This window comes from Pygocentrus nattereri, chromosome 24 (assembly GCF_015220715.1).
Source record: "Pygocentrus nattereri isolate fPygNat1 chromosome 24, fPygNat1.pri, whole genome shotgun sequence".
Taxonomy (NCBI): Eukaryota; Metazoa; Chordata; class Actinopteri; order Characiformes; family Serrasalmidae; genus Pygocentrus; species Pygocentrus nattereri.
Window position 1 is genome coordinate 20343531 of NC_051234.1, and position 72089 is coordinate 20415619.

General features: G+C 37.9%; 3 protein-coding genes across 4 annotated transcripts in view; all 3 read left to right on the forward strand.

Annotated features, from left to right (window-relative positions):
- Positions 1–1278: 1278 nt before the first annotated feature.
- Positions 1279–49624, forward strand: LOC108438417 (polycystic kidney disease 1 like 1; the record flags this gene model as incomplete). The annotated part of the gene is made up of 49 exons (XM_037533807.1): positions 1279–1306; positions 4653–4821; positions 5909–6148; positions 7802–7934; positions 8429–8632; positions 9048–9229; positions 9514–9717; positions 10400–10554; positions 10789–11202; positions 12063–12176; positions 12642–12707; positions 12785–12949; positions 13408–13485; positions 13842–13984; positions 14207–14327; positions 15186–15303; positions 15740–15932; positions 19250–19306; positions 19393–19608; positions 21026–21268; positions 21355–21471; positions 21616–21764; positions 21910–22010; positions 24265–24460; positions 25403–25486; positions 25579–25786; positions 26410–26516; positions 26660–26876; positions 28150–28323; positions 29161–29277; positions 29544–29613; positions 29688–29767; positions 30883–31018; positions 31378–31460; positions 34569–34757; positions 35122–35240; positions 35724–35834; positions 36061–36181; positions 37516–37596; positions 37772–37878; positions 39248–39482; positions 40969–41070; positions 41161–41301; positions 43481–43642; positions 44877–45110; positions 46068–46226; positions 46515–46655; positions 48952–49046; positions 49151–49624. Coding segments are annotated over 49 exons (7482 nt in total), but the record flags the coding sequence as incomplete, so codon positions are not given.
- A 1683-nt stretch (positions 49625–51307) lies between these two features.
- pdia4 (protein disulfide isomerase family A, member 4) lies at positions 51308–60371 on the forward strand. The gene is made up of 10 exons (XM_017718044.2): positions 51308–51625; positions 52978–53161; positions 53252–53457; positions 54297–54435; positions 54586–54791; positions 55429–55587; positions 56302–56453; positions 56530–56686; positions 57010–57243; positions 58650–60371. The coding sequence occupies exons 1-10, from the start codon at positions 51547–51549 to the stop codon at positions 59057–59059; spliced, it is 1926 nt and encodes a 641-aa protein (XP_017573533.1). The 5' UTR covers positions 51308–51546; the 3' UTR covers positions 59060–60371.
- A 4073-nt stretch (positions 60372–64444) lies between these two features.
- ezh2 (enhancer of zeste 2 polycomb repressive complex 2 subunit) overlaps positions 64445–72089 on the forward strand; it is a 20138-nt gene continuing 12493 nt past the window's right edge. The window contains exons 1-3 of one of the 2 annotated variants that reach the window (XM_017718036.2): positions 64445–64825; positions 69038–69161; positions 72027–72089. The exon at positions 72027–72089 is cut by the window's right edge and continues 66 nt beyond it. In XM_017718036.2, coding sequence (XP_017573525.1) covers positions 69045–69161; positions 72027–72089 — 180 coding nt within the window. In that variant the 5' untranslated portion in view covers positions 64445–64825; positions 69038–69044. The remainder of the gene's footprint in view (positions 64826–69037; positions 69162–72026) is intronic. The other variant, XM_017718029.2, reaches the window with a different exon arrangement.

Genomic DNA, 72089 nt, shown 5'->3' on the forward strand with positions numbered 1-72089 from the left:
ATAGAAGCACTGAAATTACACTGTATTGTTTTTAATGTAACATCCATAAAAGTGAGCATGAAACTTTATCAGCGCTGTGGACTTACCTAGTGTATAGTATATAAAACAATAATAATACAAACACGCACATTAATTTCATTGTAGGCGACCTGTAATAAATCATAAAGGGCAGTTCCATCAATTTTTCAAAATTTCTGCAAAATTCAATCATTAAGTTGTGGATAGAGTCATTCAGAGAGGTTTGATGTAAAATGTTCCATTTTAGAGAAACTTCCCGACCCAAAATTGTTCAAAGTGGTGGTGATAGGAACCAGATGTGTGATAGTTTAATGTCTCTAAAAGCTGCCTTGTGGAGAGTTTGCATGGTGCAGTTACATGATTCATTTACAAGAAATGTTTTTGAATACACTGTCTGATGTCTGCGACTATGTTTTACAGTAGTTTTGAGAAGGTTTTTAGTGTAAAACATATTTTTTTAAATATGTGGGCCCCCCCCCCCAAAAAATGTCTTCAGATGTACCACTATTTAAATCCCTTCAACATTACACATAAATACTCAGAAGGCATGTTTAATGATTTTGTACAGTGAATAAAATGACCGTGTTGTAGACATGGCAGCACCTGGTTCCTATCGCCACCACTGCAAAGAAATCTGAGTCTGCAAGTTTCTCTGCAATGAACCATTTTGCATCAAACCACTCTGTTTACATTTCAGCCAATAAATGATACTGAAATTTGGAAACACTGGTGGAAATCCCCTTTAAGATTTATAAGCAAATCATAAGCCTGTAGTTTGATTTGTTCATTTGCATAGAAAAGAGCAACTATAGCACTGCAAACAACATAAACAGTCAGTTTTCTTCTTTAGGCTGCAATAAAGGCAGGACCGGAGAGGTCCGCTCAGTAGTCTAAATCCACCCCCTCTTTACCTGATCTAATGTGTGAGGTGTTTGAGGGTCCTGCTGTGGTCAGTATGGAGCTGCTATGGTCAGTGCAGCACCTGCTGTGTGTTTTTACTGTCTACCTCCTTCCTTTGCAGCCTTCGGAGGGGAACTCAGAGTCTGGTATGCTAGCTGTTTTCTAATTCAGTGTGTACTGATGCTTAATGTAACTTTTTATTTGCTCTGTGTGACAGATTTGTGATCACAATGCCTTTTTATTTAGTGCTGTTTGTATATGTGAATGTTGTTGTTTTGTTTGTTTGTGTCTTTGTTTATGTTTGTTTGTTTTATTTTTGACTTGAATAAGTCTTACAGGGGAATTCCATCTGTTTGTTAAAATATCAGCATAATTCCGTCAGTGAGATGTAAACAGTCATTCGGAGTGATCTGATGTGAAATGTGCCACAGAATTCTTTACATTGGCTTTAACAAGAAACAGATATTTGAAGAGTTTAATGTCTTTAAAAGCTCAAAGAAAGCTACATAAAACAGTTATGAGCATACTGTATACCTGAGGCATTGTTCTGAGGTTTTGGCTCAAACATATTTTTTTAATTGTGGAATGGTACATGCAAAGTGTTGTTAGACAATGTGTATGTATGTATATATATATATATATATATATATATATATATATATATATATATATATATATTATTAGTTTAATGGTACTGAATAACAAGCTGTGTATTTTTTTTTAATAGACCAATTACCATGTTCTGCGTGTTCTCCTCTTCTGTAGCGTTCCAGTGTTTGAGCCGCTACAACCAGAGTTCTGCACACAGTCTGCACATGTCCCCTCCTGACCAGCTGACTGGACCTGCCTCATGCATCAAGCTCTGTCTGCAGCAGCAGTAAGAATATTTCCATTTTCCTTTTATACAGCTGAAGGGAAAGTATAATGCAAATCACGTGTGACCTCCAGATGAGTAACAAATGAAAGGAAAAATCTTAATCAGTGAATATAACAAGTGCAGATGCTTTCAGACAGGTGTACTAAGGGCCAAGTGGGACTTGTATTCAGATTGGGAGTTGATGATGATGCAGACCAGCCCACCCAAAACTCCAACTCTCATGCACAGCATTGGTTTTTTGCAGCGTTATTTATGAGAAGCCATAATGTTTAATCCACCTCCTTGTTTCTACATTCATTGTTCATTTTACCATACTTACCATACAAGTGCATTTTTTAGTTCAGACTGTTGTCCATTTGTTTCTCTGCCCCTTTTTACCCTGTTGTTCAGTGATCAGGACCCCCACAGGACTATCACAGAGCAGGTAATATTTGGGTGGTGGATCATTCTCAGCACTGCAGTAACAATGACGTGGTGGTAGTGTGTTAGTGTGTGTTAATCTGGTACAAGTGGATCAGACACAGCAGTGCTGGACTGAGAAAAGTTCCCCAATCAGAAATATCCAGCCGACAGTGTCTTGTGACCACTGATGAAAGACTAGAGGATGACCAACACAAACTGTGCAGCAGCAGATGATTTATCACTGTCTACAAGGTGGACCAACAAGGTAGGAGTGTCTAATAGAGTGGACAGAAAGTGGACACTGTGTTTTAAAACTCCAGCAGCACTGCTGTGTCTGATCCACTTATACCAGCACAACACACACTAACACACCGCCACCACGTCAGTGTTACTGCAGTGCTGAGAATGATCCACCACCCAAATAGTACCTGCTGTGTGGTGGTCCTCAGGGGGTCCTGACCATTGAAACACAGGGTAAAAGGGGTCTAACAAACTATGCGGAAAAACAGATGGACTACAGTCTGTTATAAGAACTACAAAGAACTACAAAGTGCTCCTATATGGTAAATGGGGATGATAAAATGAGCAAAGAGTTTAGATGCAAGGAGGTGATTTTAATTGCTGATCAGTGTATAAGACAGTGTATATCATCCCTTCTGTAAAATGGTCTGATTACAGAAATGATTACTGCCATCATTATAAGTCTTAGTCCTGTTTATATAGAAACTGAGCTTGTACTGATGATTACATTTCTTATAGTAACATGATAAATGTTGCAGATGGCCTTATGATGTAATTTAAATGGACTTGATTGCATTATTTAGCTTGAAAACAGTATTCATTTTGCATCACAATCACATTGTTACATTATTTAATATTTGATTAAATTAGTAATTGAGTAATGAATAATAAACACTATGTTTTAAGTAATGAAGTTATATGACAGCAGCTGGATCTCCAATTAGAAACTATAATCCAGCAGAAGAAGGCCTGCTGTAATTGCATTTCTACGAAAAATAATACAATACAGTACAATTTAAGTTTTTGAACCCAAAGCCATATAAAAATATGACTGCCTTGTGCAAATCATTCATTTTTACACATTAATAAGCAATAGAATTAACCACCATGTTTTCACAGTCTGTTGATAAGAATAAAAGTTTAAGACGTGCTACATATTTTTTATTTTAAATGTGGTAAAATTAACGAAGATATGATTTATATTTTAAACAATGACATTTTGGAGAAGCCTCATGTCTCCTGAAAATAGCAGCATATGACATGTGTGATTGTCTCATGTAAATACTTTGTAATTGTAGCTGAAATTGACCAAAATATCACAACAATTACAGATCATGTTATGTGAACCTTGTAAGTGTTAAATAAATCTAAGATATTTGAGAAAGCAGTTAAACTCAACTATCTGAAAATGCATAAGTCATGTAGGCCAGTGTTTAACAGGTTATCTCTTAAAATTCCGGTCATATTACAGTCATGGGCTTATTATTAAGTAGCTAAAAGTACAGCACTACAAACTGGCTGTTAAATAAATGTGGAATGAAATTTCAGACCTGATCATTTATGAGGTTAGAAAAGTATGTAGGGCTTGTTGAAGTAAATATTATTGCTTTTTTATGGATTTTTGATCCATACTAACATGGAATTTCATATCAACTCAGTTAACTTTCATAGTTGCCACATGAAATATATGTTTTAGATTGAATTGACAATATCTGGATAAGTACAAGAGCCGTATCTGTAACAACAATAATAACAGCCTGTAACGGGGAGCAAGGAGGCGGACGCACGTGCTGAGATAAGCGAGATTTATTAAGGGCAAATCCAGGATCATAATCTAAACGGTCCAGGTTCACATAGCTAACACGGATTGATCGGGGGGCAGACATGACAGACAAACCAGAACAAACAACAGAACAAACAATAGAACAAACAACAGAACAAACAACACAGCAGATAACACTAGTACAGCCAACAAAGACCAGCAAACACAAGGGGCAAACACAGGGCTTAAATTCAACAGGGCTGATGAGGGACAGGTGGAAACAATCAGGGGTGGAGTCATGAAACAAGGGGGCTGGACCAAAACACAAACACAGGGACAGGACTGGGAGGGGCCAATTGTGATAAAGAATAATAAATAATAAACAATAAATAATGGAGTGTTGGGCCATATGTTCATGATGTTGCTGTGGATGATTTGATTGGCAGCTTGCACACTGGAAAGCTCCGCCCCCAACTCTCAGAATGTGTGGCTGCATCAGCTTTACAAGACACAGGTGAGATCATCTAATATTGAATATTGTAATTTAGTGTTATTGGTGCTGTAGGTTAGACTTGAGGATTTTAACATTCTCAGGTAATCATTTAACAACAACATTTAATAACAACATTTATGTGCTGTAATGTCTGACCTCTAATCAAATTTGCCTCTCAGCTGTTCAGATATACACTGAGAAGCGAGCATACGTTACAGGAACTGATGTAATGTTCCTGGCTGTGACAGAAGAAGCTGATCCACTGGAGTTTCACTGGCAGTTTGGGGACTCAGTTACATTTACAACTAGATCCAGAACCTTCATTAAGAGATTCTTCCTTCCTCAAAGGTGTATATACATCTGTTAATGGCTTGATTTATAGTATGTACAAATCTAGTCATCTGTATGATGAAGTTAAGTTTCTCCCTTTCAAATTAGCTTTACAGAAGATGCTGAATAATTCATAGCAGTTATTGGAAATGTATAGTAGATAGTAGAATTGATAGACATTATAGATGTTAGTATCTTGTCATATTTTAGTTAGTTAATAGCAGTACTGTATTATAGATGTTAGAGTTGGTAGTGGGTAGTAGTTACTAAATAAGTCATAGTAAATGTAGAATAATTTATAGTAAATACCAAATCATTCATAGTAGTTACTGACACATTTATTGCAGTTAGTGAATAATTCATCACGGTTACTCAACGATTTATAGCATTTACTGAATGATTTATGGATACAGAAAAATCCATAGCAGTTAAAAATGAATAGCAGTTACTGAATAGATCATAGTAGACACTGAATTATTCATGGTGGATACTAAATAATTCACAGTTGAAACTCCTGAAAAATTGGTAATATACACTGAATAATTTGTAGTAGTAACAGAATCATTCATAGTAGGTATTGAATAATTGATAATAGATTCTGAATATTCATAGTAGTTACTGAATCATTTTTGGTAGTTACTGAATAATCCATGGCAGTTACTGAATAATGCATTGAAGTAAATAATTAATAATTCGTAGATACAGAATCACATCTAGCAGGAACTGAGCCATTTGTAGCAGCACAGAAAAATAAAAAAATATTGTCTGTTGTCATTGATCATAGGATACCGATTCAGCAATTAGATCCATCCATCCATCCATCCATCCATTTTCCAAGCCGCTTCTCCGTCAGGGTCGCGGGGGGGAGCTGGAGCCTATCCCAGCAGTCTTCGGGCGGTCAGCAATTAGATGTTAGGTCAAAATATTCCTTTAAGAGGAAGTTCAAGAGTAAATCAGCTTTTAGTTAGAATGCTTTTCTTTCTGAAAAATCACAACACTTAAAAACACAATGCCATGGAAATGCAATCCTAACATTTAATGAATATGAACGATATGATGTATGTTGTGCATCATTAATATTGAGCTGTTTTCTCCTGGTTTGTAGGTACAATGTCACCGTCCGTGTGTCCAATGCTCTCCACTCTGTTAGCTCAGAGATTTATCATGTGGTGATTCAAACTGCAGTCAAGCCCAACAGACTGCTGTTCATGCCCTCAGTGCTGCTGGACACATCGTCGAGATTCACCTGCAGAATCGATGCTGGCACAAATGTCTCTTATGTGTGGGATTTTGGAGACGGAACTCAGAGAGTGGGACACAGCACTGAGCAGCACTTCTTTAACAGGTAGAATCTGCCAATTAATATGAAGCAGCCAGTATTAAGTATCATTTTACATAGAAGTTTAAAAGCAATGCAAAGCAAGACGTATTCACTGCTTTACTTGATTCACATATGTGCATTGCCATTATGTCTTAACATAGACTATCACTGTTTTTGATAATATAAAACCAATTCTGATTCTGATTCTGATGTGATGCTGATATTCGATATAAACCATGTGGAAGCTGAAAAGAAGCTTTTAATGATAAACAAAGTGGCAGATGATTCCCTAATAACTCTGTGTATAGAGGATAATACAATAATATTAATATCCAATAGAGGATAATAATGTCATGAATGCCTCATATTCAAAAACCAGTGACTAAATCTTACTGATGAAAGTAGTGAATAGTAATTCAATGACAAGAAATTGTGTAGACAATTACAATTTATCATTAAATAACACTTGTATTCACTATTATTGAAATTTCCTCTTGTTCCTGAAATACTTTAAATTGTAAAAAATCAGTTTATGTTTTGTGTCTATGACATTTTTGCCTACACTGTATTAATGATTCTTAAATATGTGACTCCAAGTAATTCCAAAAGTTACCATATGTTGAAAAATAATGTACACACGTGGACAAAATTGTTGGTACCCCTCGATTAATGAAAGAAAAACCCACAATAGTAACAAGAATAACTTTAATTTGACAAAAGTAATAATAAATAAAAATTCTATGGAAAATTCTATGAAAGCCAGATATTGCTTTTCAAACATGCTTCAACAGAATTATTTAAAAAAATAAACTCATGAAATAGACCTGGACAGAAATGATGGTACCCTTAATTTAATATTTTGTTGCACAACCTTTTGAGGCAATCACTGCAATCAAACAATTCCTGTATCTGTCAGTGAGACTTCTGCACCTCTCAGCAGGTATTTTGGCCCACTCCTCATGAGCAAACTGCTCCAGTTGTCTCAGGTTTGGAGGGTGCCTTTTCCAGACGGCATGTTTCAGCTCCTTCCAAAGATGCTCAATAGGATTTAGGTCAGGGCTCATAGAAGTCCAGTGTTTTCCTCTTAGCCATTCTTGGGTGTTTTTAGATGTGTGTTTTGGGTCATTATCCTGTTGCAAGACCCATGACCTGCGACTGAGACCAAGCTTTCTTTTCATAGAATTTTTATTTATTATTACTTTTGTCAAATTAAAGTTATTTTTGTTACTATTGTGGGTTTTTCTTTCATTAATCGAGGGGTACCAACAATTTTGTCCCATGTGTGTATAATGCTGAAACATTTAAATTGAGTCAATTGAATTGGTCAAGTTTTCTCTGCGTTATGCAGTTGTATGCAAAAGTTTGGGCATCCATTTTCGTTGATTTTCTAAGTGAAAATAAGTTAACATGTCCTTTACAGAGAAAACACTTCTGCACATTTAAAGACACATTTGCTGTTTATTTACTGAAATTAACAAAAATGAAACATAAAAGGTATCCGTGTCAAAGTTATGGCACATTTTATATTTAATGTTTTTTTCCCAATGTTTTAAATATAAACTCAAATAACTAGAACGTGCACACTAAAATCTGTAGGACATTTTGACTGGGGTTATATATGATTGTAGTTTGTGGCTTTTATCAAGTTACATATTTATGTGCATTCTTCTTGTATAGAACTGGAGAGTTCACAGTTGAAGTTACTGTATTCAACCTGGTCAGTTCTGCCTCGTTGAAAGGACATCTGTTCGTAGTTTCTGAGCCATGCCAACCTCCATCTGTGAAGAACATGGGCCCCAGCAAGATACAGGTCAGAGATACATCAAAGCTCATGTACATTGCAATAAAAATATCTTAGCAATTCTATATTCACCAAAACACTGTCTACTTTATCAGACACCTTGCTCTTGTTTCTCCTTGTTGGTGTAGTTGGCGTAGCTGTAGAGTGTAGCTTATATATAGATGAACAGTTTGTGTTGTCCATCCTGTGGTCGAGTTTCGCATCAAAGTGCTCTAGCATTACATCTTTACATTTACTTGGATTAAAAGTTTCTTCTGTAAGGTTACAACTTGGGAGATACTTGCACATATTTCTTGTACATTTACAGTATTTTGTCTGCTTTTTCCCCTGATGCTAAAAAATGAATAACTTACAAAGTAATAAATTAATAAAAATAAATAAATAAATATATGTGTAAATCATAAATGTCTTTTTTTGCACAGTACCATGTATAAAATGGATGTTTACTTTAAGCCATGAAAAAATGGTAGCTTACTAATAAATCCTTTTCTTCATGTTTTCAGGTGTGGCGTTACCAGCCTGTGTCCATCGGTGTGACCTTTGAATCTCAGATTCAGTGCAACATCTCCAGTGGTCTGCTCTACACCTGGTTCCTCTATAAACCAACTGGGCAGCAACTTCACATCCCACTCATTCAGACAAACAGACAGAGACTTGAACTGCCTGAGTATCTGCTCCATTATGGCACTTACGAAGCAGTATCAAAGGTGAAAGGTCTCATCTTCTGTACAAAGTTTTATATACTGTGAAGTTTAAATGACAGTGTGGCAAGAAAAAATCACTTTTCACAGCTTCCTCCTTGGCCCAAAAAGTAGTCAATCAGCCAAGACATGTTTGGTTTGCTCCTTTAGTTTTGTACTGGAGCTACAAGGTTAATGTCGCTAATAGGAAATGAAAATGTATTTATATACATTAGTCCATGTTCATAGATAACAGTGTCAGAAACCATATTAAGTCTATGAGAGATTATCTAACAACTCTATAAGATTTAGGACAAGTGTGTGCAGTGCTGCTTGGTGGGCATAAGCTTCTGTAATTTTGTTACTTGATTCGGAGGATGGGGAAACTTTAGCAAAAATATTTGTGAAATATTAACAGATTTCTTTTCTATTCATCCTGAAGGTTGAGGTTGTAGGCAGCATAGTTTACAGCAATTACTCAGTTCAGATTGAGGTGATGTCCAGCCTTCCTGTCAGCGTCATCAGTGGAGGCACTAATGTGTTCATCAACCGCAACAACAACAATGTCATCACTCTAGATGGACAAAAGTCATATGATCCAGATTACCCAGGCTATGCTATGAGGTACGGAGAGAGTAGTAAGCACAAATAAATCTTTTTGTACAGTGAATTTTCAACCTTCATCTTAACCCTTTATTAACTGTTAATTATTATTTATGTCATTATTCAGTTGCTAAAGTGTAATGTTTGTTAACTACTGTGAAACTTACATGTAAACTGTTGACATAAATAAATAAGGTGTTTAGAGATAGCACTATATATAGGCATTGAAGTATAGCAGTGTAGTTTGTCACATGCAGTACAGTGCATATAAAACTAATAATGTGATTTTTCCCCATCTCTTATAGTTACAGGTGGAAGTGCAGGCCAGTAAACTCAGCCGAAAGCTCCTGCTTCAGAGAGAACCTTCCTGATTCCTCTGCAGTGCTGGCATTTCCTGCTCGTGCTCTCCAGCCTGACAGCGACATGTTCAAATTCACTCTGACTGTACACAGCGCTAATCGCTCTTCGTCATCCCACATCTTCATCACTGTGCGATCAAAACCAACCAGGTGCACTTTTATACCTTTTATATTTTTATAGTCGCACATCGTTTTTGAAATTTCATGTGAGGTCAGTTTGTCCAAGACCATTATAATGGGTTTTAATGAATGCATACTGAATGATTCTAAGCTGAATAATAGGGACAGTTTATTGGACAGACATTTCCATCTACACTAGTGCTGTTAGTCCGCCATCACATCAGCAATAATAATACATACACATATACAATATTTAAAAACTATACCCAGATGTTGTTGTTTAAATCTCATTTTTCCTATCTATCTATCTATCTATCTATCTATCTATCTATCTATCTATCTATCTATCTATCTATCTATCTATCTGTCTGTCTGTCTGTCTGTCTGTCTGTCTGTCTGTCTGTCTGTCTATCTATCTATCTTTCTATCTTTCTGTCTATCTACTTTTCTGTCTGTTTGTGCATGTGCTGAATATTTTTGTGGTATTTTGATCATCTTACACTGTAAAATACTGGTTGATTTGTTTTGTTGTAATAACATAAACAACATCAACAATATTACTGCCAAAGGTAAGTACATTTAAAAACCATGTTTGCTTTGAGGCAGTATATGTTTTCATTTATCTGAATCAAGTAAACTGCACTATGGTAATTTTGTAATGTGTGATTATTGGTAAAATAGAATTCAGTTTTGATTTGTAATTTCTCTGCAGCTTTGTTCACATATCATGCAAAGAGTGCAGAGGAAACTCTATAAACTGGAATGAGCCATTTTCTGTCACTGCTATGTGTGAAAATTGTCCAGAAACTGTCACCTATTCCTGGAAATTGTACTCAGTAAACGCATCAAGTAAAACTGTGCCAGAAGGTAAGAAGATTGGTATTGGACTTTCCCTTTTACTTTTTTTACGTTGATTGACCACAAAGTTTTTAAATTGCGTTCTGTCTTTTCATTCACTGTTTTATTTACACTGTTTCAGTGTAAAGTGAAATATTTAGAGATGCCTTTTTATGTATGAAAGATATTTTTGTACAAAATGACTATTGTTGTTATTGTTGTGCCCGATTTATTCCCTAATTTATTCTTTTCTTTTCCTTTTAGGTCCTTTCTGCAGCAGTGTGGACATAAGTTTACCCTCTAAAATGGAGGAGGACAACCTTTTATTTCAAAAATCTGAAGTGACCACTCAGACTTCAGCTGTTAGCCACTCTGATAAGATCGCGAGTCATTACCCTTCTAACTCTACTGGTTCAGTTCTGTTGGCTCAGATATGGAACAGACTGTCCAGCAGCTCTGATGATTCACCTGATATGAGTAACATTTATCACACTACCATTAGTAAAGCATCAGAAGTGACCTCCACAAGCCCATTACCTTTCCTTTTACCAAACTCTCGGCATTTAGCTGGAGAAAAGAAATCTCACAGGAGCAAGAGCCGATCAGAGAGGTCAGTGGAGCACCAAGAGGAACCATTAGCTCCTTTTGATCTTCTGTCTGGTCTTGACAGTGCATCAGGTATGACACTGTGCATATTTAAATTCTGAGGTCTTCTATACACTGTTCTCACTAAAGTTCCTTTTAAGAGCAAAGACTGGCTCAATTTACAAAAATGATCCATTAAAAAACAATCAATCCATGGAAAGGTTGTTCTATGGTATTGTTCTAAACAAATCTTTTTGCAACCTTAATTGTTTGCCAATTTAAAAACACTTGATGTTGTTAGGTTTGCCCAAATTTTAATTTACTCATAGGAAACCGTCTGTGTTTAATTGTTGAATGAGATTTGGTTCCCCCTTGTGGCAATCTTTGTTCATGATTGCAGAAATTACTAACTGGACAAATAAACATTATATTTTCATTAATAGTGTTTTGATTACGTGTTACATTTCAACAGTTTATACAGCTACATTAACAGTCAAAAGTTTGGACACGATTTGAAAATGCCTTTTTCTCATCCATCCTCTTTACAAAAAGAGTTTTTTATGTAAAAGAACCATATTTAAGAACAATACACCAAAACACATAGTTTTGATTACATCTCTCTCTCTCTCTCTCTCTCTCTCTCTCTCTCTCACACACACACACACACACACATTTAAATATAAATACACACAGATGCTGATATAGTGGTTGTGACTCCAGTTCTACATTTTCCAACTAAAAATTTCTCATTTGTTTAAAATATTAACATAGATTTATTTTGGACTTAAATTCACACATAGTCATCGATTTGTCTTAAAAACAGCATTGAAACTTTTAACCATAATCCTTTCAGTCAGGTATGTCCAAACTTTTGACTGGCCGTGCATGCTTTCTTTCTTTTATTTGAAGAAACCAGGGTTTTAACCATGCTTCTGTCACTGCTGGTCCATCAGAGTCCTCAGGAGCTTCAAGTGAAGATGATTACCTCTATGCTGTGGACACTGAAGATGAAAACACCAACAAGAACAATGTCACCTTCAAACATTCCAGTATTCATGGAGATCTAGGTGGGAAAAAGATTTTCAAATGGTGATGTTGACTCTGGGCTGGTCAGCCCATTGTTTTGAGAACAGCAGCAGCTTGTTTGATTGATTTGTCGGTTTCCTATTGTTAGTAAGAGCTTCTTAACAGCTGCACATCCTTTCAGACTCATAGTGTTGAGTTGTCTCACAGTGGAAGGATGGAAAGAAACGTGATTTTTTTTCAGATCTGAAGCAAGAGTGGAGTTCAAATTTCTCTCTCAAAGGAGAAAATGATGTGGTCTGCTAAGTCTTGCAGCAATCCTTTTTTTTTTTTGTTACTTATTGTTATGTAATTTTTTTATGGCCATTTTGACTGGAAATGAAACAAGTGAAGGGTGGCTTCAGACACAGCAATATACAACTCATATATCTGTAGGCCTTTACATTAACAAAAAATCGACTACAGTGTCCAAAAACAGTGTCTAATGTGTATTTTCTTTTTTTTCCCAGATTATGAGTATTTCTATTCTGGAATGGAAGAGGCTGATGTAGGAGAGCCTGTCGGGCGACCAACAGGTACACACAGACAACATTCAGCACACCATAACAATATCAAAAATTAATAACAGTAATATACCATGCTATGTTTTCAGGCCTCGGCAGTTTAGATGACGCAAGCCTTCACTCTGATGAGCGTGAGGGGGACAACCTGGTGGACCCCAGCAGTGTTGGCCGTTTGGTGGTGTCTGAGAAAACTCTGCTGGATCTGAACAGAGAGCTCATCCAACCAGCTTTGTTTCAGTCTTACACATTTACAGGTATACATGACATATACCATATTTATAGATAAGATCATTCAGTACACTGTGTGTCCAGAAGTATCCAGGCATCTCTTCTAATGAGTATGTTCACCTATGTTAAAGTGCACTTTGCTGTGGAGCAGTTAAACTGCAGTCTGTGGAATGATGGAGCTCCATCCAATGCCTTTGGGATGAGTTGGAGTGATGTTTGTGATTCAGAATATGTGTTTTAAAGCCATAGTATCTAAAACAGTCTAAACAAAAGTTGGAAAATGGTCATTTAAAAGTAAATTATGTCTGTTTTTGGTTCATGAAACCACAAATGTCATGAGTTGACCTCAGAGAAAGAAAGCAGGAAAAATATAGGATATGGGCCCTTTAAAGCTTGGATCTCATCGGAATATAAAAATGGTCTTAATGTCTGTGCTAAATGTGATTTGGTTCATTTTACTGTTTGTGTTGTCTGAATGTCTCAGGGGCATCCTCCCCCAGTATTACGTTTAAGCCCACCTCGCTGAAACCCAAAAGTCTATACATGCTGGAGGTCTCTGCACGTAAGTTCATCTGCCTTTGGTGTTTGTAATAATTGTGCTTTTCCTCATACTACTTAGAAGTTCCTAAGATGATGTGGTAATTACTTTTTAATAAAGTGGGTCCATGAATGAACAATTCAAGGCCACAAATTAATATACTGAAACCATGACTTAATTTCTTGCTGCTACGAATGAAGATATTGAGATAATACATTGAGGCCACTAAACCCAAACTCAACTCTTATATTTTTATAATATAAAATTTTTATAATATAAAAGATATTTTATAATAGAAAATATCTTTCTCCTTGCTCATGCTTCAGCCTGTTGGTAAATGAAGTGGGTTCTGAAGCATTTCTCCTTGTTCCTGTTTTCAGTTTTTGATCAGGTTCCGCAGGGGAAAGCCCAGCTGTTCTTCAACACTCATTCCATTCCTGAGGGAATGGCCTGCCACGTACAGCCCAGCACAGGCCTGGAGATGCATACACACTTCAGCATCTTCTGCACTTCAGGAAGACAGGTCTGCAGATCATTTATTTTATTTTTTTCTCTTTATTATTGCTCTTCTGTTGAATGTCTTTACTTGTGTTGCTAAATGAGGTGCTGGATAAATAAAACCTATTATTACTATTTGTTGTAGTAGCAAAAGCATTAGGTCTAGCTCTGATTCATCTATAATTAACAATATTTGAAGACATGCTTTGAATTGTTCTAATTTTATGTGCCTTTGTTTTTTAATCAGGATCTGCTGTATGTATATAGCTTTAGTGTCGGTAACTCTACAAAAAAGCTTCTCTACGAGGGCCGAGATTTCCAACACTACTTTAATCTTCCAGCTGGAGACCCCTACAACAATTATGAAGGTAATCATGAGCTGAACTGTTTTAAACAACTGTTGTAAATTCAGAGAATGTACCACCTCCATAAGTTATAGTTGCTATAGTTGCATCTGTCAAACATTCAGCTGAGACTTCCTGGTAGCATCTGCAACACTCATACTAACAGAGTAAAGTTCAAAGCACAAAGGAAAATTTAGAAGCACACTGAGGAAAACATCTGAAACCTTTTATATAAAAAAAACTGGCTTTGTGGATATTGAGTGCATACAAACCTGTTTAAGAACTGGCTAATCTAAAGCTAACACAAATATTCTGGAAACCAAGTTTACTTTAATTAAACCAGGGAAATTGTTTAGTCACTTGATGTTAAAACAGTAGACTTTCATATGTAATAAGGAGAAGGTTTTAGCTTGCTTGCTTGCTCGCCTATGGATCCAATCCTCTTCCAGTTTTGTAAATCATGGACATTTTTGTTGAAATATATACCTTCACCATTATTGAAAAACTAAAGCCACTGGAATCCATGTTTGGACCATATAAGAGATTATATTTCACCTGATGGAGGAATGAACATTTAGAGATGATTGTGATTGGCTGAGAGGCTTGTCAATCTTTCAAATGGTCAATTGTTTCTTACCACATAAAATAATTATTCAGACTTCCAGTGAATTGTTATTGTAAGGACTTTGATATGGAATATTCTTGTTTTTCTCTGTTTTGTATCACATTTTATTGTGTTGTGGTTGGTGTGTCTGGTCAATGCATGAAGTGTTTTGGGACCAGAATGTTCCTGATAGACAATGATGTTAATCTTCAACCTTTAGCTTTTTTTACTATTTCTTATGTCAACTTCTCTCCATTGTCTTGCCTTTTCCAACACAGTTACCATCTACATTGAAATTCGGAATAGATTTGGAACAGCTACAAAGCCATGCCCTGTAACTGTTACAGTCCAGCCAAGCTTCCGGAGAACTTCATCCTCAAATCCAGACCAGGAGTTGTAAGAATCAGAAAACAGTTTTAACAATAGAATAGTAGAAACATCTAAGTTACACAGTTCCGTCCTTACCTTAACTATAATCAGTTAGTGAAGTCTGTTCACGAGCACTGGAGCTACAAGGCTATATTTTGTCTAGCATAATTGACAAAGTATGGACAAAACTTAAACTTCAAGTTGGCTGCTGCAACTGTTTTTAACTAGCATTATGCACTTTTGCATAAATAACAGAATATCATACAGTGTCAGAAACCACAGAAGTAGGCCTAGCAGAGATTACTTAACAATTTGAAGGTGTTTGAAGCAACTAAGTGATGATTTAGGCATACAGTTAGCACCATGCTAATTATACTGGTAGCTACTTTAGCCTTGTGGCTTCAGTGTCGTGTTTTGGGGCAAAAATGTCCTAAAAGAGTTACTAAAGTGTCCCTTTTTGCAGGTTTGTTTATGGTCTAGGCAATCTAACTACCCTGATGCTAATGAGAAACAGCAGAGATATCGTTAACTACGTTTATCTCCTCACTGTGTTGTTGAACCGGCTGAGTTTGGACCCAGAATCATCTATTAAACTGCAGACAGATACACGAGCTGCTCTAGTTTCAGCTTTGTGTCAGCTGAACGTCTACAGCAAGGTACTGGCTCTCATTGACCTTTAAACTTTCAGATTATGTACCATCTTCTCAATACTTTTTTCTAGACATGACAAATATTTAGAGAATGGCTGAAGGGGTAGCAATGAAAAAATTAGGGCTTGACCAATATATCAGTTGGCCGATAATATTAGCTGATATTGCCTGACAGATTTATTGGTATAAAATAAAACTTTTAAGAATTGATAGTCATACCAGTCAGTATATTCATGTATAGATTTAATTAATATAATCAAATCTATTATTAGATTAACTAAGACCCTGTTGGCCCTGTGCATGTAAATTGTTGTGACTCTGTGTTGAGCTGCTAGAGAGCACTGAGGGTGAAAGAATGGGGGATCTATCTATCTTGATTTATATATAGGCTATATGCATTTTCTCTCTCAGTAAGTACATATATATATGTGTGTGTGTGTGTGTGTGTGTGTGTGTGTGTGTGTGTGTGCATAAGATGAGAAAGATAAAAACATTTGTCCATTAAATTTGCATGACATGGCAATCTGGCACAGACATACGTACATAGACGCATAAAAAACATGCACATGAACTATGTAGGGGGTTATTTATAATGTTCTTGTTTAGAATGCGCACAGCAGTGGGCAAATTATTTTTGTACCCATTCTTTCTAGCTAGTGGGACCTTAAATCTCCTGCCAGATGGCAGCAACTGGAATGATGAATGAAGGGGGTGGGTACAGTCCTTGCACATCTGGCTTGCCTTGTTGGTTTTGTATCGGATATATATATATATATGTACAGTATCTCACAAAAGTGAGTACACCCCTCACATTATATCTTTTCATCAGACAACACTATAGAAATGAAACTTGAAGTAAAATAGTCTTAAAGTAAAACTTAAACTTAGAGTAATCAGTGTACAGCTTGTATAACAGTATGAATTTACTGTCCTCTGAAAATAACTCAACACACAGCCATTAATGTCTAAATAGCTGGCAACACACATGAGTATACCTCACAGTGATGTCCAATGTTCAAATTGTGCACAATTGTGTCGTTGTCCCTCCTTGCTGTCACATGACTCGTTAGAGTGTGTGAATGGGGAGTAGGACTGTTGAATTTGGTGTTTTGGGTACAATTCGCTCATAGTGGCCACTGGGTATTCTACATGGCACCTCATGGCAAAGAACCCTCTGAGGATGTGAGAAATAGTAATAATATTGTGATGCTCTTCACAAATATGGCCTAGGCTATAAGAAGATTGCTAACACCCTGAAACTGAACTGTAGCACAGTGGCCATGGTCATACAGCGGTTTTCCAGGACGGGTTCCACTCCGAACAGGCCTGGCCAGGGTCGACCAAAGAAGTTGAGTCCACGTGTTCAGCGTCATATCCTGAGGTTGGCTTCAAAAAATAGACGCGTGAGGGCTGCCAGCATTGCTGCAGAGGTTGAAGAAGTGGCAAGTTAGCTTGTCAGTGCTCAGACCATACACCACACAATGCATCAACTTGGTCTGCATGACTGTCGTCCCAGAAGGAAGCCTCTTCATAAGCTAACACCCAAGAAATCCTGGAAACACCAAGATAAACTTGTTTGGCTGTTTGGTGTCCAGCATGTGTGATGGCACCTTGGTGAGGAGTATCAAGACAACTGTCTCTTGCCTACAGTCAAGCATGGTGGTGGGAGCTGCAGTGAAAATATGAATTTCAGCATGTATTGTGACATTCTGAAGCAGAGCATGATCCCCTCCCTTCCGCATGGCAGTTTTCCAACTCAACCACGACCCCAAACACACCTCCAAGATGACAACTGCCTTGCTGAAGGTAAAGCTAATGGACTGACCAAGTATTTCTCCAGCCCTAAACCCAATTGAGCAGCGGAAAAAGGAGGAGCGCAAGGTGTCTAACATCCACCAGCTCCGTGATGTCATCATGAAGGAGTGGAACAGGATTCTAGTAGCAACCTGTGCAGCTCTGGTGAATTCCATGCCAAGAGGGCATTAAGGCAGCACTAGATAATAATGGTGGCCACACAAAATATTGAAACTTTGTGCACAATTTGGACATGTTCACTGTGAGGTGTAGTCATGTGTGTTGCAAGCTGTTTAGACATTAATGGCTGTGTGTTGAGTTAGTAAGGCCCAATCCCATTTCACCCCTTGCCCCTAACACTTAGCCCTACCCCACCGTTTTGCGCGTTCACGTCTAGGGGTAGGGTTGTCCTGATTGTTGTTGAGATGGAGAGCTAGGGTGAAGTGTTCACACTTCAAACTGAGATTTTTCAGATGCGCACTACAAACGGAGTGTTATGAGAAAATTCCCAGAATGCCCTGTGAATCTTCGGCAAGATGGCTGCACAAACGACCAAAGAGACACATAAATGTGTTTCTCTGTTAAAAGCCGTTGTACTGTAAGAACCATTGTAATAGCGTTTTATGGTCATTTCCTTCTTAACACGCATAAAAATCGCTAGTAAGGCGCTGATGTCTCGGTCGCTACCTGGCGAAATTTCCCGTTCCACCTTAAATGGTGCAGCAGTTACGTTCTGGTGCCTGAGGTTGCTGCACCATTTAAGGTGGAACGGGAAATCGATGAAGAAGCTGGCGATTAGACTGTTTACGAAAAAGTCGCTGACGACAACTGATGACGTATCCAGTTCTTGAAGGGCTGTCCCATTTCATTGGGGGGGGGGGGGGGGGGGGGGGGGGGGGGGTCACCACTACCCCTTGTAACTCAGTTTCAAGGGATAAAAGTAAAAATAAGAAATGGGATTGGGCCTAAATCTATACTGCTATACAAGCTGTACATTGACTACTTTAAGTACTTTCACTTTAAGATACTATATACATTTATGCAGATACAATTTTCTATATGATTTGTGGCTCGGCCGGGGGTAACCCAACTGACCGGCTGACCTAACAAGAGCTCAAAGATACACACAAACACCAGCGCGAGTGAACAAACGTGCTTTATTTACACACATAAACCAAAACAAAACCGAAACCTAACTCCGACGGCTAGTCCTTTCTTGTTCTCTCTGGCGCGCGTTCGTCCTCGTGGCCAGTGTCTTCTCTCTGCTGACCAGAGAGAGCTCGTTTTTAAAACAGTGTCTGGGCTCCTGTCCTCATTAGGCCGAGCTGCGCCAAATCAAGGGAAAGGGGCAGCTGCCACCTGTGTGGGGAGTGGTCACGGAGCTCCATCTCTCCACTGCCACAGTATATAGGTGTATACATTGTATATTGATTCATCATTTGGGTCCCAGATAAAACATTCCAGAGACTGTAGTTGAAATGCTGTGATTTGTTTAATTTTCTGTATTTTATTATACGTGTTTCTTACAGGATTTGTTGCTTGATATCTTACACACTCTCACAGATCTTCTGAATGCTTCCAATCAAGTGAGTAAAGATCTTTTCATGATCAAATAATAAAATGTCTCCTATAATAACAATGTTGATGGTTTCCATACAATATCCTTACTTAGGTGACATTTGACAGTGCCATACTGGTAACAAAGTACATTCATCGTATATCATCCCTGCGAGAGACCAGTTTGCCTGCGAGTCACATTTTGGATGTGAATGTGGTGAAATCAGTGGTGTTTGTCCTCTCTAATGTCCTGGACACTCCAATCCCTTCTTCCAGAGCAGGGATCCAACTGACACAACATGTCCTTCGTGGCATCACTGACTCAGTGCTGGTAAGATTAGTGTCACTAAAATAATAGATGGCAGTCAGTGTGCTGTACTACTGTGGTTCAGTCATGGATGTGTGAAAGAGAGAAGTGTGTAGGTGCTACAGTAAAAGCTCACTTCTTTTTAGCTGTTGAGACTTGCTTAAACCATTTAAGCCTTGCACTGTATTGCCTGTTAGTACACTCTGTAAATATTGAAATAATGTATTATTGAGTTTTATGCCATAGTTTCTCAACTACAAGCATGCTCTGGTGGTCCTCAAGTCAATACTGAGAGGTAGCAATGGCCCATCATAGGCCATCAATGACTCCCTGTAGAAAAATTCTTTAGAAGTTTGTGATTGGCTGGATTAAATGCAGATTGGAACTGATCACTGCTGGAAAGTAGATTTCCAGGGGGACGGTTGATGACCACTGCTATACCATACTGTACTATGCTACATTATTTTATGCTATATATTACACTATACCATTGAACAGTTTGGACACACCTAAAGGAATATGCATCTTTCCTCATATTAAGCTTAAATAGAAATGAAAATTATTTAGAAGATAAAGCTGCATATTAAAGCTGAAATTATTTACAAAACAAAAAAGATAAATGTAAATATTATTCATCTATTATTATTATTTGTTATATGATTATTTAATGCAATATTATTCATTCATTATTATATATGACATTATTATACAAATTTTAGCTACTCTCCAACAAGTGGTTTTCAGCAACAGTAAGTCTCAGTATACATCTGTCATTTCAGTCTTGCTTATTATTATTCTAAAATGTAGAAAATACAAACAACGAAGCAAGGTGGGCAGTCGTGGTCTGGAGGTTAGGGAACTGGCCCTGTGACCAGAAGGTTGTCGGTTTGATCCCCAGTGCTGACAGTCCATGACTGAGGTGTCCTTGAGCAAGATACCTAACCCCCAATTGCTCCCCAGGTGCTGTGGATAGGGCTGCCCACCGCTCAGGGCAAGTGTGCTCACTGCCCACTAGTGTGTGTGCATTCACTAGTGTGTATGTGGTGTTTCACTGTACGGATGGGTTAAATGCGGAGGTGGGATTAAAAAAGCTTAAAACGCTATTTTGCATGTCTGAAATCCTGACCAGTGCCATACACTGTGTCATACAATATGTACAATATTGTACTTAACTGCATGAGTGTTTCTCCCACCATTTATATATCACTGTGTAAATATCTACAACAAATGTATCTACAAACTGCCTTGATAGTGTAAAGCTGTTAAAATATGTGATGTGACAAAAAGTAATAAAGCATGAATCCACTGTTATGTCAAATGTTGTTGTTTGAACATTTTATTATGAATAGACAAGTAGAAATGGTCAACAATCAATTGGAATGAAATCTTGCTACATTAACATGTTAATGTGATGATTGTTTTCTCCTGTTTTCCGTTGTAGATGTTTTTGCATTCCAGCAAAGACCCACAGGTCAGTGTGAACACCACCACCATGAATCTGTTTGCTTGGCAGCATTACGGTTCACCTCCAACAGTGAAAACTATTCATACGACTACATTTTACATTCCTGATCTGCTGGATATGCACATTAAACAAAGGAGGAACACTGCTGAACAAAGTTTCATCACTCAGCTCATATCATACAAGCAGAACCCATATCACTGGACCAGAACATCTGTGCAGGTAAACAGTGGAACATAACAGATCATCTCAGCGCATGTCTCTCACTTAATGAAGCCACATCATGTATGTAATGTGATGTTTTACAGCTGAATGGAGATGTATCTGAGGTGAAGCTCTTCAACTGCACCAGCAGAAGAGAGATCAAAAAGAGATACCTATCCACTCCAGTTGTTGTGGAGTTCCAGAAGCCTGAGGAGATGAATGTACACTTCTCAATGAAACATTTTCTTTCTTTTATTTTCATGATTTAATGTTTTTTGTGTATGGTTCTTAAGCCTGCTCCTGCCTCACGTGACTGAGTGTGAAATGAGCGTTACTCTGAAATTGGTTTACTTCTTTTCTAGAAGAGCAAAGACATGAGGTTCACTCTCGCTCGCTCTGCTGTGAACATACACCTGTTCAGCATTACACCTGAGCTCCTGCAGAAGACGCTTCAGCTCAGAGTGGAGTTCAGCAGGCCAACACGGCGCACATTTCCCATCATGCTGCTATTCAGGTAAAAGAAGACCTCCTCTAATTCTTTCATCTCTTTAATTTAGTCAAATGAGAGAACGTAGGGTCATTTCTTTGACAGATAGGGCATAACGGCCGATTATATATTATGCATCTTTGAGATGATGTTTTCTCTTGACGTTTCATAGGATGCATAAGAAACCAACACTAACTTTGTACAACATACAGAAAGTGTATCATTGGAAAGAAACCATGGTGCAGATCTTCCTGCCTCCTTCATCTCTGAAAGGTTGGACTGCATTTCTTTATCCTGTTTTACATTTGGCTGGACTTACATGTTGCCATAGGAGAAGCAGTTATTACCACCCGTTTATGGAAATTTACATTGAGGAGGGTTTCTACCATTTAATTATGTCCCAGTCACACAAGAATTTGTAAGTCAGATGTACCAAAAGAGCTTTTGGAGGCTTTTAACAGGCTCAGAAGAAAAAATGTCATTCTTAAAAAGGAATAAAGCAGATCTCAATATTGTATTAATGAAGGATTTTAGAACTCAGATTATTTTTCTCCTACACTGCTTTATAAGAGAAAAAATGTGATTAATATAAGCATTTCATTCTGGGAAATTCTAGTGATGAACAAGAAAAGCATGAGTTCTTCTTCTGCACTGATAGCCTGCTGAAGTAGTTCTGTGATATAGAGTAGAGCTATATAAGAAAACAATGAGATCTTATACCTTTCTCTTTTCAGTGAAGACTGGGGTGAGATCTCCATTTTAATTGATTTTAATAAATCATGTGTAATAAAATTCCAGGTAATAGCAATCAAACTATAGTTGGGTTGTTTTGATTAAGTGAAGAAAAGCTGAACAAAGCGCAGCTAACTTTTAAAGTGCAATGCTTAACCTTCTTTGACATAAAGCAAATAGGTAAAGTGCTGAAAATTAATGGGTAATATCTTACATCTATATGGTTATAAATTGGAACTTCATAAGGCTAGATCTCAGATGTACCACTGCTCCCTGTAAGGTGTACTATGTGCTATGACATTTTGTCTTTTACACCCAAAAATTGCACTTTATGTCCAGTATGACATTGTGCACACATGGCTGAATCCAAAGCAGTTGTTTATTAGATGCACTGTGCACTGTTTATATACGGTAGCCAGACTTACGTACTGCTCTTTGTAAGGATAAGGGAGTCGTTTGAGATTCTCTTAAAGCAGTCTGCAGCATTGTGTGTGTCACCTAACCCAAATACTGCGCACTGATTGGCTAAATGGATTTACTGGGTTCTGCTCAAAATCAAGAGGGCCTTGAGGTGAAAAGAATTCCGTGCTATAGGATATCACAGTGGTCACCGACACTGGTCCTGGAGATCCACCTTCCTGTGAAATCTAGTTCCAAGCACAATTTGTCACACTTGCTCCAGCTAGTTAACTTCTTAGTTAACTTCTTTAGAAGTTTGTGATTGGCTGGATTAAATGCAGATTGGAACTGAACGCTGCTGGAAAGTAGATTTCCAGGAGGAAGGTTGATGACCACAGCTATACCATATACTATGCTGTACTATGTTAGATCATTTTTGCTATATACTATTCTATACCATTCAAAAGCAATATGCTGTTTTCCTCATATTAAGCTTAAATAGAAATGAAAATAGTTTAGAACACAAAGCTGCATATTGAAGCTGAAATTATTCACAAAACGAAAAAGATCAATGTAAATATTGGGTTCATTTTGTTCTGCTCAAGATCTGGCATTTTTAAAATTTCTGCTGTAAAGCATGATAATAACAGCTTTTGTGAGAAAGTGTGTTCAGGGCTTAGAATGAGCTGCGTGTTAAGAATAATGCATGACAGCTCTTTTATTTATTTATTTATTTTTGCCAATTAACTCTTCAGTGCTTTCCTCTGGGTCTGTAACGGGTCTGAACGGGCTAACGGACTGCTTTAATAATATTCAGAGACAGGCTTTCATTTTTGCCCACTTAAAAACTACAACAGACAAATCTATCAAATTGTGTTATCTATATGCCAGTCAGTTTCAAATGTATTTGGCTAAGGTAGAGCTTGGCTTAAATGTCATAGAATATGAGTATACACCACTGCTAACACAAGATGCTAACGTAACATGAGGAATCCCATAGAGGCTAGCAGAAATTGGCATTATTCTAGCTGTGGTAATTAAACAATGCTAGTAATGACTTATGCAGCTGGCACATGAGTTTATCTGGTTTTCTGAGTAAACAAAAAGAAAAAAAACTTAGCAGCTGGCAAAAAAGACATCAACAAGTAGGTCTACACAGACAACCTTTTTCATTTAATTAAATAAAAAGTACTCTCTATATTTTAGGTAGTGAAAAAATGTTTGTCATGAAATTGTAATTATCAACAGGCAGTTTTGATGCCCCTTAGATACAAAAAAAATATCAAGGACATGTAACCAAATTATGCCAATGCAAAGCAGAGACATTGATTATATGATACATGTTGAAATGCCATTGACACACAATAAGCATGGTCTTTTTCAATCTGGTGGGCAGATGCAGGGACTGCTTATTTGATGCTTCTCAATGCTGACTACAATAAAAGTCCCATCAATAAGTATACAGCAAATGCAGTGAACTATACGCTGAGCATTGAGTCCATTCAGTGTTTGGCCTGGGACGGGCTGAGAGAGTGGAGACCTGACAGCTGTTCTGTACTAAAGGGCTTTTCTACAATAAGAATCAACTGCAGGTATAGTACATGCCTTAATCACTGTGCATTTAAAAAATTCTAAATCTTGTAACGGAAACCATTTTCAGTAGCTTGGCAAATTTTCATGCAGGCAGATTTTAAAATGATGGTCACAGTTATAAGGAAACCCTTGTATCTCCAAAATAGAAGGAGCAATGGGCCTCATTCACCAACTGTTCTTAAGGGGAAATTTCTTCTTAAAAAACTCAGCAGTATAAGATCAAATCCTAAATCTGACATAAGCCTATTCTTAGTACAATATTAGTAGTAAAATATTCACACAATAAACAATGAAACAAACTAAGTGTATTATTTTACACACAATTATGACACAAAAACAGTGATGCATTGAATTTAATTGAATCCAGTTTTTACATTATTACCTCATGAAAATATACTTTTGAACATTTTAATGCATGGTTAATGTCCATTTGTTGACTTTAACATATTGGAAAAAAATAAATATTATACATAACATACTCACCCCGACACATCTCTGTACAGTGGCAATAAAGTAAGCTGTGGCAATAGAACAATACAGGCTGACAAATTTGGCAAATGGATCAAATAAATTCAGTAATGTGCAAAAGTCAGAAGTTACCTTTGGTTTATTTAATTTCCAGATAAAACAGTGATTAAGTACATTTTTAGGAGATATTTCTAAGGAAATTAGATATAAGATAATCCACTTGCATAATTAAGAAGAAAATTATAGAAAAAACAGGACTTTCCAAAACTGGAGTTAAAAAAAAGATTTAAAGCTACAGAGAAAATTGGATTCTTCACAACCACCTGCAAGACCTGGTAGACATTACAAAATATTACATGTAGTAAAAAAAATATAAAATTCTCATAGAATTCAATGAATAATTTTTCAGTGTAGTTTCAAATATACAAGCCTAACATATATTGACTACAGCATTTTGTTTATTGATCTTTCAGTTGCAGCCAACTGACATCATTCACTGTTACACATCAGACTATCTACAGCAATTACAGTGTTACAAACATCACTGAGCATACCAGGTAACGATGACACCTCTGTATCTTCATTTAACCTCAGAGCTTCATTGCTGGGGTCTGATCTAAACTGTAGGCCACCATGTTGTGTTTTTCAGCACTCGTTCCAGCCTGACATTGTGTATTCTAATAGCAGTGTCAGTGGCTGTGTATGCTGTGCTGTTGGTGTTTTGCAAACATGCTGATGTTCGTACTGAGAAGAGCTCAGGTTCATTCCTCTTGCCAGATAATGATCCTTCAGACCAGTTCCTCTATGCTGTTACCATCCACACAGGCCTCAGATCTAGAGCCAGTATGACAGCAAAGGTAACATTGCAAACCCTTTACTTCCACTCACTGGCCACTTCATTAGAAACACCTACCTTGTATTTCCATTCACAGGCCACTTTATTAGAAACACATGTCCTTTACTTCCACACACTGCCTCCTTGATTAGAAACACCAAGCTTGTACTTCCACTCACTGGCCACTTTATTAGAAACACCAACCTTGTACTTCTATTCATTGGCCAATTTTTAGAAACGCCTACCTACCTATAGATGTACAGTGCAACTGGTTGTCCATCTGTTGCTGCTCAGTTTATCAGCTTCCCTTTACCCTATTCATCCTTGGCCAGGGTCTGACCACAGGACCACTGCTGTCTAGACATTATTTGGGTTGTGACTCATTCTCTGCACAGCAGTGACACTGACATGGTCGAGTGTGTGGTGCCAATACAAATTTATCTGCTGCAGTGGTGTCAGTGCAAGGTCCACCATCCAAAAAAGGTGCAACATCTGTGGAGCCAGAAACCGACCACAGGTGAATATCTAATGGCTGACAAGTTGCATCAGCAGATGAGCTACAGCAAGGTGGAGCTACAAGAGAGAGGTTTCTAATGAAGTGGCCTCTGGCTGTACAGTAAACTTCACTTAATTTATTTGTTTCAGGTTTATATAATTTTGTATGGTGAAAATGGAGCCTCACAGACCAGAGAGCTCAGCAGTTCTGACCACAAACTCTTTACCTCCAATTCTACAAACACGTTTATTCTGAGGTAACAGCTTCCTCCACTGCCAAACAACTAACAAAACCAGAACATTAAATTTTTTATTATAATCATTGCACATTATTTAAAAAGTGAATGCTTATAAATCACCACCTTCAGATCCATGTTTAATTCCTTTCTTATTGTTTCAGCACGCCATGCAGCTTGGGACAGGTACAGCGGGTGCATCTGTGGCATGATGCTTCAGGCTCATCTCCCAGCTGGTTTCTCAGCCATGTGTTGGTGAAGGATCTGCTGCAGAGCTGTAGTTGGATCTTCCAGGCTCAGTGCTGGCTGGCTGTGGATGAAGGAGACGGTCGGGTGGAGAGGAGACTGCAGGCTTTAGAACGAAATCTCACGTTCAGAGAGGTGGCTGTCAGAGAGAATCACTTTAAAATGTTGCATGATGTGAACACAATTTTCAATTTTGTTAATTGTGCAGAAGTTACAAAACAGCAGAAAATACTAGCTCTTATTTTTTTCAGCATCAGAAAAAAGAGGAAACAAAATGAACAAAAATTACACAGAAGCCTCAACAACAAAGTATATCTAAACTGTCAGGGGTCTAAATTTGAGGGCTTTGCAAATAAAAGAAGTCACAGAGAAAGACTCTACAACAGCCAAGAGCAATAAAGGACCAGTGCGGGCTTGGAGAGAACATCTGGAGCTGGTGATTTGTTTTTGTTTGAAGGCATCATGAATGCTGAGAAGTACTAATATTAATGCACCATACATTATACATACCTGCCTTGACTAGGAAGAAATTGATTCTATAGCAAGATAACAACCTCAAGCACACTGCTGAGAAGATTCAAAGACTGACCACCCCAGTCCAGACCTTAACATCACTGATGTATTTAGGATTATTTAGATCACGAGAAGCAGAAAATGAAAAACAAACTTCTAAGACTGAATTTTGAAGATGTGGAAAAATCTCCCTGCAGATTTAAAAATCACAGTTGAAAACTGAAAGTGAATCTCCTGAAAAGAATGGAAGCTGTAATAAAGGTAAAGAGAGCGTGGACACATTAAATACTGAAAAAAAAAAAGATATTTAGATATTTAGTTGAGGCTTGTAATTTCCTGTTGGTTTGTGCGGAAATTAGTTTGTTTGTGGAAAAGCTACTAATTTAACCCTCTTAAATGGCCAGGACCCACCAGCAGGTACAAAGTTGTACTACACACTTCTGTAACCCAAGAATAAATCAGTGTTTGCATTGTAATCTAAGTACTTACTGAATAATAAACCTTAGTATGTATTAAGCCTGGGATGTTAAGGGGTTAATTGTATTCTCAATATAATGCTTTCTCTATAAAAGCTTTTATTACTATGTCATATTTTTTGAAGATGGAGTGAATGGTCTGTTTCTTCATTGATAAAGAAATTTGTTTGTGGAGAGGCTACTATTTAGACTGTGTTATACTGTAATGTGCACTTTGTACAATTTTTGTTTTATGTAAAAGTAATGTACATTTATCAGTGGTTAAATGGTTAAATTTTTATTCTGATGTGTCTTATGCTTTTTGCTTAAGCTTTATATTTGTTTTCTGTTATTATATGATGTTGTTGTTGTTGTTGTTGTTGTTGTACTGTATTCTATTCTGTTTATAGCTTTATTTTAATATTTCATTATCTGTCCAGATGCTGTATCTGAAGCTGACAGAATGTTTAGAGGATTTCCATCCATGGTTGTCTGTCTACAGCCGTCCATCATACAGCACTCATACACACACTCAGCGCTTTAGTGTGTGTTTTCTGCTCCTGCAGGCTTACATGTGTGCAAACACTGTGCTCATATATCTGCAGGGAGAGCAGGTGAATGAGTTAGTATTACTCTTAGAAACATGCAGTTACTGTTTTATAACACCCATATAACCTTCAATCATTGTGATGTAAACGGAGTCATTCAGAGTGGTTTGATGTGAAATGCTTCGTTCTAGAGTCAGTTGTTTACAGTTGTGGGGTTAGGAGCCAAGCAGCTGAACAGTGTAGTGCCACTTAAAGCTCCCCCACTGAAAGTTATTAAATAAAATTATCATTAACACACTGCCTGATGTCTGGTCACATTGTTTTATGATGGTTTTGGCTCAAACTATCATAGTTTTTGGCTCAAAACCTATTTTTGTGGTGGAGGGATACCTGCAGCATGCTGTAAGGCAAAATACCTCCCAAAGAAAACTTATTTTTCACATTTACCCCTATTTTACCTTCATTAACATTACATAGAAAACTCAGAAGACATGTATAGTTTCACTGGTGGCTTAGGATAGTAAATAAAATGGCTAAAATTGTGTTGTAGACATCATGACCTCTGGTTCCTATCGCCGCCACTGTAAAGCCATCTCTGAGTTGAGTAGTTTCATTTTTACATTAAACCACTCTAAAATTTGTTTCTAAACCCTCTATAAGTTTGTTTGCATGTGTACAGAAACTATGCAGAAATTTTGAAAAAGTGTTAGAACCTCCCTTTGATGCCTTGATTGGGTTGATACTGATCGTAATAAATCTTAAAATGAGTTTAGACTTGTTAGGGTGCCTGACATCGTTTAGGCTACGTAGAATGATTTTTCAGATTGTTTTTCAAGGTACCATTCTATTCCACCATGTTAAAACAGCGATGTGTTATTCTCTCTTTTATACTGATGATGTCAGTACTCCTCAGAGTTGGGCCTGATTGGTGTGTCGCCAGTCTCTGTGGTAACAGGGCTGTGTGCTTTAACTCTGCTGCCAGTAGGGAGTCTGGTCTCCTACCTGTTTCGCATCAGCAAGGTTAGAAACACAGAGTAAAGTTGGTTGCATTTTGTGTTCAACAGATTGTTCTGGTCAGCCTGTTCTTCTAAGCTGAGAACCATTTGCAGACCTTTTATTTTTAAGTGTACTATACAGTTTATAGTAAATATTGATTAATATACCTATAATTTAAAAGGTTAAAGCTGTTTCATATCATGTGAACCACTAGAACCTGTCAGCATGACCTTACAGCAGTTTTTTTTTTCATATATTGCCATTGACGGTTCTGTTTTTCTGTATTGTAGCCAAACAAAAGCAGAAATAAGCCTGGGGACCAGTATAAAGTCAGGCTACCCCATGTCTACACTGTGGAAGGTATATTTAAGCAAGTAGGAGTATTATTGCTCTTCCTCTTGTCCATCACAGACTAATAAATATGTCTTTCACAGACCATCATGATGCCCTTCTGCTGAGGGGTAGAGTATCTGAGCCAAACCTTTCACGGACACAGAACGGAGAGAAAAGTGAGGTAGAGTGGAATCGATTTTTGTGGAAGTGCCTTGACCATATTAATATACAGTGCCTTGCAAAAATATTCAACCCCCTTAAAGGTTATCAGGGTCATCTGGATTACAAACACACATATGCGGTTAAAGTACATTTTCAAAGTCAACACTCAATATTTATCAAGAGATCTTAAAAAAAATATTATAAGATAATAAATAATATAATTAAATATTCCAGCCCTTCAGACAAGTACTTGGTAAAGCCACCTTTTGCTGCAATGACAGCTTTGAGAGTTTCTACCACCATTACACACTGTTTGGGAGACATTTTTGTCCATTCTTCCTGGCAGGTTTGCTCCAGGTTGTTCAGGTTGGTCGGATGACTGCTTATGGACTGTGATTTTTAAACAGTGCCACAGATTCTTGATTGGACTAGGCTTGGCTGATGTGGTCATTTTGATGCTTTCTGGCAAATTCCAGACATGCTTTGATGTGTTTTTCTTTAGTAATGTCTACTTTCTAGCCATCCTCCCACACAGGCTAGTTGTATGCAAAACTCTTGATTTTGTTAACTGGTGCATCTTCACTCCAGTCTCAGCCACTGAACTCTGTAGCTCCTTCAAAGTGATTATTGGCCTCTCAGTGGCTTTCTTCTCATGTCCCCTTTCTGATGCTGATTTTAGAGGGACAACCTTATCTAAACAGAGCCTGGGTGGTATGGTGCAGTTTCCATTTCCTCTAAATTGATCCAACAGTCCTCACTGGGATGTTATTTGTATTTTGTTGTCTCTTTCTGTTTCGTGCATGTCTATAACTTTATCCCTGATTGCCTTAAAGTGGCCTTTAGTCTTGATCTTCACAACTTTCTTTTAGATTCACAGTCTGATCAATGGTGCTTGTATTAAGACAGTCTTTGGAAAATGTCATTGGACCAGGGGCACCCAAACTTTTGCAGTGACTGTATATCCAATTAAAAGTTACTAACTGGGGACAATAAATTACCCACATCATAATTTAAGATGGCTTATATTCCTTTTGAAGGAAATGATACCAGTTCTGACTGATTTTCCAGTAATTTTGTGTTTTACAAGGTGAATCAGATTTGTTTTCCTAATTAAATGTTTAATTTGTCCAACAGCAGGGGATCCAGGACTGGAAATATAACCGTGATTCTACTTGGGTAACCTGCAACAAACTGGCCAGTGACTCAAAGCTGCAGAGAACAACAGACTCCAGCTCTTGCATTGAAATCATTGAAGAAACCATCCCTGAGAGTAATGAGAAATTACATGACCAAAGCTTCAAACTCAGCCTGCATCTCCAATCAAGCTTACCTACAGGTTATTTTATACTCATCATATATTAGACTAAAACACTACTGGAGTTACTTGGGAAGGCTCTATAATTTAGGTGATTAATGATGAGATATGTGATTGTAATCCATTATGAATCTGCAGCGTGTGTAGGTTTACAGTTTGACAGTAAGACATTTGCAGTATTTTAATCCAATATGAATCTGGAGTATTCACCTTTTGATTGAACTGAAGTAGATTAATTATTTCATTCTGTGCCTGGACTAAAAGATTCCTCAAAGAATCATCAGTCTTGTGGAAGCAGGACCAACACTCTGCAGGTGTGGTGCTACTACACAACATGGGCTCTTTGGCTGTGTTTGTGTCTCACTTTCATGATCATCACTGCAATTATGGGATTAAAGTAGGTCCTTAATACTAATGATTTTTTTCTTTCATTTTGTATTTAGAGCAATGACAGCAAATCAACTGAAAGTGCAAACATTTTCCTTTGCAGGTTCAACTCTACAATGAGTCTTCTCTGGATTCAGTCTGTTTTCTTCTCCATGCTTTTCTGTGCTTTTGCAATACATCCAGCAATGGTATATCTTCATATCACTTACACTTACGCTGTTATTACTCCAGGCATTTCACGGGAGCAGTTATTATGGGTTAAATAACAACACATCTTTTGTTTTATCACTATTTTAAAGGGAAATTTCACATTCAGTCATGCAGATGTAAACAAAGTTGTGCAGAGTTGTTTGATGTGAAATGGTTGTAGAAAAATGTACTGTGCGAGATTTCCTTACAGTGGTGGTGATAGGAACCATGTCTATGACACAAATATAGCCATTTTATTTACTGTCCAAAACCACCAAAGATAAATAAGAGATAGAGTATTAAGAAAGAAATTGGTTGGAAAATGATCAAGTACAAAAACCATGTTGTACCAAATGTTATAAGACTTTATTTATATTTAAGACATTTATATGTTATAAAACATTTGCAGTGTATCACAAAAGTGAGTACACCCCTCACATTTCTGCAGATATTTAAGTATAACTTTTCATGGGACAACACTGACAAAACGACACTTTGACACAATGAAAAGTAGTCTGTGTGCAGCTTATATAACAGTGTAAATTTATTCTTCCCTCAAAATAACTCAATATACAGCCATAAGAGACTACACCCCTAAATGTCCAAATTGAGCACTGCTTGTCATTTTCCCTCCAAAATGTCATGTGACTCATGTCATGTGCATAGGGAGCAGGTGTGTTAAAATTTGTAGTACAGCTCTCACACTCTCTCATACTGGTCACTGAAAGTTCCAACGTGGCACCTCATGGCAAAGAACTCTCTGAGGATCTTAAAAGATGAATTGTTGTGCTACATGAAGATGGCCATGGCTACAAGAAGTTGCCAACACCCTGAAACTGAGCTGCAGCACAGTGATCAAGATCATCCAGCGTTTTAAAAGAGCAGGGTCCACTCAGAACAGACCTTGTGTTGGTCGTCCAAAGAAGCTGAGTGCACGTGCTCAACGTCACATCCAAATGCTGTCCTTGAAAGATAGGCGCAGGAGTGCTGTCAGCATTGCTGCAGAGATTGAAGAGGTGGGGGGTCAGCCTGTCAGTGCTCAGACCATATGCCGCACACTACATCAAATTGGTCTGCATGGCTGTCACCCCAGAAGGAAGCCTCTTCTAAAGTCTGTACACAAGAAAGCCCACAAACAGTTTGCTGAAGACATGTCAACAAAGGACATGGATTAGTGGAACCATGTCCTATGGTCTGATGAGACCAAGATTAATTTGTTTGGTTCAGATGGTCTCTGAACCATCTGATTGCCGCATGTGTGGCGGCAATCAGGTGAGGTGTACAAAGATAAGTGTGTCATGCCTACAGTCAAGCATGGTGGTGGGAATGTCATGGTCTGGGGCTGCATGAGTGCCGCAGGTGTTGGGGAGTTTCATTTCATTGAGGGACACATGAACTCCAATATGTACTGTGAAATACTGAAGCAGAGCATGATCCCCTCCCTCCAGAAACTGGGTCGCAGGGCAGTGTTTTCTGTGTGATAATGACCCCAAACACACCTCTAAGATGACCACTGCTTTATTGAAGGGGCTGAGGGTAAAGGTGATGGACTGGCCAAGCATGTCTCCAGACCTAAACCCAATAGAACGTCTTTGGGGTATCCTCAAGTGGAAGGTGCAGGAGCGCAAAGTCTCGAATATCCACCAGCTCCGTGATGTCATCATGGAGGAGTGGAAAAGCATTCCAGCGGTAACCTGTGAAGCTCTGGTATACTCCATGTCCGGGAGAGTTAAGGCAGTTCTGGAAAATAATGGTGGCCACACAAAATATTGACACTTCGGGAACTGTCTCTTGTACTCACTTTTGTTGCCGGTAGTTTAGACAGTAATGGCTGTATATTGAGTTATTTTGAGGGAAGAATAAATTTACACTGTTATATAAGCTGCACACAGACAACTTTTCATTGTGGTAAAGTGTCATTTTGTCAGTGTTGTCCCATGAAAAGATATACTTAAATATCTGCAGAAATGTGAGGGGTGTACTCACTTTTGTGATACACTGTATATTTAAATGTATATAACACTTTTAAGAAACATTTCAAAAGCATTTAAATAAAACTCTGTACCTCTTGGTATTTAATTTTTAAATTTGATCTGTGTCATTTTTTTATGGTTTTAAATTTGTACTCAGTCTCCTTTATTACTATCAGAAGACCACATGAAAAGTGCTATATAAATAAAACTGATTATTTTTATTGTTACAAGTGGACATTAAAAAGTACAATTGTGGGATATGGGCCCTTTAAGTCACTATTACCCATTTTCTTATGTCCAACCAAAATTTAGACATCTAGTTCCTCGCACCACCCCTGGGGTAAATCCAGAAGAGTAGTCAAAAATGGGCCAGGGTCTCAAAGTTAGGAAAATAAGCAAAATACAAAATATACCAGAGTGGTTAAACAGTCCAGGGTTTGAAGCACAGCAAAAATCATACACGGAGAAATGGGCAAAGAGGTCATACATGGAGAATATACAATCATAACAAGAACACCTTGTAGAGTTGAGATGGAACTGCAAATGATACTCAGCAAGTACAACAGGGAACAAAGGTGTATATATGCTAGTGGAACCAGGTGACTGAGACCTGGTTAGAGTCATGTGATCCATGGGACGTGTGATGCAAGAGTCGAAGGCATTATGCGAGTTGTCAGAGGGTAAGTTTTCACTGTCAGAGACAGGTGCAGGCAGGACAGGAACGCCAGAAACAACTGGTGTGACACAGGGTAGTGATAAATACACATTTAGGCCAAAATATTGTATTATGTTGAATTTGATAATGTATTCATATTATCATATATATATATATATATATATATATACATACATATATATTAATGTGGAAATTACATACAAAAGAAAATGTAATGCTTCCTTTTTAGTGTGGTATTCGGTTCATAACTGTGAAACTGTGTTTTACTTCCCTGATGCAGATTCTTATCATTGCGATCTGCGCGACTCTGCGGTGTAAAGAGCAAAGTTATTTTTACCAAAGCTCCACTTTCAATGAGCCTGTCACTGAGCTACTGAAACAGAATAAGCAGAGCGGAATTTGTTTCAGCAAGCATTTCACATCCTGCTCCCACCATCAGCCTGAGGAGATCAGTATGTATTATGAGAAGGTAAAGATCACGAATCATCACTCTGATGCTTTAAATGCATTTGATGCTAAACATAACATACTGATGCCTTTGATATGTCTGATATGTGATATTCATTTAGTTAATATAACCCATATTGACATGCGGTATTACTCAAAATATTTTCTTAAAGCCCTTCTAACTGTTTTTTTATAGTTTTTTTGCTATGGCTTACTCTAGCCTTTTTTTAATGGTATATCATTCATTAATTTGGCCAGACATGCTAAAAAACAAGTATCCAAAGTATTCTACTGTATGTGTTTCTGTTTATAATGTGATATGTCTGTTGAAGTGCATCTGTCCCAGATATCAGTTTAATTCACTCAGTGGTGCGTTTGATTGACAGGTGCTGGAATCTCGTAAGAGAGAGAGATACCTGCGGCTCGCTCACCCGCCAACTTCAACACAACTAAAATATGTGAGATGCCAAATTAAAAAGAGGACACTCGTTCAGAAAACTATAAGGTCACTCTCTTTCTTCTTCATCGTTAATATTCTCAGACAAGCTTAAACCTTTTTGGCTAAAAGGTTTTTAAAGTCTAGGGATCCATATGTGGGCCCAATTCCTGGCTCTTATTTATATATACCTTACATAACAGTGCCATGGTAGTCACTGAATAATAAGTCTGTATTTTAAGGGTTTTAAACTGTTTCTCACTGCACTAATACCATATAACCTGACAGCATGTATTGACAGCATTTTTCTTATGGTGGCTTAGTGACTAGGATTAGGATGGTTAATATTAATATTATTGAAATTTTAATGCTATACTTACTGTTATTATTGTTATTAAAGTATTAATAGCAATAATGTATTGATAATATTATTAATATTAGTAACAAACTTTTAAAGTTAAACTTAAAAGTAATTAACCTTTAATATCTGAAGCCTAGGGCCGAGGGGTTAATTCAGGGTTTTGACCTTAAAATGTCATCTCGTTCTCACAGGGAGTTGATGCTGTACATGATCACCTTGACAACTGCTGGCTTTGTGGCTTATGGAAAGTTTCCTAACGATATGTTTCATTTAAATCAGGCAGTCGCAACTTCATGTTCAAGGTAAATCCCACTATTTTCATGTATCAGCTAAAATACTGTACATTCTAATTATATTGGTATTGTCAGAACAAAACTTCGCATCTCCAAAATGGTAACTTTACAGGAGAAGGGAAAAACCTTCGTAATTGAATTTAATGGAACAAGATGTTTTCTCAAGTCATTTTAAAGTAAAAAAATTGTGATGTTTTTCTTTTTGTGACAGCGATGCATTTTGTTTAAATTGCAGGTATTTGCACAGACCACATAACTTCTTTCATAAACCTGAGGCGTGGTGGGACTGGGCAGAAAATGCTATTCTAGATGGACTTTATCAACAAAACACGTCTTATGATGGGAAGGAAAACAATGTAAGCTTTGAAAACTAATAAGAATTTAGCTCAGTGCACTTGTTTTCTGTAATCCTGAAACTCAAACCCGGGTCCAATAAAGTTGCAACAGTATGTGAAATAATGATAAAAACAGTGATGCAAGTTAAGACTGTACTGTACACAGCAGAAGCCATATGTCAGCAATGACAAGAAACACCATCAACTTCTCTGGGCTCGAGCGTATCTGAAATGGACAGATGCATAGTGAAAACATATTTTGTGGTCTGACCAATCGACGTTTGAAATTGTTTATGGAATTAAGGGATGTTGTATTCTCCAGGCCAATATCTTGGGTCAACCATCCAGAGCAATGGACAGTGTAGAAAAGAGGAGAAGAAGAGAGTGCAGGCAGGATGGAGTGGGTGGAGACGGGTGTCAGAGCTGATGTGTGACAGAACAATAGCAGCAAGAGTGAAAGGGAAGGTTTACAAGACAGTCGTGCGTCCTGCTATGATGTATGGTTTGGAGACTGTGGCTCTGTCTAAAAGACAGGAGGCTGAGCTGGAGGTGGCGGAGATGAAGATGCTGAGATTTTCGTTGGGAGTGACAAGGATGGACAGGATTAGAAATGAGCAGATCAGAGGGACAGTGAAGGTGGAGCAGTTTGGAGATAAAGCCAGAGAAGCCAGGTTGAGATGGTTTGGACATGTGTTGAGGAGGAATAGTGGATATATTGGTCAAAGAATGTTGGAGATGGAGCTGCCGGGTAGAAGGAGAAGAGGTAGACCTCAGAGAAGGTTTATGGATGTAGTGAAGGTGGACATGGAGATGGTTGGTGTAAAAGTAGAGGAGGCAATGGATAGGGCAAGATGGAGGCAGATGATCCACTGTGGCGACCCCTAAAGGGAGCCCTAAAGAAACATTCTGTACGTTACAGCAGCATGGCTGCATCAGAGAGTGTGGGTTCTACACTGGCCTTTCTGCAGTTTAAAACTTATTAAGCTCAAAATATGACAACAAAGGCCCAGTTCAGTTGCACATCTGAAGACTTATATAACTGAAGAATACCAAAAAATTCCACTTTCAAAACTGCATCAAGTCTGCCAATGTTTATTAAGTGCTGTTAAAAAGAAACATGAGGCATAACAGTGATAAATATGGTCCCGTCTCAGCTTTTTCGGAATGTGTTGCAAGCTTCACATTCGAAATGAGTGTTTATTTACAAAAATGTGTTTTTGCACTGTTTTCAATTTAATACAGATCGAACAGAATTTATTAATAACTATTTCTTTTTTATCATTTCACATACCTTTACAGTTTTTTTGTGAGTTGGGTACATCACTGTTTTTTTGTGAATGTTCTCACATTAACAGGCAAAAACATTGAGAGGAAATTTCTTTCACATTGGAGATCCAGTCATTAAAAAGATGGAATATACAAGCTCATTGTCTCAGGTAAATTATTAAGACTAGCTCTGTAGAACTGTTTCTAAAGTTAGATTCACAGTGTGATTCAAACTGAGACAGTCTTATCTATTGATTTTAAAAAAATAATTAAAAATCAAAAGAAGTTCAAGTTTTCAAAAACTTGTTATAAATTCTAATCTAGTAATGATGTGTTTCCTTCTAGTTTTTTCAGATTTGCAGATTTTCAGGTCTCTCCAACAGACCACACTTGTGTGGGAAATTAGGATGTTATAAAGGAGCAGGAATTCATGTCCATCTAGGAAAAAACAGGTTAGAACTGATCAGTATGTGTTCATGTTATGCAGTGTTTGATTATTTTTAAATTAATGTTTGCCTTCTTTGTGTACATTTTAACACATTTTGTGATGCTTAAAATTAAACTGACCAAAAAACAAATCACAATTTAGTTATTACTTAATTCTTAAGGTAACCTTAAAATGATGCAATTTTACTCCAAGCTTATGACAGTGTTGCAAAATCAGTGCTTCACTACTTTATGCTGCCTTAACATACTTTGTTGGATGGTTCTATTTCCCACTAATTATGATGTTTTTTGTGTTGAAGTTCTTTTGCAATTTTTAACAATGTTAGCTAGCCAGCTTAATCAATTGTAGTTCAGTTACCCTGTCAATTTTAGTATTGCTTGCACTATGTACGGTTTCCCCTCACTGTAAAAAGTTATGTTATAAAAATTTTACACAAATTTTACTCGACCACATAATGAAACATAATGAAAGGTCAGTTAGTAAAAGTAACGATAAATACAAAGTTGCGATATCAGAAATGTGTCAAAAGTTTCCACTTGAAGGGATGTTCATGTCAGAGATTCTACCAATTGTTCAACATTTCTGCATAATTCAGTAGTTGAGATGTAAATGAAGTCATTCAGAGTGGTTTGATGTGAAATGGTTAATTATAGAGAAATTTACTGACCAGGGGTCACGATATCTACAACACAAATAGCTTTTTTATCTACTGTCCCAACCACAGTGAACCAACACATGGTTAAATAATAACCACCTCAAACTAGTCTCAGCCTAATAGTTGCATTGTTAACTTAAAAAAACTGTTATTTTTGCCCATTACAAAGAGGGCTTGTTTACAGATCTACTTATAGATGCATGTAATTTTGTAATGAGAGAGAAAAAAACGAATACTGGACACAAATTATTGAGGTTTGGCAAGTCGTGTGTTACTTTTTCTATGAATATATTTGAACATAAATCATGATAAAAGGACCAGTTATCCACAAGTAATTACATGAATAAAGAGCACAACACAATACTAAGTAATATATTGTTTGTTAATCATTTTAACAATATTTTACATTGTGCTGAGCTACAACAATACAATATGCAAATGAGATCTCTAATCAATCACAGTCAGTCACAGCTCCAAGTGAGTTTCTCCATGTGTTTTAAGGAAAGAAAACCTTTATGTCAGCCAAAAGTAAATAACTTTGGTCAAAATTATGCAAGCCAGTCTTTAACCATATAATTTAACCTACTCACCAGCCGCATTTTTAAATATATTGCAGAGCTTGTCACGCTTGCATTAAGTCATGATGTATTTACCATTTTTTTCATATCATGCAGCCCTAACTGAAGAACTAATTGTGATCTTTTCTATCATTTTGCAGGTCTGAAGTTTCCAGCACACTTCAGGAGCTGAGGGCTACAGGCTGGATGGACCGTAACACTGAAGCCATGATAGTCCAGTTCACCCTATACAGCCCTGCCTACAATCTCTTCACTACGGTCACTATGCTGGAAGAACAGCCGCCCATAGGAGGCTTTCAGCCTGCAGTCTTCATCCACTCCACACGGCTTTATAACTCAGCCACTGCCCTTGATTACTGGCTTATAGCTGCAGAGGTGGGAAAACAGATGCTTCTTATCTTATCTGCTGTATCACATGATGTTTGGTAGTTTGAGCAGTAATGAGGTTGATAGTGGTAGGTTTCATTCCAAAGGTTAGATTAGATACTGCAGCTGGCAAAGAGTATATGTTATTTCTTATGTGAAACAATGCCACCGTTACCCTTTGAATAATCAAACATGACGTGTAGTTTGACTACTCAATTAGTGTAAATGCTAATCACAGTTATACCAATTAAAAATTAATTGATTCAAGGAATTGAGTACCATACATTGGCATGAAAGGATATAAAATGAAAAGATTTCAGCTACAGTTAAAAACAGGATCATCCATTTTAGCAGGTCTCATTGGTTTTGAAGCTGATGGGGCTTCATGGCCCTTAGAGAAGAATTCCACTGATTTTTCAAAATTTGAAATAGTATTGATGTAATTGAGATGTAAACAAAGTTAATTTTGGTTTGATATGGAAATATATGATATGATATTGAAATGCACATCACAGCAGTGATGATAGTCTCCAGGGGTTTCGATGTCTATAACACAAATTCCATCCATTTTATTTACTATCGATAAACCACCAGTGAACCTACATATAAAACACACAATTAAAATCACCTCAAACGAATCTCAACTGTGGCATTATTAACTAATTTCACAAAACTGCTATTTATGCACATTACAAAATGATCAGTGAACCTACATCTGAATTTTAAAATGTAATGCTGATGATTGTCATAATTGGCCCCTCCCAGTCCGGGACGTGTGTGTTTGTTTTGGCCCATGTGTATTTGTTTTGGTTTTTAGTCCAGCCCCCTCATTTCAAAACTCCGCCCCTGATTGTCTCCACCTGTGTTTGCACCTGTTTTTTGTTACCCTTGTATTTAAGCCCTGTGTTTTCCCTGGTCTCGTTACTGGTCTTTGTTTGATCGTGCTGTTTGTTGGTTATTCTGGTTACTGTGTGTTGTTTGAACCTGTTTATTGTTGGTCTGTCATGTCTGCCCCCCGTTCAATCCGTGTTGGCCATCTGACTTTGGACTGTTATGACCCTGATTTTTGGATTTGCCCTTAATAAATCTCGCTTATCTCAGCACGTGCGTCCGTCTCCTCGCCTCCCGTTACAATGATGGTCAAATAGAAGTCAATCTAAAAAATGACATCTTTCCTGGGGACTATTTTGCCAAACAGCACCCTGTAAATCATTAGACACAATTTTAGACCAAAACTTTGTCAGAACCATCATAAAACAATACCAGGCAGTGTAGTCATAACCATTTCATGTACATTTTTATGAGGGGGCTTTCAGAGGTGGAGGTCTGGTTCCTATCACCTCCATTGTGACTCATTTTGATTCTGTAAGTTTCTCTAGAATTAAGTTTGAATCATGTTTATTCAATGTATCACTTTTTCTGTGATACCACAAACAAGTCTGGTTCTTTTTTTATTATGATTTTAACCACTTTCTCCTTTTTGTCATCTCCCCAGCTTCTCTTCCTGCTCCTCACTCTGCTTCAGTTGTACATTCAAATATGTGTTTTGGCTCAGAAAGCATGGCTTTACTGGACAAACCTGTGGAACTGGCTCGAGGTGAGCTCCTGCAGTTTCATTTCATTTTTCTAACAATCACTTTGACAGCTAACAGCAGTCATTCTCTCTCCAAAATCTTTTGTCGTGAAGGTGATGTCACTTGTGATCAGTTTTCTCAGCTTCATCTGTGCCGCGCAGCACTTCACACTCAGAACAGACACAATCGAACACCTGCAGAGGGAAGATTTCAAGAAATTTGTTGACGTGAGTCCTGTATCCTCCTGGGAACAGGTAATTCAAAGAAAACAAGACTTATCTGACTGTCAGTTGAGAGAAACATGTTGACTGAGACCAGTTTAAAGCAGATTATTCATTATTGATTTGTTACCTTGGTCAATAGACCTGTCACATAAATGACTGCTTACGCTGAAGATGCCATTAAACCCTGACTTTACTGTGTTTCATATGAAAAGAAAATATATTTACATATTGTAACATCCACCGCTATGAAAGACGACACAGCTCATGCACAAGTCATTGTGCTTTATGAATGAGCCATTGTTGACCACAGCTACATAGAGTTATACATAGATATATAGAGTCATACATAGAGTTTTGTATAACAATTTGCCTTGCTATGTCTTATTTCCATAGTTGTCAGCCTTATACTGATTCAGTGTGTAGCTGCAGGCTAGCTAGTTATTTCTGCAGACTGCAACATTATGTGTGGACATAGTGGCATACACTCAAATATTAAGAATTACCATAATTAAATATACTGAGCTCAAACCAGCCATTAGGGGTGTACTTTGTGTACTTCTGGTGCCCGGTCCAAGCCCGGATAAATGGTGAGGGTTGCGTCAGGAAGGGCATAAAACTTGTGCCAAAACTATCATGCAGATCACAGATATGATTGCCATACCGGATCGGTCGAGGCCCGGGTTAACAACGACGCCTCCGGTGCTGTTGACCAGCAGAGTGCCGGTGGAAATTGGACTACTGTAGGTCGAAGACCATCAAAGAGGAGAGGAGGAAGGCAGGTTAGAAGGCAGCGAGAGAGAAGGAAAGGCAGGAGTGTTTAGGTTAGAGTAGGGACTCTGAACATAGGGACAATGACTGGTAAAGGCAGAGAGCTTGCAGACATGATGGAGAGAAGTAAGGTAGATATTCTGTGTGTCCAGGAGACCAGATGGAAAGGAAGCCAGGCCAGGAACATTGGAGGTGGATTCAAACTGTTCTATCATGGTGTAGAGAGGAAGAGAAATGGAGTAGGGATAATCCTAAAGGAACAGCTTGGGAAAAGTGTTCTGGATGTAAAGAGAGTGTCAGACAGGATCATGAGCCTGAAGTTGGAGGTTGATGGTGTAATTTTGAATGTGGTCAGTTCATATGCACCACAGGTTGGTTGTCATTTAGAGGAGAAAGAGGAATTTTGGAGTAAGATGGATGAAGTGGTAGATGGTGTCTCTAGAGAGGAGAGATTAGTGATTGGTGCAGACTTCAATGGACATGTTGGTGAAGGGAACAGAGGGCATGAAGAGGTGGGTTATGTAATGCAGAAGGTCAGATGGTTGTAGATTTTGCAAAGAGAATGGAAATGGCTGTGGTGAACACGTATTTTCAGAAGAGGGAAGGGCACAGGGTGACATACAAGGGTGACATATAATCCACACAGGTGGATTATATCCTTAGCAGGAGATGCCACCTAAAGGAGATTGGAGATTGTAAAGTGGTACCAGGGGAAAGTGTAGCAAGGCAGCATAGGGTGGTTGTCTGTAGAATGAGATTAGAAACAAAGAAGAGGAAGAGAGTGAAGACTGAGCCAAAGATTAGATGGTGGAAGCTGAAGGAGGAGGATGGTTGCAGGCAGTTCAGGGAAAAATGGAGGCAGATGATCCGCTGTGGCGACCCCTAAAGGGAGCAACCGAAAGAAGAAGAAGAAATATACTGAGCTCAAATCTATACAAATAATTTGTAAAATTTTATAAAGAATAATTATCAGTTTAAGAATTCATTATCAATAAAAAGAATAATAAGACAACAGTGAGTGGACTTACCCTTTAAACCCGTTCTAAACTTTTCTTCTTTTCTGGTGTTTATTTTTTAAATATTTTTAAAATAAATTATATAAAACTTGCTTGATTATGTTGAAAGATTCATTCATTCTTTCACTTACAATTTAATTCTAAGATATATCACAAACACTGAATAATCCATATCAAATTTTGTTTACTTGGACTTGTTGTTGGGGGCTTTCTCACTGTATTGTACAAACGTATAAGTATACTTACAATATAGTAAATCTAATTGAAATGAAATGCTCAATCATCATATATATATATATCATTGCTGTTGGGACAAAACCTTGTATTTTTAGATGAATGGAACACTTCTTATCCTGTAGCGTGCTGCAATCTACTTAAATGTAATGGAATGTGTTGTGGTATGAAGTGTCACTCATTGTTTATAGTATCTGAGGTTTCTTTGTGTTCCACAGTTTTCTTGCTCACTTCACGGTCTTCTTGTGTTCCTTCTTCTGATGAAGTGTTGCTTCATGCTACGCATAAATGAAGTGATGACTGCTGCAGTATCTTCAATGGCACTGATCTTCTCCAACCTGCTTTGGCTGCTGGTACTTACAGATGTAGCTGTAGATGTGAAAAAAACAACATTAATTTAATAATTTAGCTAAAAATCTCATTTCCAGTTTTTCCTTTTACCCCAAAGGTAGCCACTCAACTAAGACATGTTTTGTGTCTGCACTTTCTTTAGTTTTGTTCTGGAGCTACAGCATTTCCAGTCGATATGGCTATTACATACAAGTTAGTAATTTTTCAGGAGATATTTCTGAGCAGATTAGGTATAAGATTATCCACTTGCATAAGGAATTTCCAAAATTACTAACAATCGTGCAAGACCAACAAAACTGTCTCCATCAGATAAACAGCACTTAAAGCTTTCATCTTTGAGTGAGAGGAGAAAATCAAGCTCTACTTTCGCTTCAGATCTGAACAAAAGGTGTTTCTGTCCATCCTTCCAGTGTGAGATGACAACTCAACCCTATGGGTTTGAAAGGATGTGTAGCTATTAAGAAAACAGACAAATCAAACAAAGAAACTGCTGGTGTTCTCACACCAGAACTCAAAATGACCAAATGTGTCTGGGATTACTTCGATTGTGAGAAAGAGAAAATCTGAAACCAGCTTCTAAAACTGAACTTTGGAGGTGCAGGAAAAAAACAGAAGAATAGAAGATGTAAGAAAAGAGTAGACACATTAAATACCAACAAAAATGTGATACTGTATTTAGTTGTTGAGGTTTCTGAATACATTTCTGTTAAATATGTTTTCTGCTTCTTCCAGAAACTGAAAAACGAACCTGGAATTTAAATAAGTGAAGAGTGGTCTCTGACTGAATGGGAAATACAGAAAAGTACACTAAATGGTTAAAAGCAATAAAAGTCATTTTGTAACTTCAGTCTAACCGTTTAATACTCTCAGCATTTTGTCCATGTTTATAGATAATACTTTGTCACACAGTGTTAGAAATCGCATAAGCAGGTCTGTTAGAGATTACTCAAAAAACTCAGCACTGTTTTAGGCCTAGTTTGTGATGATTTAGGTATGCAGTTAGCGCCATGGTGATTTGTGGGCTATTAGCTTTCATTGCTTGTTAGCTGCAGTAGTCTTGTAGCTGCAGTGCAAAACTAATGAAGCAAACTTCATGTCATACCTGATCAATTACATTTTAGGAAACTGTGTAAACTTGATTTTGCTCAAACTTTTGAACAAGTTTTAACTTTTTGGTAATTTTATGTGGATGTACAACAGCATTAAAAGCCTGTTGGTTTCTTGCTGTTGTTTCAGATAGCTGGTGTGATCCTGATCATTGCCTTCTCTTGTTTGGGCAACCTGCTTTTCCATTCAAACTCATCAGTCTTCAGGACCTTACCAACATCTTTTTATTGGATTATCTCTCACTGCTTTGGCCGGGAACGACTCAGATATCTCTGGGGACTTGATCACAAAGCTCAAGCTTCCTTGGTGCTCTGTGTCTATGGAGCCTTATTGTGCACAGTGTCTGTTGCTTTTAAAGCAGTGGTATGTGTGGCAGTCTAAGTCTCCATCCTGAAATATAAAGGCCCCTAAATGGTTCTTGCCTTGGTGCATGGCTGTGGGGAAAGGTTTTGCTGGTACATATGTATATATGTTAGACATTGACCGGCCACTTTATTCAGTACATCTCCTTGTTTCTACATTTTGTCCATTTTATCAGCTCCACTTACCATTAAGGTGCGCTATGTAGTTCTACCATTACAGCATATAGTTAATCTGTTTCTCTGCATACTTTATTGGCCCCCTTTGTACCTTTTTCTTTAGTGATCAGGACCACCACAGAGCAGATATTATTTGGGTGAAGGATCATTCTCAGCACTGCAGGGACTCTAACAGTGGTGGTGTGTTAGTGTGTCTGTTGAGTGGATCAGACACAGCAGGACTGAGAATAGTCCACCAACCAAAAATATCCAGCCAGCAGAGTCCTGTGAACACTGATAAAGGACTAGAGGATGACCAACACAAACTATGCAGCAACAGATGAGCTAATGTCTCTGACTTTACATCTACAAGGTGGACCAACAAGGTAGGAAAGTCTAATAGAGTGGACAGTGAGTGGACACAGTGTTTAAAAGCTTCAGACACACTCTGATCCACTCATACCAGCACAACACATACTAACTTCCCTCCACCATGTCAGTGTCACTGCAGAGCTGAGATTGACCCACCACCCAAATAATACTTACTCTGTGGTGGTCCTGTGGGGGATCTGACCACTGATGAACAGATGGACTACAGTCTGTAACTGTAGAACTACAAAGTGCACCTAAATGGTAAGCAGAGCTGATAAAATAGAAAATGAATGCAGGTGTGCTTAATGAAGTGGTTGGTCAATGTATGTTGAATATATTGTTAGAAAGCTCCAAATCATAAATAAAATATTTTAATTTGCAATACTCTACATTTTATTGTGAGTTACATTCAGGTTGTGCCTTTCTGCAGGTAGCTGGTGCAGTCACCTCCTTTGTGAGAAAGGCAGCAAAATCCCGAAGAAGAAAAACTCATCTATCTGTTTTTGACTTGCTCACTTACACCAGAGACATGATTTTGGTTCTCATTGGCAAAGGCAGGCAGAATTGGATGGATAATCATAACGCTACTGTGAGAAATTTCTTAATATTGTGTTTTGTTCATCAAACTTTATTTTTTTAGTTTGACAGGCAACAATTTTAACATATACAGTATTGTTTTGTTAGATGTTTGATGTTAGAAATTTCTGCAATGCAAAATACTAAAATGAAGCGTATGGGTTACATTTCGATATTTTTGTTGATGCATCTGAGTTCATTATGAATCTGAGGTAAATGTGCGTCATTTTCATGACAGTTTTGAAAGAAACCATTCCAAACTTCATCACACACAACATTAAAACGTCTCCTCTTTGCACAGAATTTGTACCTGGAGGAGTTTGAGGATCTTGTTGATGAGCTGTTGTTGCGGCTCAATGTGATTTCCAACAGTTGCACCCTTGAAGAACAAGAAAACCATTACCAGAGTTACCTCAGTTTTGCACATGATTACACCTCAGAGGTGACCATTTGTTGACTCATTTATACTGAACTCTATTTCCAGGTTTTTTCATGTTATTGCTGTTGAACGCTATGCTTTCATAGGAGTACTGGTAACACTATTTGAATGGTCCTCTGTTGATGTTTTATAGCTGCTCATATTTTTTCAACATGACTTATTTTTTCCCTAATCCTGAACTTAAACTTAACACTTAACCTAAACTCTAACCCTTAACCTAAATATTGAACCACAGCCTATACCTAAACCTAACACTGAGTGTAATCCTATAATTAACCTCAACCCTAAACCTAACACTCACTCTAATCCTAAACTTTACCTCAACCTAATACCTAAACCTAAATCTAACACTTTAATCCTAAACTTAACCTCAAACAAAAACTTAAAATTAATGCTTGCTCTAATCCTGAAGTTTAACCTCAAACCAAAGTCTAAACCTAAACCTTACACTCAGACTAAGCCTAACATAATGTTCAACCCAAAACCTAAATGCAACAATTACTCTAACCATAATCTAAACTTCAACCAAAAACGTAACCCTAAACTTCACAGTCACTTTAACTCTAACTTAAATGTGAACCCAAAACCTAAAATTAAACTTAACACTCACTCTAACCCTAATCTAAACCTAACATTTACTCTAATTTTAAACTTCACCTCAACCCAAGACCTAAATCTAACACACACTTTAATACAAAACCTAAATTTAACACTCACACTAACCCTAACCTAAACCTAAATCTGAAACCTTAATCTAGCACTCTAAACCTGACAAACTACAATCCTAACCTAAATTTGACAGTCTCTCTAAACCTCACCTACACCTCAAGCTAGAACTTAAACCCAATCTTAACACAAACAATAACCCTTTATTCTTAAAACAAAGATACTGTAAAGGGTTATTTAGCCCGTGTGGTGTTTATATTGTTGTTGTTACTCAGTGATCTGGTGGACCCACAGTATTATTGTTTTTAAATCAATACAGCCAAAGCAATTGATGTAAAAATACCAGATGTTTAAATATCCCAAGTGGCCAGCGTAGGGTTCTCCTTTAGCAGCTGTAGCCAGTCAGCAGTCTGTGCGCACACACACATACACACGCGCACTAACAGCAGGCCATGTAGGAGGAGAACAGAGTGAAGGACACAGCACCTCCACACTTTTACTCCCCACAGGTTTACCCCACCACCATATGTGTAATATAAATGTGTAGGGGTGAACAATGTGAAGTCATTGAAAATGTGTTATTTTATATGTTCCCCACAGAAAATGTGTAAAGGCCAAGAAATCTGAGGTTGAAATAACAATAAATTGCATCATTTTTTATTTTGGCAAACATTGAAAATGGGTCCCACAGACCCAAATACCACACAATGGGTATAGCAGTGCCACAGAAGAACTGCTTTTGAATTACTAAAGGTCCTTTAAGTGGATGCATTTTTGTAAATGAGGTGTGCGAGTGTGAAGAAATATCTTTTTTTATATCTTTATTTTAAGATATATATAATCAGTCTATACGTGGAAAAGTGAAGTTTCTGAAATAAAACTTTGATGTAGTATATAAACATTGCTTTGTTTATTAACATTTCAAAACATACCATTCACTTCATAGTTTGTGAAGTCCAGTGTATGAAAACTAAGCTGCAAAAATAACCTAGTTTGAATTCACTGTTTCTGTGAAGCCACGAGAAACCAAAATATTTACATATAACCACCCATTTAGCCCACAACAGTTTAGCTCTGCCCTTTCAGGATGGCATTAAAAGGAGTGTTACTCATTTACAATTTACAAATGTAAGTCTTAGTGATAAGCCTGGTTGGAAAATGATAATGTGCAAATAATTATGACTGTTTTTGGTATATAAAACAACATAAATGTGATACATGGACCTTTAAGTTTAAAGCACCAGTATATAATGATATGGTTCTATTCAAGATTTTTCTTAGACAGTAATCATTTTGCAGTTAGCTTTGAGTATTTGTATTTAAGCTATAGGGCACCATCAAAATGTTGTGTGACCAAAACACTACTTTCATATGAATAGTAAATAATGTGCCTTTAACTGATGATAAAAGAAACAGGGCATAGTGTGATTTCATTTGAAATAGTAGCTTTATACCAGAAGGAAAAAACACATTCTAAACTTTAATATATGCTAATGTGGCAATGTTTTTTATCCTCTGTATATTCGGGCCATTTCTATATTTCAAGTACTGTAAAAAATAAATAAACTGAAAAAATGAATGAGGTTTTGATATAACAGCTGTTATTTTTGTTTTTTTTTTCTTTATACTGTAGGATGCTGAGGAGGAGATAGCGATGACCCCAGCAGAGCTGGAGCCCTCTTGTGCATGCAGTATCTCTTCATACATACATGAAGATTGCAGCCACAGGTAAAGCTCTCCTCTGGCTTGTAATGAACCTTTGTCAAGGTGCAACTCACATTAATGCCAAAGTAAATATAAGCTCAGTAAATATGTACTAATTTTATTACAAGGTCACCGCTTGTCTGGAAAACCTTTCAGCCTTTTGGAGGAAGCAGAGGAATGGCCTATGACAGAGCCATTTCCCCAGAGCAGAGGATTCGCAGAAACAGCACTGTAGTGCCAGGGAAGAAGCCAAAGGACTCGCAAACTTTACTTTGTGTCAGCGTTCAGATTGAATGCAGTGACACACTGAGCTCAAACAGAGATCAACACTTTAACCTGGCCTGCAAAGATAATATCTTGCATAAAGCTGGGAGCTCAAAAATAGAACCAGCCACAGTTTTAAACTCTCCTCCTGACAACATAAAGAGTCCTTCATCTCAAACAACGGCAGGTGGACAGTTCTGTATCAATGAAACAACACAGGTGCATTCTGAAAAACAAACAGTCAATATTCCTGGTCAGTGTTTTTAAGGTCATGCTTTATCAAAGTCTGCTCATAACTTATACAGGTCCAATAAAGGAATATTGCTAAAATGTTTAAATGATTTTTCTAGTATTTTAGAATTTTTTTCCTTAGAAAAAGGAAAAGGCCGAAAAAACAAGTGAATGCCCATGACCAGAGCTCTAGCTCTGAAATGGATTGATGCACAGTGGAATCCTGTTTTGTGGTCTAATGAGTAAACCTTTTAGAGTCTTTATGGAAACAATGGATGTTGTGTTCAGTGGACCAGACAAGAAAAGTTCAAAAGCCAGCATCTGTCATGGTATAGGAGTGCATACATGGGTAGCTTGAAGATCTGTAAAGGCACCATTAATGCTGAACACAATTTGGAGAAACATATGCTGCCTTTTATTTCAACATGTCAACATCAAGCCACATTGTGTATGTGTTACAACTGTATAGCTGAGTAATCAGAGAGTGCAGGTGCTTGAGTGGCCTGCCTGCAGTAGAGCACTGTCTGCTATTGAAAACGTGTGTCTAATTACGTTCAAAATACGACAACGCATGTCCTGCATGGCTGCATGCTGAAGGCTTGTATAACTGAAGAATCACAAACAATTCCGTTTTTGTCTACAGTTCCTAAACCTTTATTAAGTGCTGTTAATATGAGAGGTGATGTAACACAGTGGTAAACATGCTCCTGTGCCAGCTTTTTTTGGGGGGAATGTGTTGCAGGCACTAAATTTGGGATGATGGGATGATAAAAAAATGAAGTTCATAAGGTCAAATGTGTCTTTGTAATGTTTTCAATTTAATACAGGTCAAACAGAATATACTAATCACTGGTTTCTTTTGTTGCATTTTTGCATACTGTCCCAACTTATTTGGAATTAGGCTTGTACCCTGACATCTACATACCTAGCATTTTGCAAATATATTAACAGTTTCAGCCAATTATTTCCATATTCTTTATTCCATATTATTTCCTATTATTTGCTCTTACATGTTTTTGCTGTACTATCCATAGCACTGATCTTGTAGTATGTGGAACAGTATTTTTTTTAATCCCAGGTAATGAGCATTCAACCACCTCCAGCGCTCTTGGAATAGACTTATATTCTGTTATTATTAACATCACATTACGTGGAAGATGTTTAACACCCCAGAAAACATACAAATATGCATATGACATTACATTTATTTCAGTTCAGTTGCATGATTTTCTTGAAGAAAGTTGGTGAGTTAGTGCCAACAGGTTTGAAGAAATTCATGAGGTAGTTCTAATGTGATCAATAATAATCGTATCTAGTCCTCCTTGAGTAAACATGGAGTACACATTCAAAAAAGAATCATCTTCTCCTCGACATTTTTCCCATTTAGTATATTATTGTCTTTGAAATTTGAATCCTCTGTATTCTGAATGAATATGACAATAAAAAACGAACTTGAACTTGGACTCGAATTAGAAAGTTTATTATAAATCAGCCTAAGCCTTTTGTAATTGCTTTTAAAGTAGTTTAAGCAGCCTCCATGCTGGTAAGGCATCTACATAGCGTGGATTTTTAGTATTTATTGCTAATATTAACATTAAACTTCTCATTTCCTTTCATTAAAAAGACACATTCCTTTACAGACACAAAGAATCTCGGTTTGAAAAGTTTCTCATCTCCGTCTACGTCAACCAATAGCAGCTCTGAACGTACGGACTTGAGTGGCGGCGTGTGATTGGTTGGTTTGGCTGCAGACAGCCAATCAGCGCGTGGCAAGTCAGACAAGTTGCGGGCGAGGAGGGCAGGGGTGGTTTGAGAAAAGTCAGTACAGACAGACAGTTTAGAGCTGAAGCGTCATACAGTTCAGTGTCCTTCAGCTTTACACCTACTTCTGCCTTAATGCAGGAGTGACCTGAAACAGTGCGAGGCTTAAAAAGTAATAAGAGACACGTTAGAGTGGTGCAGGCCGCTGGCGTGGAGAAGGGAGGAGAGCATAGCCTAGCTAGAGAAACGCCGGTGAACAACAGAGAAGATGAAGAAGATCACGCTTCTGCTGATCGTGTTGCTTGGACTAGCACACTTCATCTCGCTTAGTCGGTGTGAGGAAGATGGTAAGAAACATCTGACTAAGACGGCTAGCAGGGACTTAAATCCCACAGCGTAGAGGTTTAGCACCATGCTAATGCAGAGCGTGGGTTTTAGCCATGCAGGAATAAGCGTGGCTGTAATCTGCGACGAAGCTCATCTCCGCTTCTTGCTCTAATTCTCCCGTTCCACCTTAAATGATGCAGCTGTTCGCTACATTCTGGTGCCTGAGCGAGTAGTAAATGCTGTGCCATTTAAGGTGGAACGGGAAGTCCTCGGTAGAAACTGAGCTGCTAACCTGCTGAATATGTATTTGCAGTTTTCCCATGAGGAAAAAATGCTGTTAAAACTCCACACGAAACTCCGACACGCTGCTTTGTTTTTGAGTTAGGACCAACTTTGATATGGCTTTATTGGTAATTTACAGTGGTGGTGATGGAAACCAGGGGTTGCGATATCTAAAAGACAAATGTAGCTCATTTTATTTACTATCCAAAACCACCAAAGAATCTGCACGAGCTTTTAATAAATATGTGCGGGAAAAAAAGCCCAGTGCTCGAAATACACCTGTATAAATAACGTGTAAGAAACACACCAACACGCATTTAAAGTGGGATTTCCACTGATATTCCAAAGTTTCAGCTTCATTCGGTCTAAACACAGTTATTCAGACTGGGTTAATCTGAAATGGTTCATTGTGGGGGAAAAGTACTGACTAATTTCTTTGCAGTGGTGGTGATGGCAACCGGGGGTCACAATGCCTACAACACAAATATAGCCATTTAATGTACTATCCAAAACCAACCACGAACCTACACGTCTTCTGAGTTTTTATATGTAATGTTTATGATGGTGAAATAGTGGTAAATCAGGAAAAGTAGGTTTTCTTTAGGTGCTGTTTTTCCTTGTAATGGCCAGTGTTAAACTCTCCACCATGAGTGGATTTCTGAACATCAGCTTTACCTTTTTTCAGAACTGTGCTGAAGTCGTGTCTCAGGTGCCAGGTATTCATAACTATTTCATTACAAATCTTTGGGCAGGAGCTTTTAGAGTGGGCGTCTGTTTCCTGTCACCACCACTGTGAACAATTCTGACTCTTAACTTTCTCTTGAATGAAGGATTTCGCATCAACTTATGTGAAATCAAATTACGAATAACTTTGTTTACATCTCAGCAACTGAACTTGAATCTGGAAAATGATAATATTCCTTTAAGAAGTAATGTTAGGCAGCAAGTATTTTCCCTTAGAGATTTTTGCAATATACATAGACATGTGTATGTCTAGTACTTGAACACTTCTGTTGAATGCTACAATATTTTTGCTTCTCAGTAATATATAGTAGTCCATAATGGTTACATTTTCATGTTACTTGAGCAGATGATGTTGGTGAAAAGGTGGAAGAGGGCGATGACGATGATGATGGCGACGATGACGATGATGACGACGATGATGATAGCACTGAGGTCAAAGAGGAGAACGGTGTGCTTGTTCTAAATGATGCCAACTTCGACACTTTCATGGAAGGCAAAGACACCGTGCTGGTGGAGTTCTATGCACCATGGTAAGTTAAGTGGTGAGTTGTCAATTGAAAGATCCTGTCGTACCTTTTTGAAGTGCTTGACTGCAATTGGTACTCCCTGTTTCCCTCCAGGTGTGGCCACTGCAAGCAGTTTGCCCCCGAATATGAGAAAATCGCTCAAACACTCAAAGAGAGTGATCCACCGATCCCTGTGGCCAAAGTGGATGCTACTAAAGCTAATGCTCTTGCAAGTCGATTTGAAGTGTCTGGCTATCCTACCATCAAAATTTTGAAGACGGGAAAGCCGGTGGAATATGATGGAGATCGAACTGAAAAGGGTGAGCTTGTTGTAATGAGCACCGAGAGCTTTTAAATGAATCAGCAATGAGTAGTTTGCGGTTAGTTATGATAAGGCATTTTCAAGTTCTCCCACTGCTCTCTCCTATAGTAATCAACAGAGCCTGATGCATACACATTAAGTGCTTTTATTTTTCTGTAGTGAACTGTTTTTAAAGGGCTATTTAATTTTTCCCCTGCAGTCCAAATAAAGTGTGTGGTTTTATGCATCAAAATCCAATACGATGGCCATTTCTCAACTTCTCTTTAGCCCTTAGAAACGGGACTGTTTTTGTTTCTGTGCTTCTAGGAGTAGTATGTAAATTAGCTCTGTTCTGATTGGCTGCCCTGTATTGTACCGCCATTCAAAAAGCAGCCTGGGCTCAAACACTCCTTATAACTTTAACAGGAGTGGGAAGCACTAAACCGTTTGAAACTGACTAGGTGACATCCTAAAAACAGTGTGCTTAAAATCAGCCATTTTTTAGCTTAGTTTCCGTATATGAACTGGGGAATGAAGGGTACAAATTTGTTTTTCAAAAGGGGGGGGGTGGGTGGAGGAGTTCTGTTTTCCTGATACAGGCTCTTTAGTGGCTTCCTAGTTTGTCATTTTCCAGTAAGGTTGTGTATGGTTTTATTTTCAGTTTATTTTTTAAACCTCTCGTTCAGCTGGGAGTGATTGGGAGTGAGATCTACTGAGCTCTAAATGCTGTTTTAATAAAGCTTTCTTTTTTCAGTCTTAAGTGCACAGAGTGTGAAATGACAATTATTAGCTTCAGTTTTTTTGTTTTTTTTTTTTGTGGCATTAATACTGAAAATGGCTCTAACTTTAATATTACAGCGATCGTTGAGCGGGTTAAAGAAGTTGCAAAGCCAGACTGGAAACCTCCTCCAGAGGCCACCTTGGTGCTCACGAAGGACAACTTTGATGATGTGGTTACTAACGCTGACATCATATTGGTGGAGTTCTATGCACCCTGGTCAGTACTTTGTTTGGATTTTATATGTTGATTTAGTGCTTTTCATTTTATTTATTTATTTTTTAAAAAGTGTGCACATTCAATTTGAGTATTGCTCCAGTTGAATGATTTCTGTTTATCCAAGTTGTTCTTATATTTTTAATTAAACAGGTGTGGTCACTGTAAACGACTTGCTCCTGAATATGAAAAGGCTGCAAAGGAGCTCAGCAACCGCACTCCTCCTATACCATTGGCTAAAGTTGATGCAACTGTAGAGAATGACATCGCATCCCGGTTTAGTGTAACTGGATACCCAACACTCAAAATCTTCAGGAAGGGCAAGGCCTTTGAGTACAATGGACCACGAGAGAAATTTGGTATGTCGTGTTATCAACTTGTTTTAAGATTCCAGAATCTCAGTGAAGGCGTCCTACATAAATGAAAATTGCACTGGAGTTTCAAGGCTAATTTAGAAACTAACTTGTAATGGAAGTTCACAGTCCTGTGCAAAAGTTAACTTCCCTGGTCAAATTACATGGTTTTGTAGTTTTTTTTTATTTATTTATTTTTATTTATTTGTTTAATTAATTTTTAAAGTTGAAATAAGTGCAAACATCCTCTACAGGGAACACATCTATGTGAGCATTTTTATGAAAAGTGGTGGGGGGGTGGTAAAGTTTTATTTCTACCAAACCTGACTAAGGGACATTTGCGTACATCTGTATACCCCCATCAGTTAGCGCTGTACAAAGGGCACATCTAAATCCTCACACAAACTGTCAAATTGAGCTTGAAATGTTAATATCAGCCAGGAAGTCTATGAGCTTAACAACTCTACACAGTTTGAGGCAAATGGTTAACACAATGCTAATATCAGCAAATATCAGATGCCAAACATGTCTTTGCAGAACATTTGCATGACTGGTAAGGGAGGAAATTTGTATACATTTTGATTTTTGACTGAAACATCACTCCCAGTTTGTCACAACTGCATGTCTGAATGTTTGTGTCCAGGTATTGTTGATTACATGAGTGAGCAAGCTGGCCCACCATCCAAGCAAGTCCAGGCACTGAAACAAATTCAAGAATTGCTGAAGGATGGTGATGATGCTTTGATAGTTGGCGTGTTCTCCAGTGAAGAGGACACTGGCTATGAGGTCTATCAGGAGGCGTGTAAGTATCAATACAAGTTCTTCTGCTTTCTAGATCATGATTAAACAATAGACGATTAGGGTTAATGATGACAGCAGGCTGCAGAAATCTTAATCAGTTTTATTTCTGCTGCTTCCATAGGAGTACAGAAATGCACACTCATGGTCAAATCCAGTTTTCACTAGACCTTTTGAATTGCTCTGGTTACAGCATCCTGCATAATATAATTCTACAACAGTTCAATGACGAGTCTGATTCAGAAGTGTTCTACTTTCAACATTCACAATAATCATTGTTCCACTGAGTGCTGTTACTATGGAATATATATTATTTTTGACTTGCAGGCCATCAGGCCTCCACAATACAATATGTAACACTGATTCTAAGTGTGGTTTCTATATAAAAAAAAAAAAGGTTTGCTACTGTTGGTCTATGTACGTTGCTGTAATTACACTACTATCTCTGAAAAGTCCACTCTGCTCTGATCAGGCAGAGAAGCTGAGTTTGTCTGGCTCCTTAGTCCGGTTGACGTCATGATTTTAAAATTTGACTGATTTAATAAAATGATCATGTTGCAGATAAGAATTGAGGTATTTGTAATACTTGCATCAAAGTGGACCTGATTTTAAAGTAAATTCCTTTTGAATAAATCATAACCATGATGTTCTCAATAATTGGAAAAAACCTCTATTGTTCCACTGCTTTATTGCTTTATCTGTGTGATGATTTTATCAGGCAACAGTCTGAGAGAAGACTACAAGTTCCGGCACACGTTCAGCAGTGAAATAGCAAAGTTCCTCAAGGCCAAACCTGGACAGGTGGTTGTGCTCCAGCCTGAGAAGTTCAGATCAAAATTTGAGCCTTCATCTCAAGCCTTCAGTATTAAAGTAAGTTCTCTGATGTCCTTCAGCACCAAAAAAGAACTTTTTAGCAGTGTTGTAATTTTACATGCTTTTGCCTCAGGATTCTACTACTGCTTCAGAACTTCAAGATTTCTTCAAGAAACACACCCTGCCATTAGTCGGACATAGAAAACCGAGCAATGATGCGAAGAGATATACGGCACGGCCGCTGGTGGTTGTGTACTATGGAATTGACTTCAGCTTTGACTATAGAGTTGGTGAGGCTCAAGAAATTTCTCTCCTGTAAAAATCAGTCAGTGGGTGAAATGTATTTGAACTGTTTATGCTGTGTAGGAAACGCATAATACCACCTAAATTTCAGAGGAGAGTGTTACTGAGCAAAACGGTGCTCCTGAACATTCATTGTATTTAAAATATCAGCTGGAATTAATGCATTTGTTCTTCCCTTAGTGGGGCTGTTAAATTCCCTAACTAGTGCTACAGTGTCATCTGCTGGACGAAAAATGTAACTGACTGTTTCTAACGTCATCCTTTTTTCTTTTTTTTTCTTTTTTTTTTTTTTAACAATATAAATGCACAGCCACTCAGTTTTGGAGGAGTAAAGTTCTAGAGGTGGCGAAGGACTTCCCTGAGTACACTTTTGCTATTGCTGATGAAGAAGACTATTCTGATGAGCTGAAGAGCCTTGGTCTGAGTGAGAGTGGGGAGGAGGTTAATGTCGGTATTCTTGCCGAAGGAGGAAAGAAGTATGCGATGGAACCGGAGGAATTCGACTCGGATGTGCTTCAGGAATTTGTAGTGGCCTTTAAAAAAGGTGAGGAGTTGGCAAATTCAATCATCCATGTATTTCCCTGCTGTGCTTTTTAGATACTACGCAATTGGAAGACCAAAGGCTCTAGTTACTGTTAATAAATCTTTCTAACTAGAGAAGTGATGCTCTGTCTTCATGATGAATTAATTTGTGTGTGTATATAATATAAAGTGTGTGTGTGTGTGTGTACACATTTGCATTTTGAGGATGCTGGGCTTTCAGATTGTATTCAACAGATTAGAGCAAATGATATACTATGAAATTAAATGCTTCATATAATAATTGTACTTTGTTTTTAGTGCCTCTACTGGGCCATTTTATCTGTCCCAACTCTCAAGTGTCAGAAAAGTCAAATATTGTAGCATAGTGGTGTGGGGGGGGAAATCGATTCTTAGATGCGTTGTGATGCGGACATGAACAATTCTGAATCAATTCATAAATATTTATTTTATTTTTTTTTTTTTTTTTTTTCTTTCAACAAAAATCAAACCACCTTGGCAGCTGCAACATTTAATGCCCAGCATGTCTGTGTGCTGATGTCCTAGTATAGTCTAAAAAAAATAAACAAGAAAAATGTAAACTTACTTTGCTCTGCTTTAAGATTTAGTTACAGCCACTTTCTTTCAATCTCCTTCAGGAAACTTTTTCCTCAGAAGTAGAGCAGCTTATGGAAAAATGTTTCAACGTTTGGCTGTTTTACGAGGCTGAAGTCGCTTTTTATTCTCCAGCTTCTCGTTAAAATTTCAGTTCCACCTTAAATTCTGCATTAAGCGTTGAATGTAACTGCTGCACCATTTAAAGTGAAACAAGAACATTAGAATGAGAAGCGACGTCGTCTTCACAATGTTTTTGAGAGACAGTCTCTCGTTGCAGAGGTTCAGGAAACCAACAGCGGTGCTTGGTTCTTATATATGCAAATGAGTCCATTCGTTTCTAAATGTTCGTCTTAAATCTCTTTTTGTAGCGAGTTGCTTCGTTGCTCTGTGACCTGCAGTTTGGAGATTCAGCGTTCAGTTGCAAAAATTTTACTGACACTGTGACGACCCCCCCCCCCCCCCCCCCCTGCTGTGTGGACATGACAATTGACAAATTTCATAATTTGATATGATAGTGATGTTTCAATTCAATGCATCTTCCAAAAAATGTTTGAAAACATTTATAGTAATGCAGGGTCACCCCCCCCCCTTTTTTAATCTGATATAACCTTTTTAAAAAGGTACTTCATTTCTGTTGAGCTGTATCAATCTGACGCTCTAGTCACAACCTAATGTTTGCCCCAAACTAACATACTCGCCACAAGCTAATGCTACTCTTGATGGCACGATACAATACGCTGAGCTATAGTGTGATGCATGTTTGTAAATTATTGGCTGATGGTGATCATGGGTATTTTGTGTCTTCCTTAACAGGCAAACTGAAGCCCATCATCAAGTCGCAGCCAATTCCTAAGAACAAGGGACCCGTGAAGGTGGTCGTTGGCAAGACATTTGATGAAATTGTCTTGGATACGAAGAAGGATGTCCTTATTGAGTTCTACGCACCTTGGTGTGGTCACTGTAAAAAACTAGAGCCTGATTATCTTGCTCTTGGGAAGAAATACAAGAACGAGAAAAACCTAGTGATTGCCAAAATGGACGCTACTGCCAATGACGTGCCTCACAACAGCTACCAAGTAGAAGGATTCCCAACAATATACTTTGCTCCCAGCAACAAGAAGCAGAGTCCCATCAAATTTGAAGGTGGTGAAAGGAATGTTGAGAGCTTGAGCAAATTCATCAAGGAACATGCAACAAAATTATCACAAAAAGATGAACTCTAGAAGTTTTCTTCAGAAACCTTGAACTTTAACTTCAGATACAAGAAGTGATCTGGAGCGGCTGATAATGCAGACCATGGAAGCCTGGTTTGATTTTGTTGTAACCTTTTGTTCCTGAAAGCAGAATCTTCTTTTCCATTCCAAAGCACGCACTGTTTGTTAGGTTTCTTTTCAAAATCTTTTTAAATAAAAAAAAATGAGAAATTGGGGAAATAAATGTCTGCTTTGTCCAAGGTTGTACACTTCTGTTAAAGACTCCAGATATACTGTATAATATACATCAGAATGTGATCAGGCTCTACACGACCAACATGAGTCATGGCAGGTTAATAGAACATTCTTCCTAAGAGAATAATCGCATCTGTCATTGTTGATCATGACAGACAACAAAATTCTTTCCCTGTAGTTATAAAGAATGCCCATTGGGTGGGGGGGGTATTATAAGAAAAGATGATGGCCAGTTGCTGAATTGGGACAGACTCAAAAAAATGTCTTGCCAAAGCTGATCTTATAGTTTTATTCAACTTTATCACACTGGAGCAAAGTAGGAGAAAAAAGTAGTTGTAACTTTCTTTCACTAAGGTTTTTCTTAGTCTGTGGGAGCTCAGATCACACCACTGTGATTTTTACCATACATATTCTGTAGCGCAACATTTATAAACCTCAGTCTCATTGGTTTGGCAGAAGACATTGTATACTCTGTTTGCATTCGTCAGTATTTTCTCACTACAGTACCGAATATGCGTTATGAAATATGTAAGCTTTGGGGTTCCTTTCTGATGTAGATACATTGGTGGAGGGTTTGAGGGGGCACTTGTTTTTCCAAACATTCCTCCCAGCTTCAAAATGCATCGTCAGAAGGGTTTTTTTTTCTAGTCCTTAATCTGGAAAATTTCACTCTGGAGGCTATTTTTGTACAGCTGTTGTATTAGAGAAGACCTATTTACAGGAGATGTATTAATGATTTGATTTGCATTTTGGCCAAAAAAAAAAAGTGCAACTTTAAATCACAATTACATTGGTCTAAAGCAGTGGTTCCCACCCACACGTCTCCTTTGTGCTTGTGTTGGGGCAAAAAATTATTTGATGGCTAACAGGTTGTATTATTTTTTTTTTAAATCTGGTGAAATACTTTGAAATTGTATGTGGTAGTGAAACATGCTACAGATGCTTCAGGTAACCTGCCAAACTGGAACAACATGCTAATGGGCCCATGTTGTTCTTTTTCTTTGACTCTTTCTCCTGATGTCAACTTGTAACATTAGTGTGGGTTGATGTACCAGACACAGTCAAAATAAATTTTTACTTCACCATTTTCCAATCTCTCATTATCTCTTAGAACGAAACAGTTTTTGTTACTGTGCCTTTAAGACTGATATATTTATATAACCTCTGCTCTGAGTGGGTGCCCTGTGTTGCACCTTGTTCAAAAATCCCTGTGAGCCAAAACACTCCTTAAAACTATTTTGCTTTGTGTCTCCACAGAGGTCAAACGAAACTTGCAGCAACTGAATGTGTTTGACTAGTTTTCTAATCTCATGGCTGTGCGATAATGACAGAATTCCATACTGCAATTATATTGCCTGAGAATAGTGATTTATATATTTCATGCTTCTACCAAACACCTGCAGAAACTTGCCTGGAACCAAAGCTGTCTAGTTTTTCACTAAGGCTAGTGCACCTAAACAAGCAATGGAAGCTTACAGCTTACACCCCACCAATTAGCACATTTATTTACCATTAAAGAAAGAGGATACTACATCTTTGACCACTCTACTGAGCTTCCTCGAGGAAATAAAGGCATGGATGGCTTTAAACTTTTTCAGGAGAGACCTTCATGTGGTCCTCAATGGAACCTAGGCCAATGGCAGACTTTTATTCAGACCTCAGTCAAAAATCTGGGTGTTACATTCGTTGAGGGTTTTAAATTTGACAAGCAGATAAAGGCAGTAGTTAAGTCCAGTTTTTACCAACTCAGACAGCTATCCAAAGTTAAGCCGTTTTTATCTTTCTCAGACTTTAAGATAGTAATTCATGCATTTATTTCCACAAGGCTCGATTATTGTAATTCACTATACATTGGTGCTGGTCATTCGTTGGTTGCTAAGCTTCAGTTGGTGCAAAATGCTGCAGCGAGGCTTTTAACATGTACATCCCGGAAAGAACATATTACTCTAGCTTTGGCTTTGCTCCATTGGCTCCCAGTTGTTTTAAGAATACAGTATAAACTTTTGCTTTTAGTGTATAAGTCTCTGCATGGGTTAGCTCCCAGCTACTTGGCTGAATTGCTTGTGCCCTATGTTCCGGCACGGGCCCTAAGATCTGCCGATCAGCTTCGGCTGATGGTCCCCATTTCGAGGCTGAAACAGAGGGGGGACCGAGCGTTTGCTGTGGCTGCCCCGAAACTGTGGAATGAGTTGCCGCTGCAGATTCGATTGGCACCCACTCTGTCACGTTTTAAATCTAGTCTTAAAGTTCATTACTATTCCATGGCTTTTATGTAATTTGTTTTATCTCTTTTACGTTGTTTTTATTAGTACTGTGTTTAAGGTTTGTATTTGTGAAGCACTTTGTGTAAAATGTGCTCTATAAATAAATTGACATTGACATATTGAATATGAATTATAATGATTATTGTTCTGTGCCAAATTAAGGTGAGGTGATTCATCTGCTTTAATAGCTGGATTGTGCAGTGTGTACAGACTGCTGCTAAGTGGTGATATCAGTGTGTAAGCTGTGAATGGACTGTTTTATGGGTCACACATGAAGCAGATCAAGCAGCTCCACGTCTACTTTTTTTTTTTAGACACCCCTACCTTATATGTCCGCTCACTGGCAACTTCATTATAAACACCTACCTTGTACTTCCATTCACTGGCCACTTTATCAGAAACACCCACATTGTCCTTCCACTCACTGGCCACTTTATCAGAAACACCTACTTGTACTTCCACTCACTGGCCACTTTATTAGAAACACCTACCTTGTACTTCCACTCACTGGCCACTTTATCAGAAACATCTACTTGTACTTCCACTCACTGGCCACTTTATCAGAAACACCCACAATGTCCTTCCACTCACTGGCCACTTTATTAGAAACACCTACCTTGTACTTCCACTCACTGGCCACTTTATTAGAAACACCTACCTTGTACTTCCACTCACTGGCCACTTTATCAGAAACATCTACTTGTACTTCCACTCACTGGCCACTTTATCAGAAACACCCACAATGTCCTTCCACTCACTGGCCACTTTATTAGAAACACCTACCTTGTACTTCCACTCACTGGCCACTTTATTAGAAACACCTACCTTGTACTTCCACTCACTGGCCACTTTATCAGAAACATCTACTTGTACTTCCACTCACTGGCCACTTTATCAGAAACACCTACTTGTACTTCCACTCACTGGCCACTTTATCAGAAACACCTACTTGTACTTCCACTCACTGGCCACTTTATCAGAAACACCTACTTGTACTTCCACTCACTGGCCACTTTATTAGAAACACCTACCTTGTACTTCCACTCACTGGCCACTTTATTAGAAACACCTACCTTGTACTTCCACTCACTGGCCACTTTATCAGAAACATCTACTTGTACTTCCACTCACTGGCCACTTTATCAGAAACACCTACTTGTACTTCCACTCACTGGCCACTTTATTAGAAACACCTACCTTGTACTTCCACTCACTGGCCACTTTATTAGAAACACCTACCTTGTACTTCCACTCACTGGCCACTTTATTAGAAACACCTACCTTGTATTTCCACTCACTGGTCTCTATTAGAAACATAATCCTTATGCTTCCACTATCCACTACTTTATTAAAGTCGTCAGATGCCAAGAAATCATTCTGCCTGCATCAATAAGTGGTTACTGTGCTTTGACAAAGACCCCAGCAGTGTTGTGACAAATACAGAACTATACAACGGGGTAATATAAAATATCAGCTATGTGATAATGAGTATTGCCTGGTTGGCTTTTTGAATGAGGCACAATATAAAGCAGCCAATCAGAACAGAGCTCATTTAAATACCTCAGTTGTAAAGGCACAGAAACAAACAAACAAAAAAATCAGCCTGTTAAATTCTAACAAGTAAAGAAAGCTTAAAAATGGCCTCATAAATATAAAATGTAACTGATAACACAAACGGTCCCTTTAACTCATGAATTAAGATAACCACTTAGCAAAATTCATTGATTCATTATTTGTAAAAACCTACAAAAACATTAGATTAAGTGTTGAAACATTTATATTAACCCATTGAGACAATTACACTGACTGATAAAAAGATACCTACATTGTTATTACTGTTTCTACAGTGTTGCATTTAAATCAGCAAGACGTCTCTGGGTAACCTTTTGGAGAGTATCTATACATCTAGGCCTATAAATAATCTTTAATGCTAATGTTTTATTCTTTTTCTTTCTTGACACACAATTTGGTTGCTGTAAAAAACCGTTGACGGCCAAATGTGAAAGACGAGTAAGAAATACGATTTCAGTTCACTTTTCTGTTTCTAGTTGTATTTTCAGCTGCACTGGTGTTCCCTGATTAACCAATAAGCTTAATGGACATTATCGCGTTTGTTATATGAGGTGACGAAAGCCAGCAGTTTGCTAGAACTCTGAGTTGAGGGTTCCCCCCGACTTTGGGGGTGAAAGGATGAAGGTTTTTCCTCCCAAACTAAAGCTGTTAATCCCCATAAAATGGCTTTACTGCATTTATATGGAACACTGACGTATGGCTACGCATTAAAGTGGGCGGGCCTTGACGAACCGGTTGACCTGAGTTCAGTGAGTCCAAAGGAAAAAGAGCAGAAATTCATGGATAGAAATGTACCCAATGATGTTTACATCGACGCAATACAAACAAAACTGCAGTCTTTAGTTTCGAATTACACCAACCCATTATTAGGCTCTTTATGTAAGAGATATTTGGCATGTGAATCGCATGAGCGCAGTGCTAACCAAAGGGAATTTGTACCTTTATGTTATTCTAATGTGCTGGATATAGTACTAGAATATTATGGAGTGACATGAATACGCTATAATAATAAATAATTGTATTGTTATGAAACACTACGATAACATATGATGTGGTATAAACAGTATTCCTAGCTGTGGATTTTAATTAACCCGAGAAATGTCGCGAACACATATAAACGAGCTCAGACCGTTTATAATGCAAAACTGCATTTGTTGAAAATGAAGAACAAAGAGAGTTTCTCCACATGTTCCCCACTCCGGGCCCCGCTGCAGAAACTCGTCTGATTGGACAGTCCGCTGGCACGCCGTGGCCAATAAGAGTTCGCGTCTGTGAGAGCTTGAGTGTGGTGGGTTCTGATTGGCTCTTGCGTTTGGCGGTCGGCGGTTGTGCAGTAGGCGGAGAGAGGACCTCGGAGAGCGGGCAGAGTTAGAGCGGGAATACCGGCGATTATTTGACAAAAAACGGACTTAATTGAACCGAAGCCCTGGTTCAGTTTGAAGTCGTGAGTGTGAGGATATCGGACTGGTTCAGAGCCGGCGAAAGGAAGCGGTTAGTTTTTGTTTATCAACCCGAGTTGGCTTGTCAGCTAACCGGTATCGGTTAAAAAAGAAAGAAAGCGCCTCCCTTCAGTGTTAGCGGAGTTAGCGTTAGCGTTAGCTATAGCTTCAGCTTCAGCTTCATTTCTCATCCGCTCCTGGTCGTTTACGATTTCTGACAGAAAACAAAAATATCACTTTATTTAATGTGGACTGGACTCCTGCAGGTAGGCCAGCAACATGAAAATGTGTGAACTAAACTGTTTTGACTTTGTCTTGGTGGCTATGCTAACGGTCAGTGTTAGTAAGTGGATCTAATGAACCTGATGGAAACACTCTTATGTGTGAAAGGTAAATTAGTTAGCGTTAGCAATATATTCATGAAATATGCTTGAGACCAAACGATTAAGATGCTCGTCTCGTTTAGCCAGTGAGACGTGAACTTGAAAGTGGTTGGCGAACTGACTCAGTTTGGGGGAGAGGCAGTTAACGTTAAGTTACAAATAAACCTGTCAGAAATAGCTAGACTGACACAGACGGCTTGCTTTATGTTTATATATCTGCTCATTTATGACGATGTTTTAAACCATGAAATTTTACTTAATAGATTAATTTATTAGTATATTTTGCCCCACAGAAGTCACATTGTGTGTTTTATACCTATGTTTATGTTTTCTGATTGACATTTTATATTCAGAAATACTTTAGCTACAGGAAAAGGTTAGAGCACAAGGAAGCTTATCTTTATCTTACTCGGGCGCTGCGTTTGCTCATAGAAACAGCCGCTGTAGTTAGCTGGTTAACCCATTCTTTTCCTACAGATTTGCATTGACGTGTTCTGATTGCTGTAAATGAACATCCAACATTACCCGTTTGTTTATTTTATTGCCTAGCATTTTGATCCTTTTGCTCACAGTCAAATTAGTATTTTCTGTTGTTTTTGTTAAAACATGAGTAATCTCGTGTGACCATGAGACTTAGTATTTAGCCCTATGGTTTGAGTAAAAAAGTCTTCAGATTTGTACACAGGCAAGCTCTGAACATGGACCAAAGAAAATGTAAAAAAAAATAAAAATAAATAAAATAAATTCAGACGTGGACATTAATTGGTTACTATAGACTGGACCCCTGTAGGCAGGAAGATCAACATGACGGTGTGGATAAAAGTTTCACTGTCTTACAGCCGTGGCGGTTAAGCGAAGTACTGAAAGGAAGTCTCTATGGTGAAAGCTAACTGGTTAGCAGGCTAAGCTACCCTCTAGTTCAAACAAGCAGAACTGAAGCCGCTTTTTCACTGCGAGGTTCTGCTCCACTCGCTTTTGGTAGCAGCTCCTTCGTTTTCCACCGCAGATATAGTGACCCTCAGTGTGGCTGGTCGTCATAGCGACGCCGCGTGAAACTGAGGAGAGGTAAAGGAGACAAACTTGTGTTAAGAAAAGGTTGATGACAGCGAGACAAAATACTGCTGAAATAAACCAGGAGAGTTTAGAAAATACTACATTGGAGACGTGACGACTCTGGTTGCTCATGCGACGCAAGAGGGCACGCTGGCTTGGTAGCTAAACGCTGTGTTCAGCGACTCTCCCCGACCAATCAGTGTTCTGCCTCGTCATTACGTCACCTTTTGGTATCGACTTCGATGATGGCACCAGATTTGCCTAGTGCAAACCAAAAAAGCAGATACTTGCATTTTATTTTATGTTTAAGAAATATTTCAAACGAATCATGTGATTCCAGAATGTTTTCTAAACACTAAAGTGAACAATGTTTTTCATACATTTCAAACATATCTGGTAAATATACTTTTCCTATATTTCTTTTCAGTGTGGGAGGCAATAGAAAATCCAGATTTGATTGCAAAAACAAGTATGAACATTTAATATAGTTTAAAAAAAGTCCTGTTAATGTTCTCCACAGTTTCAGTAAATATACAAACTTTCATCACTTCAGAACAAACTCTGTGTCTCTTTTTCATATGATACTAAGTTTAGCTGTGGGATTAAAAAAAAATAACTTGAGAAACCTTTCTTGTGCCTGTGAGAGGTGAGCTTGAGTGTAATGTTAGTTGGTGGAGAACTGATTATGCTTGGAAAGAAACCTGTGCCAGAAATAACAGGACTTGCACAGATTTGTTTGTTGATTTTCTGGACGGTGTTTTATGTCAACAAAGCTATTTTGAAGTGTTTACAGAAAGAGCTGTTACACGCAGGGCAAACATAAGGAGTATCCTTATGTAAAGTAGTCTCTACATTAAAAAATTCTCAGTGTGTTTTTTTTCCCCTATTATACATTTTTCAATATATATATAATTATGAGCTTGTTCGTCATGCTGTAGCGTTCTTGTTCATGTTGAAGTTTCAGAGCGATTGTTGCGGGTTTGTTAATGATTGGCTTTCTTAGAATCTCATGCTTAATCAGTGACGTTAATGATCTTTAACATTAGTACCCCTTGTTTGCCCAAAGCTGTGGCTTTTGCCATTATGTATGGAATATGATCAGCACAGATAATTGAGGCGAGTCTTATTTCAGTTGTGAACACCAGAGTTCCGTGATGTAAATTACAAATGTATGATGTGAAAATCATTTTAATTTATTAATAACAGTTTACACTTGGCATGTTTTTTTGCCTTATCTTGCTTTCTTTTTCCAGATTATTGCATCGATAGTAGATGTCAGTACTTAGTAATACATAATGTGGGTTTTATATGCTCAATCTTCTGGTGTGAAATGTCAGCAGTATGTTGCTGTGGGTCCAGCAAAAGACATTCATGTATCTTATATCTTTTGGATTATATTGCAATGTGAAATGACAGCATTGCTAGCCTTTTTCAGTCTCAGACTTGCACTCCAAAATAAAATTAATGCATTAAACAGTAAATCAACAAGCAAAATTACAACACAGACACAAATCAAGTCTTAAAAAGGAACTAGGAATAATAAAATTACAGCAGGTCAAGATGCAAATGTATATATAAAAATAAAGTGAAGCATGTAAAGGGATCATTTTGCATGTAGTATATCATTACTTTCCAAAACATTTTTCAGGAGAAAAATAAAATGCAGTTTCTTTGGTCATTCATTATTAAACGGTCCCACAGTGTAAATGGAAAATAAGTTTATTAATTATATTGAAGAATGGAGATAAAAGATTTGTTCCTGAAAGCAACGATATGTAAGAATACTGAATATAGTTTTGGAACTTTTTAATATGGGCTGTGTACCTCATTTAAAAGTGTGAAATCTGAAAGCAAAATGGACCTTTTTTGCATTTTATTATTTTAAGTTACTGGACGTATTGAGCATAATTCATCATATCATATTAAAATTCAACACTCTTTTTTTCATAATCTACCATGAAAACACAGCGTCATCTGATTTTTGATCCAGCTCAGATTTCTGATTTTTGATCCACCCTGTCTAAAACTGTTTCACTACCTCAGGGTACAAAAGATCATGTGTTATGATTTCCCGTTCACTGTGGTTTATAAAGAATAGTGGTTTAAGCAATCGTGGCTGTTTTGCAAAAATGACATTGCAAAGATGGGGAACAGATGAACATGCTGTACAAGTATTATTTTATTATTTTTTTGTACAGCTTGTTCTGGTGCATAAATACTCATCTTGGATCACGTGTTGCGTAAGAAACTGTGTGTGACTTTTTAATTTGGCACCCAACTTATCCTGTTTGTCAGACTCAATGGATTTTATTCAGCAGTGATGTTAGACATACAGATGGCCATTTCTATTTTTGCTGTGACTTTTCTTTTTTTTTTTTTTGGTAAAACGTTTGGATGGAAAGCGTTGATGAACTTGCCCAGAAAGCTGTACTCGCGAATTTGTCAGTGTTCTTTGACGCTTAGTCAGCGTCTCCCTCATTTCCTTTCCAAAGAGATGCAGTTTTACAATATGGCAGAAATGGACTGAGCTTGCTGTTAGAGAAGGCATGCGGACATAAAAGTGAATATTTGTGTGTTGTTGTCCCAGGATATGGATTTTATTAAATTGTGGATAATGTAATAAGCTCGAAGTTGTGTGTTGGAACAGCCCTGGCTATGACATGACAATTTTGCCAGGTGAAAAATAAGTTAATACATTTCCATTTAAATAATGACATTATTTTTTTTAAAGATTTCAGCATACATTAAAAAAAAGTAAATTATAAAATGTGGGTCTTGCACTGGCCACATTTTATTTATATATTTTAAATATTTAAAATTCAGCAAATAAACAGTAATTGTGCATTTAAATGAGCAGAAGTGTGTTCTCTGTAGAGAATAACTTAATTTCACCTAGAAAATCAACAGAACATGTAGTTTGTCCATGGTTGTTTAAACTTTTGCATATGACTGTAGGTCTAGAGGTCAAATGCTAAATTAAAAAAAGGAAAAACCTCCGTCATTAAGCTACTGAGTATGCCGTGTGTTTTGTTTTTTTGGTAGGGAAACCATGGGCTTGACAGGGAAGAAACTGGAGAAAGGCCCAGTGTGCTGGAGGAAGAGAGTGAAGTCTGTTTACATGCGGCTCCGACAGCTGAAACGCTTCAGGAGAGCTGATGAGGTGAAGGTAAGCATGAAGGACGATGTACAGTGAATTTACACTGTCGGTGGGAATAAAAGCTGTACACAACACCAGTGGTTTCTTTTAATATATCTTGTAACCTGATAAAGTGGAGTGTTTCTCCATAGGTTTTGTTTTTACACTAATTGCTAGTGGAAAAACACTAAGGCTTTATGCAGTGGAACTGTTATGTTGCATGTTGAGTTACCCACAACATAATTCCCGTGCAGCATTTATAGTTAGACGAAGCAAATTAAAATCAAAGTTGCATGCAACACATTTGATCGCTCAACTAGATAGCCAGATTAGCAGCTCATCTGCAAGGTTTAATTTACATATTTGTAGTTCATATATTTTTTTTCAGTTGCTGTTTCTTTTCTATATCCATATTTCTGTCATTTATCCATCTTGCTATTTATGATCTGTTACTGTGTATTTGACTTTTAATGTTCAAGTAGACATGGTGTCCCTTGATGTCTAAGGCCTAATTCACACAGGCTTCCTTTGCGCGGCTTGAATGATTTGGCAGCGTGACTGCTACAGTTTGCACATGCCCGCCTTTCATACATGCAACGTTTGTGCTGTGGAACAGTGAGGAACTTGTACAGACCTTATTTTTCAGGCCTAATCAGTCACTCAGCTCAATTTATAAATGGATTTGGTATAGTTGTTAACACACAGCCACATTCTGACTTGTGATTGGGTACTGTTTCAAGCCTGGTTGACCAGCTGGGAAATTTGTTTGCAGCATGGAATGTTTAACTAGCATTTATATTCATAAATTAAATCTTTTGGATTCCAAATAAATCTGAATTCTATGTAAAAATTAGCAGGCGTTAAGTGAGGAGAAAATGAATTTAGCTGTGAAGATTATGAAAGCAGGCTAACGAAGAGGAACAGGTTAAAGAAGAATAAAGGGTGGGAAAAGCTTTAACAGCTCTTAGCATTATCTGGCTAGTTAACCGGTTGAAAAACCTGAAGGGAATGGGGTTTCTTTTGAACTGTCCAACAAACCATGTCTTTTATCATCTGTTTTATATTCACTTCTACTGATACTGGGAAGTATAGTAACATGTCCCTACTGGGTCTGTCAGCAACTATGAGTAGAAATGGTTTTTAATCATTTTGCACAATGAGCTATTTAATTAAATTGGTCCTTTTGTAATTAAACAAGAGGCTGGTTAGTGTTAAGTATGGGCAATATCCACATTATTGTGACACATTGTGATGTACTTTATCACGATAATGATAAGTATCATCATTTTGCCCAGCATGGTCAGTACTGTTTTGCTGTTTTGACCTATTAGACTGTGAATGTCTGAAACATGTGGCTGTTTCAGTCTTCTTTGTTTTGTTGTTAAAGGGAAAATATTTGAATTTGAACAAAACACAAAGTGTCATGTAAGATTTATTTATTGTATTTATCATTTATTGTTACTGCTGTTGGAAATAATTGGAAAAACTGATAACTGCATTTTTCCTTTGCCCAATTAATTGAACTCAAAAGAGGCTGATTTAATTTATGTAATCTTATTTTATTTGTTTATTTATACGGTTATAGTGGTCTTATAATATATTCTTCATGATAATTTCCACAAAACAGTAGCCAGAAAACCAATGCTGCTGAATCTTGCATAAATTATTCTAGAAATGAAGTGGACAAAACTGGAGATGCAGTGACATGAGGATTAGAGGCCGATGGCGATATCAGATGGCCACTTCATTAAGTACACTTGTATGTAAACTCACAGTTCATTTTATCAGCTCCACTTACTATATAGGAGCACTTTGTAGTTCTACAATTACAGACTGTAGTCCATCTGTTTCTCTGATACTTAGTTGGCCCCTTTTACCCTGTTTTTCAATGGTCAGGACCCCCACAGAGCAGATATTATTTGAGTAGTGGATTCTTCTCAGTACTGCAGTGACACTGACGTGTTGGTGGTATGTTACTGTGTGTTGTACTGGTACGAGTGGATCAGACACAGCAGTGCTGCTGGAGTGTTTAAACTCCTCAGTGTCACTGCTGGACTGAGAATAGTCCACCAACCAAAAATATCCAGCCAAGCGTCCGTGAAGAAGGACTAGAGGATGTTTAACACAAACTGTGCATCAGCACATGAGCTATTGTCTCTGACTTCATGTCTACCCAGTGGACCAACAAGGTAGGCGTGTCTAATAGAGTGGACAGTGATTGGACAGTGTTTAAAAAAACACCAGCAGCACTGCTGTGTCTGATCCACTCAGACCAGTGCAACACCCACCAACGTACCACCACTATGTCAGTGTTACTGCAATGCTGAGAATAATCTACCACCAAAATAATACCTGCTGTATGATGGTCTTGTGGGGGTGAACAATGAACAGGGTAAACGGGGTCTAATAAAGTGGAGTAACAGATGGACTACAGTCTGTAATTGGAGAACTGCAAAGTGCACCTTTACAATAAATGGAGCTGGTAAAATGGATAAGTGTGGATACAATATGGTGTGCTTAACGAAATGGTTGGTCTGTGTATATATCTGGTAATGGTGACACAAACGTTTTATAAAATGTCAGAATTGTATCTGCCTGGAATTTGCACCAGAATTTTTTTTTTTATTTGTAAAGGGTTACAAAAGCAGCAAAATTCATAAAACAGACATTTTAGTACATTAAATCTTCTGCTCTTTAAATATTATTTAAATCTGACCATCTGCCGTATGCTGACAGATTTTGTTCATTTTTAAATTGTCTGCCAACGCTGATATGACTGATATTGTCATGCAGCTTGTGAGAATTATTCATTTTCTGTGTGTCACTGTAATAATATTGGTTAATGTGTGCAATGAATATAAAACAGTTGATTGTATCTTTTGTTAATCTCCACAGAGTATGTTCAACTCCAACAGACAGAAGATTCTGGAGCGCACTGATATTCTGAATCAAGAGTGG

Coding starts and splice junctions, on each gene's coding strand:
- pdia4 (XM_017718044.2), top strand. CDS start 51,547: ATGAAGAAGATCACGCTTCTGCTGATCGTGTTGCTTGGACTAGCACAC. Junction 54,792..55,428: donor TGGACCACGAGAGAAATTTG/GTATGTCGTGTT, acceptor GTTTGTGTCCAG/GTATTGTTGATTACATGAGT. Junction 56,454..56,529: donor CTCAAGCCTTCAGTATTAAA/GTAAGTTCTCTG, acceptor CTTTTGCCTCAG/GATTCTACTACTGCTTCAGA.